Source organism: Ammospiza caudacuta, chromosome 3 (assembly GCF_027887145.1).
Source record: "Ammospiza caudacuta isolate bAmmCau1 chromosome 3, bAmmCau1.pri, whole genome shotgun sequence".
Classification (NCBI taxonomy): Eukaryota; Metazoa; Chordata; class Aves; order Passeriformes; family Passerellidae; genus Ammospiza; species Ammospiza caudacuta.
This window is the reverse complement of record NC_080595.1, coordinates 106,473,745-106,545,833: the sequence shown is the minus strand read 5'-3', so window position 1 is coordinate 106,545,833 and position 72,089 is coordinate 106,473,745. Positions and strand designations below refer to the sequence as shown.

General features: G+C 36.5%; 1 protein-coding gene across 1 annotated transcript; it reads right to left on the bottom strand.

The window, feature by feature from the left end:
* Positions 1-24,273: 24,273 nt before the first annotated feature.
* Positions 24,274-42,350, bottom strand: MANEA (mannosidase endo-alpha). The gene is made up of 5 exons (XM_058802224.1): positions 42,293-42,350; positions 36,474-37,066; positions 33,048-33,157; positions 30,683-30,759; positions 24,274-29,445 (listed from the first exon to the last, which is right to left on the bottom strand). Exons 2-5 carry the CDS (start codon positions 37,021-37,023, stop codon positions 28,809-28,811), a joined length of 1,374 nt encoding a protein of 457 aa, XP_058658207.1. The 5' UTR covers positions 37,024-37,066; positions 42,293-42,350; the 3' UTR covers positions 24,274-28,808.
* Positions 42,351-72,089: the final 29,739 nt, after the last annotated feature.

Below are 72,089 nucleotides of genomic sequence, written 5' to 3'. Positions count from 1 at the left end.
ATGTAAAAATACAGCTACCACTGGGAAAAAAATGTCCACAGGCCAGCTACTTCATCTTTGACAATTCACCTTGATATTCAGAGGAAACCTGTAAAATACTTTCAAAAGACAAACTTGGGAACTAAGACTCATAATTCTGACTCTAATTCTACCATATACCTAAAGTTAGAGACTCAACACAGACCCAAAGAAATATTGTTTCATCAGTAAAATAAATAAAATTTCTTCCTTCTCTTCTGATCCTGAAGTAATTTCTCAATGTTTCTCATGATTTAGGTGATATTTCTTGCTCTTTTTCTAGACTGGGACCTAACGATCCTATAACCTGCTTTCTGGCAAGCTGCATGCTCTGCTCCACTTGTGCTTATCAGACAATGAAGCTCTTGCTTCCCATCTGGAGGAAAGGCTCAGGTTTTTTACAAGCTCTGTCAGCTGGTCTAAGAAAAGATATTATTTCTTTTTCTCATCCTCAGAATATTCTAATATTTTCATATTTTTATTCTCTCCTGGCTTGGTCCTTGCTCTGGAAACACCTTTCAGATAATGAAATATCTGTAACAAGAATTCAAGCCCATGAGCCTGATCATGGCAGTGTCCTCCAGAAGCTCTGAGCTTTGCTGATACCTGATTTAGTGCTGTGCCTTTTACATTTCTTTAGAAACCAAATCTTTGAATGGAGTACCAAAAAATACAGCACCAGCATGCCTGCCAGCTTATCATTGACATGAACATAGCTCAGAGTAGCTAGAGCTCTCTTTTTTCACTCTAAACATGAAAAAAATATGTTAGCATCTTTCCTTCCTTGTGACTCTGAATCCCAGATGACTTAATTCATCATTAGTTCCTATTTTCCTGATACCTCTCTATGGGGAGAGGCCAAAATAATAAATTCTTTACTGGTTCAGGAATCCTTAGACAGAGAGATCATTACAGAATTAGAGCTTTGGGCCATGAGATTTACAAGGACCTTTTAGTACAAGAACCTCTGCAAAGACCCACAGAGAAGGACAGATTGCCTAGGACAGAACTGCTCAGAGATTTAATAGTTTTTCCAGTGGCTGCCAGCTTAATGAAAACATGCTGGTTGATAAACATCTGCCAAGAAAAGCGTGTAAGATAGAAACACAACTCTGTGAACCTCCAAAACCATTAAGGCAGCAAATGCAAAGCATGTCTGTATTTCATAGTCAGAGGGCATTTTTCAAAGGGAATATTGGATGGAATATTACTGCTTTCCATCACTGGTGCTGCCAGCCAGGATGATTAGCACTTTGATCTGTATGCAATTATGACTACACATTTAATCAAGGGGATTTTTGTGCACTAAGTGTGCTGAAAGTTGATTCTTCCTGTATGCACATAGCATGGAAGGTCCTTCTAGTAAATCTCTCATCTATTAGGGCTTTACCTAATGATGGTAACTGTTACATAACTCACTCTGAAGTGTGAAATACAAACAATGTTATGTCGAGACATAGGGTGAGGATATAACACAACCTTCCTTGTTATAACTCAGGAGAGATGCTGGAGCTGGGAAGGCAGCCTGATCTGCTCCCTGTGGAACAATGAGCACAGCAAAGGAAAGGCAATGGGTTAAGCAGTAGGCAACTATTCCCAGAGGTGCAGAGGAGCCCATTTACTGACCTGGTGTGCCCCCTAGAGAGGAGTGCTGCTCATCAGTAGGGGCTTGTGTCACTGAGACTGAGGTGACATAATCATCTCCACTGATTATTTTTGGTGCTGCTGTTTCATGTGGGCACCAGGAATACTGCCAGGAGCACCCTGACAAGTGTCAAGGATCACAGGGCCCTGAGGGCAGCAGTGAGGGACTCTGGAACACAGGCAGGTTTTCCATCAATCCTCCCAATCAAAGGGAAATGGGTTTGAGAGGACCTGTTGAATCTGGCCAACAAATGGTTACAGGACTGGTGCCACAGCCAGGGGTTCAACTGCTTAGATCATTTTGAGAAACCTGTTCTCTGTGGGGCTGATGGGGTCCACCTGTCAGAGAAGATCAAATGTTATCTTCGGTCATGGGCTTGCCAAGCTGGTCAAGATGGCTTAAAATTAAAGTTACCAAGGAAGCAGAACCTCAATTCATAGTGGGCATCTGCTACAGGCTGCCTGACCAGAAAAACTGAGTGTGTGAGGCCCTGTATGGGCAGACAGGAGCCCTGTGTTCATGTTCTCAAGCCCTGATCCTAAGGCAGGACTTCAACCACTGCAAAATGTGTTGGAGGGACCGCACGGCAAGGCATAAAGCAGGACTTTTGAGTTTGAGGACTTTTGACTGTACCTTTTTGTCCAGAAATAGATTAGCCATGAACAGCCTTACTCTCCAAGTCAGAAGCCACTTAAAGTTCCTTTCTTGCTGCTTGACAAAGGAATTTGATTATTGCCTGCCAGAAGAGATTATTGTCTAGTGAGACTGCATTTAGTGTCACCACACCCCCAAACAGCCCTGGGATGGAAAAAACTCCATTCCTGAGAACTCTGTAATTCTACTTCAGTAAGACCTGATGACAGTTGTCAGCTCATCCCAGGCCAAGGCTGATGGCTGCCCTCCATTTGTGAGTTCACTCAGTGACAATGATTGTTAGGAAAAGAGTAAGTTAATTCTATCTACCAAGATAATTAAAATATATTATTGTCATTATTATTATTAATCATAATAAAGCAATTAAATTTTGTTTGCTAAATATTTAACCACAATTAACTAGGCCAATAAATTGCAATGGAGATATGTTTTATTAAATGCTTTTTCTATCCCAATATTAGCTCTATTCGTTTGTTAGCTCAATATCTTTCTACAGTGCTATTTTTGAACTTTTTAAAGCAGCTTGATGGTGAATGCCAGCCAGATTCCTCTGCTCTCTAAGCACTTTCCCACAGACAATGCATCTTACAGAACTGGTCAGAGGGTCTCTCAGCTTCTCAGAGTAAGGGAAGTTTTTTCAGCAGATTCTCTCCAATGCTACTCTGGATCTGAGCCTTCTGTAAAGAGTAAGTCCTGTTGTAGGCACATAAAAAATTTAGGTGCCTGAAAGGCTCTGGAAACATAACCAGTGCAACACTGGGAGTGGGCTATGAGGAAGCATTCTCTGAGAGCAGAATTTTTCTATTATACAAAATGGTTATTGGACATAGTTTCAATGGAAGTTTCAACACCCCAAGATTCTTTTCTCTTCCAATTGCTGAAACTTGAATGAAACAATATTTTCAGCACTGGACTTTACTTTCTCTATCTGGGATGAAGACATAATGCAGAACAAGCAGAGAGTGATGAAACCTGACACATAACATTCTACAAGAGAACAAGGTGTTTAGGGGTGCAATATACACCTAATTTTTATTACTCAAGGGATCCACAACAATTACTCTTAGTATTTGTAAGGCTGGTCCTCTTCTGGAGATCTCCAAGGAGAATGAGCCAGAATATTGTTACTTGGTTTTAGCAGGGAGAATAGTTATTCTTGGAAAGGTGAAGTGTATCATATCACAGATAATGGAAGAGCCTGGTCTGCTGATTCCCATGTGCTTTTATGGAAAGCTGTCAGCAGAAAGCTTGAGAAAAACTTCCATGGCACATATAAGGTCCAAGAAAATTAATAGTAAGCTCAAGAATAAAGTATTAACACTCTGGTCAAATGAAGCTGTCCTGCTTTAAGCTCAGATCTATGCTTTCTGTAGTCTCCTTCCATGCTAAAACTTTACTCTGAAGTCTGTGCTGGAAGTATATTAAGAGACAATGCTTTCTCTTGTTTGAAATTTATATCCTAACTTAGCCTGTACTAGCTAATCCATGCAGGCACAAGGTGTATAAAACTAGCAAGGTAAGGAAGGTACTGGGTTCCTAATGTATAAGCTGGTGATTTTAAGTATTATCTGTTTAATGAATATTGCGGATATAAAAAACTGCTTGAATGTGAAGTCTGCATCTGTGCCTAAGCCAGAATACTCTTATCAGTGTTTTGGCCACTTTCTGTACTGTTGGAAGGCAAGGATTGTAGCTAGGTAGGGTACACTTACAGCCCTGGTGAGAGTGACTGTGGATGCTCCCACCTGTGGGGGTGGAAGAAACAATGAAAACCCTGCAACTGGTTTGATTTGCCCTCTCAAATTTATTAAGAATAATACATTTTAGTTTTAGATTCTTTTAGTTTTGTGCTGGAGAGGGACTATTTACAAGGGCATGTTAAGGCTATCACTAGGTTTCCTTCAAACTGAACTGGCTTGAAACTGAAAGAGAACAGGTGTGGATTAAATATTAGGAATTCTTTTCTGTGAGGATGGTGAGGCACTGAAACAGGTTTTCCAGAGAAGCTGTGGATGCCCCATGCCCAAAAGTGCTCAAGGCTAGGTTGGATGGGGCCTTGAGTAATCTGGTCTAGTGCAAGGTATCCCTGCCACAGCAGAGGGATTGGAACTAGATGATCTTTAAAGTCCTTTACAACTCATGCCATGCTATGATTCTGTGATTCTCTGATTTCATGATTCTATGACTCCATGACTCTATGAAATGTGGTCTTGGAAGCAATTATAGATATTCTTAGCTCTACATACAGGTAGAGTTTAATATTGTCATTGGCTTTACAGCCTTATTCAGTAGAAGCTGAAGAGTACGATACTTCTTTAGCACCCACTCTACTTTCCTATGGAAACACTGCGGGAATTATTCTGAGATGCTACAAAATACAGGACCACTACAGCAGTTTATGGGAGTCTCAGCAGTATTTTTTTCTACTCTTTGCTGGGGCCCTGAGGGCATCCACAGACTCTGCAGTGTCTCTGCCCTTCCTGGAGCTCTGGCTGTGGGTGCTCAGACCAGCTCTGAGATGATGTGGCTGGGCTGTGTGAGCAAGAGCAGTGGGAAGCCAAGGTCGCTCCACCTGGGAGCCGTGCTGGAGTTGGAGCCTGTGACTCCAGCTGCACTGAGGACAAACCAAGGATTGTGCCCAGCCATGGGCCTTGCTGATGCTTCATTCCTTGGCTGTGCCTTGGCGGTGCCTCAGCGCACAGCAGCAGCTGAACAGGAGCAGGGCTGTGCAGAGCCAGTTCTCCAGGGCTGCTCCAACCCACTGGGCACTCCCAGAATTTGGCCCCTCAGGCAGGAAGGATGGTACCACCTCTTTTGTTCAGGTAAAAGCAAATACATTTACATGGTCTTTACCTCCTGGAACATACATATATCTTCTATTTAAAATACAGTCAATAAACACATCTTTCATATGGGACTGTGGAGATCAAGCTTATAAGGTGAAGCAATTTTCCCATTATACCAGGAGAATGAAAATAAGCAATATGTAAACTCCTCAAGGACAACATTTAATTATATTGCATACTAAAGAAGTCACTCAATGCAGCTGCATGATAGATGGCAAAGCTGAATGAGCTCATATTAATTCTTATCTCTTAAGCAAATTTGGTGCAATAATAGGCAAAGTCCATTGTGTTGCTGGAAAAGACAGCAGATGAAATAATCTTGGATTTGTAAATTAAGCAGCAAAAATTTTCAAAAAAATAGCTCAGTGTTACAGTAAATGAAAGGATGTATTTGCTTAATTATGACTTAACCAAACAGTGAACAATAGGCTCTAAAATAAATGTACATATACAGTAACCTGACAAATGGAAAATGGCCCGGGAACAGAAAGGGTAAGAACAATGCTCCATTTAGTCAGAGTCTCATGATTTCAGTGTTAGATAAGAACATGTCACACCTGCTTTCAAGTAACCTATTGGGCATTAGGTTATGGCAAGCAAGGAGGTAAGCAAAGAGGGAGAATTCAGTCCAGAAACCATTTTGAGTTTAGCTTTTCCAGCAGCACTCCTAAGCCATGCTTAGATATTGTATGAGCCTCTGTTTACTCAATTACTGAGTTTCATTTGCATCAACAGTCTTGGAATTGCCTTCTTCTGAACACATTTTTGAAGAGAAAATGAAATCCTTCATGTTCAGATCACTCAAATGTAGAGACAAAAAAAGGGATTGATGCTTGTCTCACTAGACTCAACTGAAAACTCACTTCTGCATATTTTACTTCTTATTTTGAATAGTTGGTATGTACAGTGGAGCTTCAGAGGTTTTCAAAGATATGCACTGACTTAAAGGCTCTGTTCTGACAACACATGTTTTCATTAAGATATATTTAATGAACTTTTCACTATATTTGACTCTTCAAACTACTGGATGAAATACATTGCTGCAAATAATTTCTGCCAGCTGTTTACAAAATAAGACCCTAACTTCCTTAGAAAATATTGTAGAATGTGAATCCTACCGTTAGTTGGTGCAATTACATTTCCTTTCACAGGTTTCGTAAGTTAATACAGAAATCAGACAAAAAAGAGAGCCACAGAGAGGCTTAAAAGAAGCCCTTCAGCTATTTGGATGATGGCTTCTGCAGAAAAACTGATAGAGGGTAGAAGAGAGCAGTTGTTGAAAGTGTGCTTTGTTCCCTTCCTTGTTTTTATTATGGAATTATTTTTCTTTTAGTCTAAAAAAATAAAGCATTAATATTTTTAATGAAGTATCTATGGATTTTTTTTTTCTCCCTGGAAATGGAAAGAAGGGGCATCTTTCCATTTTGCTAATGAGAAGACAGTAGATTCTGCATTTAATTTTATATAACTTTATATGATATAAGAATCTCTGTGAGGTTGTAGCAACTTAGGGGGCTATGACAGAGACACAAAAACCTATTCATTGTATGCCACATGTAAAAAAGTGATTGCATACATATTCGTTACTTTGTATTTTTACATCAGAGGAAAAAATTCCATCTGTCCCCCTTGCTGCGGTTTACTTTCCCTGTTTTATATTCTCTATTTTAAGTGAATAGTGAAAGCAACATGCCAACAGTATAACACTGCATAGATTGAAATGAAACTATGCTGCATAAACTAAACAAATGTAAAAGAGAGTGTTTAGAAATAGAAAAGCATTGCTGTTCTCTCCTCCCTCAACAACTCATGCTAACATAGTAACATCAGCTGAATCCAAGTGCAAGATTTTATGCAGGCTCCTTGGAGCACACTGTTTTTCACTTTTTGAAATGTTCAAAGGTCTGACATGGTTGTCCCCTGAGTTCCCTGGTAGCTGTGTTCCTACAGAGACAATGAGGATTTGACACAAAGTTTAGTACAGAGTGCAGAGAACTGCTGTGTGGCTGTGCTATAATTAGAGGAAGGTTTCACTAAAAATTAATACATGCAACAGCAGCCCTGAAGCACCAGGCAGTTTGAAGGCCTCCTAAGAATGAACTCTGACTCAGCATAAAGGTAGCACTTGTAATCCCCACAGCAGCAAAACAATCACAGATAAAATGCACTTTATGTTATTGACTAAAAAAGCCAGCTGTTCCATGTATCTTCCTCAACTCCCTCAGGACAAGAATCAGGGTAAAAAAAAACCAAAACCAACAAACAACACATCAGTCCATTTAATTGTATTTGGGTGAGGATTGGTACCTAAGGCCAAAATTACTCTCTTTAAAACGCTGTTTTGCACCTGGAATAATTTAATAGGCCTCTGACCTTTTATTAATTTAACTTTAAAGTTCAATTCCCTGATCAAAGGCATCACCCTTCTTTGCTTGATCAGATTGCCTGTAACATTTACCCTCCACGGTGTCTTTGACAAAATAACCAGTTACAGAAGCAAAGACCAGTAAATGGTATGGCTAAGATGCTCCCTTGCCAATGTTCTTCCTTTCCTTCTCTTAAGTCATTGAATCTTGATGCCTTTTTTTCACCATGATAAACCATTAGGAGGGAAAGTAGAAAGTGTCCTTCCTCAGTTTAAATAACTTGTAGCACAATACTACAAAAGCTTTTCTAGAAAGATGTATGTTAAAGAATAGCAGATCTCATTCTCCCAATTCCTTGTCAAATGTTTAGTGGGCTCTTTTCTGAAAGGGAGAGCAAGTCTCACTCTAGATTTGCCCTCAAAAGAAAGCAGTTGCCATAACCATGTTTTTGAAGCAGGATAATCCCTTTGCTGTGTCTTAGGAATGCTCTGAGGAGACTGACCTCTCCTTCTGATAGATCCTTGTTGGACACCAAGTCAGTTTAGGCACTGAATTACTTAACTACGCCAAGGTTGTCTTAACCTGGTCACATAAAAAAGAGAAAATTCTATGCACCAGAGAGACTAGGAGTTAATACAATTAAATAAAATATGTTTCTTGACTGAAGACTAAGCAGCTGCCCTTTGAGTGGAGGAAGAAGAAAGGAGTTCAAATTGCAGTTTTGAATCTGGTGCTTAGCTTTGATGTAAAAGCATGTGTTCTGTTTCTATATTTTATTCAAAACTTTCCACATGGCAAATTTCAGGGGTGAAGGCTCTGCAACCACAAGGACATATGAAGAAACCAGGCTCCATCTCCAGCTCTGATCCAAATCCAGCAAAAGCTCTTCTGCCTTTTTATGCCTCTGACATAAACTAAGAATATAAACAAGCAGAAGTTCACAGGAGCTGTGGGAACAGCATGATGTCAGTTTGGTGGGATGAGCTTTTCACACCTTCAGTCAGTACAGCTGTCTGGACTGGCAGCAGCTCTGTGTACAGCCTCCCTTTCTGCTCTCAATAGGCAAGATGATCTGAACAGTGGCTCAGGACACAAAGCAGCAAGAACTGAATGAGCACAAGAAACAGTAGTGAAGTTTTTATAAAAATATGAAAGAAAAATAAGATGAAGGGAAGAACCAGCCATAATGGGGAGTGCTTCTGGTCATGCTTAAGTGACTACATGCAGCATTGTCCTGAGCACTGCCTCTGAGAGCCAAGTGGAAAAGGAGGAAATCACATTGTCATTCTGCCTCCAGGCAAACAGGATTTAGGAAATCAGTGAAATTCAAATGTAAGAAAAATCCATTTAATGGTGTGAGCTACATGCATCAGAGATTAGGAAGGGCAGAGAGGAAGATAGAAATCAAGACTGACACTTTGAAAATGTATTCAGGCCATACAGGCAGTGTGAGGAGAGCTAAATGTTATCTTCAGCTAGGATGGCTATGCAAGCTTAGGCTGAGCAGTAATCTCCAAACAGTCCACTGGCTGTCCCATCATAACAGACAGACACCTGCACTCATACATGCCTGACAGTGAGCAGGAAAATAATTCATAACAGGGAGCTGGAAACTGCCAGATCATCCTAAATCCTACAGCTGTTTAAGAAGAGGTGCAAATGGTGAATTTCTGTGATTGGAACAATGATCATGGCCAGCAGCCCTGACATCTGCATTCTCTCATGCTGCAGTGGGAAAAGAAGACACCGCATTTGAGCAGTAAGAATGGGACAAATGAGAAGTGACATGCTCTAGAGAATGTATGCATGTATGGACAAGGTCATCAGAGCCCTCTGCTTTCCTCAGAGCTTTGCCCCAGCAAAATTGGCTGACCCCATATTCAAAAATGGTGAAAGGAATGTGCTTATATACAGTAGCACTAACTTGACTTTGAAGCAGAGCACAATGGCACAATGTATCGGGAGCCAGCTTAAAATGTCTGGTGAATTCAAACCTTTATGGTCCTTTATGCTTTATATATCACTCATTCCTAGGTTAAAAAAGATGCTCCCCTACATGTAGTTTGCACTATTGTCATATTAGACTATTATACTCTTGTGATTATACATTATATTGTGATTACAAATTATTATATTACAAGGAAGCTGTACATGTACCCTTAGCATCTAGGACAGGCTAGATATGATACTCACATGAATTCATTTGCCTTTCCCTGCATTTGTTCTACATTTGACTGTCTACAAGACAAGGTTTTTACAAAGTAAAAACCAACAGTAGAAAATGAGTAAACAAACAAAAAGACTAGCTTCTCAACTTTAGGTACAAAAATATACCATTTTCATTGGTTCCTGCATAGCAAAATTTTCTTTCTCTTTTCTCTTCCTTTTCCTTCCTTTTTCCTCTCCCCTCCCCTCCCCTCCCCTCCCCTCCCCTCCCATCCCCTCTTTCTCAAACATTTGGCAGATACTAGTAAACTTCAAGGAAAAGCCCAAGTGTCATACTGTTATATTTAAATATATTTCAGGATTCAACTCCTATAACACACAAATATTACTTTCATACCATGATATTTGCATTTGCAATACCCTTAAATGCCAAAGCTTCATTAAACATGATTCTGCAAATGTTGCTCAGCTTTTCCAAAGCCAAGAACAAGGCTGGGCATATACTTAAAACTAACAAAACTAATGAGGTTATACATAGAAGAGTTAACCTTCTTTGATGTAAAAGAGCATAAAAGGATTCAAAATGCTATCTGAATATTAACAAATTTATTAGTAATCTCTGGATATAACAGATTTCTTGCAAAGATAAGGGTTACTCTCAGAAACAAAGGTTTAAGTAAAATATTCTGCAACACTGCAGACGTGCTTGGGAAATGCTGAACATGAGGTGTCTGAAATGGTTGTGCCATTTGCTGTCTCCATCGAATCACATTTCAGAAGGTCAGGGTCCCTTGTACAGCACCTGGAACTGGAAGTGTTTGTGGCCACACTTGCCCATGAATTCAGTGGTCAATACACTTTCTAAGGGATTGTGGCTCTCCTTAGTTTGAGTTCAACCTCTTACTCCTCAGTGAAAAGTGATTATCTGGTTTCAGAAATGAAGACTTCCTTGGTTAGAGAAGTTCTTCAGACAATCCAAATGGAACCTCTGCAGTCAGGATCTGAACACAGGACACCACTAGCCACTATCATTGCTTGAATTCACAAGACTTAAAATTAAGTTAAACAACAAATAGCTTTGCTCTCAACCCAATCCATGCCAATAATTTGACAATTAGAAGAGCTTCCAAGGAAACACAAGACTGTGTTTGGAAACCAAATGTTTAGAAGACACTAGAGGCTAGGGATCTTTCTTCGTGTATGAATGCTGAAATTACAACACATTTAAATAACAGCTGGTATCACTTCTTCCACCTGTGCTTTGTATTAGAATGGAAAGCTCTCTGCACCAGTGAATAAAATATACTCTCAGTCTTCATCTGTTGCTGCTGCTGGCTGACAGAGAACACCCTGCAGCCACATTGCTGAACACTCTCACCATCGACAGCAGGGGCACATCCAAACTTCCATTTAGAAATTATCTGTGGATAGTGTTAAAGCTCAATCTGTACCCAGAAGCTGTTGAAGACATGGAATGGCCACTTGTCGACGGAAGGAGACCCAGACATCAATTTGATCATCACAGGCCCCATTTTATTGATCAGTACGGCAGGTTAAATACAGTTAATAATGAGCTTCATACATATTGCAAAAGTTGAGCTCAGGATTGGTCAGTTACATATCAGCACCAACGCCTACTTCTGCATTCCTATGGTTCTACTTTTGATACTTTTCACATATTCTCAGGATATATTCAGGGATAATCTCTACTCCCTCTCCTCATGTTGCAGCAAGATCACTGCTGACTTTTCCTTTCAGCTTGCTGACTGCTGACTTTTCTCCTTCATCTTAACCAGCGGCATTATGTCAGTATGGCCTTTCTCAGCTAACCAATTATTAATAATACTCTCCACATTTCCCCTGTTTTCTTCTTGCGCAAGGAGATTAGTTTGCCATGTTTTTGCTATTGTACGGCTGACCATGTTTTGAATACAGTTAAAGATACAAGGCAAAATAAGCAAGAACAGTAAGATTACACCCAGCAGGCCTATAGCATAGATCACAAGGTTCCTCAGCCACGGTCCAAGTCCTAAGCCTTTAAGCCATTCGTCAATTCCTAAACCGTCTTCTTCCTTAAGTTTGTGAAGTCCCTGTTGCAATTCTTTTATCTTAGTGTGAATGGACACCGAACGATCAGACAGATTCATGCAACACATTCCCTCAAACTCTTCACATCCACGCCCTTGTGCTAAGAGCAAAAAATCTACAGCAGCTCTATTCTGCAAAACAGCATGGTTAACACTTTGCACATCTGCAGTTAACATGTCTAGAATTTGTGATGTCTTGTTCAGCTCATCCCTTGCCCAGCATCCTAATTGTTTTGCTAAATTCATGGCTTTATTGGCAGATCCTCTTGGCAAGATAGTTGAAACCACCACCTGTTTGAATGTGCCCCAAAACTGTGGAACTCCTATCTTGCTGCAGTCTAAGTCATGTATGCTACGTTTTTTCCTGTTTGAATTTTGACTCAGCTGCATTAGCAAGGACACATTAGGGTGAAACAGTGACAATTTTCCCAAAAAACAGGGTCTACCCTGCTAACCAATTATTAATAATACTCTCCACAGCCACTAGAATTGGCTAAAACTGAGCCAGGTCCATCCTAAGACATCAATGGCATAGGTTAGCAGCAGCAGCAGCACCTAGAAATGCTCCCTAATATAATTTCTTTTACTTACACAGCAAAGCCATCAAGGACAAATTGGAAATGAGAGATTTTAGTATTTCTTCATTGTCTGTAGAGAGGGTGCAGGAAAACAAGGCTTAGTGAGGTACCTATTATAAAGGATTATGGATCCAGACTTGGCTGACTACTTTGGGACAGGGGGCAGCAGAACAGGACATTACAGCGCACATGGGGCTTCTTAAGATGAAACACCAAAGAAATTTTGCTGGTCCAGACTGAGGATTTTTTACTTCTGCTTATACTTAGAGTGGCCCAGGTCCCAGCTGGCCCAAGCATACCACACACTTAGATTCAGCTCATGACTGTGCTTTGTCAGATTCAGAAACTACCTTCTACCAGTGATTGGATTTGGCAGATGTTTTCTGAAGCTCTGTCACATGTCCAACATGTCAACCCTGCTGGCAGGTGCTGTTTTCCCTCCAGGACAGGTTTTGCAGCCTCTGCAGAGCTTTGTGCCAAAGCAGCCAGCCTGCAGTCCTGTGACTGCAGCACAAATACACCTCAGGGGAGTCACAGGTAAGACACTTTCCTTCCCAGTCTTATCCATTTATTTTACCAGACAAATGGATTAACTAACTCTGAAGCACTGAAGGTCTCCTGGAGTAGCAAACTGCCCCTAACTTCACTGTTTTCTATGAGAACTGACATTGCTCAGAAACTCCCCAGCTTTGCTCAGCACCTTGCAGTACTATGTCCTAAAAGATTATCATGGATGTGAACTGAGTACAAACAGAGCAAGACCCATGACATTATGGAAATTCTATCGCAGATATATCTTCTAAAGGTCTTGCAGAGAAAATGCAATCCATTACAAAATATGAGAGAAATTTAGATACCTTGTACTGACACTCACTTCTGTCAGAAAGATCACACATGGGAAGAATAAATCTGTAGCTCATATTGGCTAAGTTATGAACATTTTGTTAATTATAGAGAGATGACCTTGCTCAGAGCCACACTGTCTGGTCTTGAACACCTCCAGAGATGGGGACTCCAAAACTCTTTGGATAAATTATTCCAGTGCCTCACCACCGCCATATTACAGATTTTCTTTCTAATGTCTAATCAAAATCTACCCCCCTTCAGCTTAGGGCCATTCCCCCTTGTCCTACCACTACAAGCCCTTTCCAGCTTGTAAAAGGTTCCTCTCCAGCCTTCCTACAAGCTCTCTACAGGTACCACAAGGCTGCATTGCAAGATTCTCCCAGAAATTTCCCTCTGCCTTTGACTGACAGAGAGTAATATACATAGCACGATCTCATACAATTATGTCTTTATTCCCTTCACAAGGTAAAACAGGACAGTTATTAGTGTAATCTGAAGATTTATAAATAATATAATGATAGCTTGAGGAAGTTTCCCATTCATTAGATAAAAATAATAATAATTTTCAGGCTAATTTTGAGGCCAAAAGCCTCATAGTGTATTAGAGAAGGATAGGATTAGTAGTGGCAAATTATCAAGAAGCAACCTCAACCTATTACTAGGATTAAATTTTAATTAAATAATCAATTTCAAAGACATTAAAAAGACTTGCAAAAATGAGCCAACAGATTAGAAAGGAAAAGCTTAACACTTAGTTGAAAATCTAAGCCTATTTTTGGGCTTTTTTTTCTGTTGTTCTTTTCCTATTTTCTTCATATTTTCTGTGTGTATTTTCCCTTGCCTTCATTCTCCTAATTCCATTCTTATTTCTCTACTCCTCAGCTTCAGCCAGGCCCTTTCTGGCTGAGGAAAATGCAATATATCAGGAATGACTTATTCACAGAATGTGCTTTCTTCTAAACCTTCTCCTAAAGCTGTCTGCTTTCACCAGTAACCACACAAAGCATCAGGGCAACCAGGTTTTCTAGTTGCTTCATAAGTTTCTTCATCCATTTTTAGATATGTCAAATGAAAATGACACGAGTATTCCTTCACGATTTATCAGCTGAGCTGGGACATAAGGGCTAGAATATTTCCAAATCAGACAAAATATGGCCAACAAAGGATTCACTGTAGATCTCACAGTGCTGTAAAAACAACAATCAATATTATTAGTCTCAAACACCAGGCCAAAGCTGGAAGAACAAAGTGGGAACATCAAAAGCCATGCTGAGGACTGGTGACAGGGTCAGGAACAGGGTACTTGCCTAAATCATCAGGCTAATTCCTCATGCTCTATATCAAATAGCCTCTCCTGGCTAAAGTGCTACTTGCTTGGTAGAAAGGCTTAATAAAGGTCAATATGAGTTTTAACTTCTCAAAGCATGCAAAAAAAATTGAAGAATGTGGCAGCAAACATATACACATACAAGTATGTGTTGAGTATTATTTATTATTATGTATTTCTCTCTTTCCCAAACATTTTGGGTATTCAAGATGAAAGGAGATGAAATATCAGGAAATAGATTAGGAACACAGGTTACAGCCAAGTAATGAGAAATTTCAGCATATCATAGGTATGAGATACTGAGTACATGCACTACACAAAGGTGGCTTTACAGTGAAACATCACCCTTTCTCTAATGCTACTTTGTGCTGAGTATATGCATTTCACACTGAGACATCACCCTTTCTCTAACCCTCTCTCAGCTCTCCCTCCAAATCCAAACATTGCTTCAGGAAAAGCTGGTAGAGGAGTGGAACAGTATTTGTACAACCTTCTTGTTTTGACTGTCCTGGACAATTCAATTAAATATTACTGATGATGCACTTAAACAGAAATACAGTTTATTTCTGGAATAGGTTATACTTGTGTTTTGAATATTTATTTGCCTTTTTGCTGATTTTCAATTTTTAATCATGTGCAATGTCACATTATTTTGAGAGGTTCTGCTAAACTAAATTTATTCCCTTCTCTGCATTCTATTAAATAAAAAATACTAAGAGAGCTCTTGAAACACTTTGTTAGAAAAAAATCAGTATGTTTTGCCTGTGAATTTATGTTAACTAAGGTGCCCAAATATTTCTAATGGTCCAAGTGTTGTCTGAACTCCTATATAGCTCCTGCAATTTATACTATGGGTACTCTTGCTTATTTGGATAAAAAGTTATAAACTAGCTATGCTTTTTAAAATTATTGTTATATAAATTAATAGGAAAAAGACAATATAAATAATTTAGCCAAAATATTCTAAATTACAAGGCAAAAATATAATAAACAAATGGAGTATTAACAAAACGTTATGTAAAATAATGCTGTAGGTATGGCATAATTTTGTAATTAATACTGCTGGCATGCCACTTAACAAGGGCAATTTAATGCAATATATCTATGTTAAGTCCTAAATAAATTGCTGAGATTTGTACAGACTATAGTTTGAGACATTAATTGAAGAAATGAATTAACATATAATTGCCAGAAGGAATGAATTAACAAATAAAATGTTAGGAATGGTGTTGGAGCATTTGTTCCTAATGACAGCTGCCTTTCAGTTTGCACTGGTTTCTAGTCCCATTCTGTACCTTCCTGGCCGAAGTCGCCATTGGTGGTGCTGGTCCCATTCTGCCTGAGGGCACCTGCAGGAACTGTTTTGGAAGTGGATATAAGAGCATCTAGCTGCCTTTTAGGAAGGGTCTCAGGCCTTTCTCCTCTTGCACCCTTGGACCAGCAAAGAACTGGCAAGTCCTGGGAGCTGTGGAGTTGCTGAATTTGGCTGGGTTGTTGGTGCTGCTGAAGTCTGGCCGTTCCCCTGCACACCACTCACCCAGGGCACGTGCAGCAGCTCAGCCCTGAACACATGCATTGTGTTTGGTGCTTCTGGGGTTCACAACTGTTTTCTTGCTCCTCTGCTGAACAGCCTTCAGCCCAATGCTTTCAACAGGTGACCAAGTTATTGCTTGTACACAAGTCCATTGCCTCATTAATGCGCCATTTACACCGTGATTTATTGTTATAAAGCCACAGCTGTGCTGTGCAGGTGCCGTGGACTTATACGAAACCAGACAACCTGCAGTATGCAGCTCTCTCTTCTATAGGAGTGGGAGATTAAAATTGAGCCACAGCTCCGGACTAAGTTCCATCTGGACTCAGGAATAAAACCTGCAGAGCTTGTAAACCCTTCAAAATCATTGAAACCCATTTAAAACAAAAGAGAACTGAAGCACTTGGCTATCATTAGAAGGTGAATAAAGGGCTCAAAAGGATGCAAAGAATTAAATGCATCTCTACACCGACGTAAAAAGCCTATGGGAATAAGCATCTATGTGTGCATAAAGCTATTCTATAGTTACACATTAGTAACTCATTAATTTAAGAGCTCTATGAGGAAATCAACTCTGGTAACCCCATGTACAACCAATGAATGTCTGCTTACAGTATGGAAAAGAGCAATGTGCTAGGGATGTCCAAAAACACAGTACCCAACAGCCAAGCCACTCATAACCTAAGCTAGGAAAGAAGAAACACACTTGAAACTGCAAGAAAGGTTCATACAAACTACTCTTATACTTGTGCAATAGTTCTGACAGTAAAGAGCAATCCACAGTGACTCATCCATTTAGCAATTTGAGCAAAAAAGCATAAAAGGAAATGGAAGTCACAGAAAATCATGTTCTTTCCAAAGTCTGTCAACCGCAAACTTCTAAGGAGGTTTTCTCAGTTTTTATCACGCTTTTTCTTTACTTTCCATGGCACAAGTCTAGCCTGAACCCAGCTAACTCTGGATTCCTGAGTGTGTGCAATCCATAAGTTGCCCAAATATTGTTATTTTCATGAAGAGAAAACCTCGACAGGTAGTAGCTGTACTTCTTACTATATTTGCTGTTCTTTCACTTTTCTGACAGTTTATGTCTTAACATTATCCTGCTCTCTTTAATCTGCTTCCTTAGATCCTTGCTACCCATACTCTGACAGACTTTCTGATTTTCACTGTGCAATTTCTTGTCTGTAATACATTTATCTGATTTTCTATCTTGTGAGCAAGTCTTGCTCATGCAACAAATGCCATTTGAGGACGTGGGAAGGATTCATCCTCAGAACTTTGCTCTTACTGGCAGGTTAATATCTGTTCAGAAATTTAAAAGTGGCAAGCAATATTTTGGTTTTAAGATACAGTTTAAGGTCATTTTTTTATCTTGCACTTGAAACTGGATTTGTCAGTCAGCAAAGTGTTAAGAGTACAACCTCATTCTTTACACATTGGACACACAGGATTTAGATTTGTGGATAAACACCTGGATGCCATGTTGCAGTCCAGTACTGAGGTTACACTCCATGCCAGCTCATTGCTGAATGCCCTATTCCACCCAAGAAAATGAAAGATATTATTTTGAGTTATTCTCAAAAATCTTCACTTTCACTCCACCAGTCCCTCCCTTTTGCTTCTCACTGAATCAATCTTAGCTATTACAAAAATTAGAAAATCTTAAATGAGGAGTAACTGTGAAGTAAGCAGGAGTCAGCAAGCATGGGACCTGGCACAGGGCAGTGAGATAGGAAGGCTGACTGCAGGAAGAATAGATGTCATAAACCCTGTGAATTATAGGAGAAGTGCATGAACAAGAAAAGTAAGAAAAAGGCAAATTCTTCAGTCACCCCAAATAGTTGCTGCAGTTCTAGAGGAAGAGATTCTGGGAACCTTTTCCTCACATAATCCACATGCAATTTGCAGTGTTTCCTGGGGACCTCAGGGTCCCTCCTTTCTTGTCTAAGGGAACTGCAATATTTACATGTCATCCCCTCAACAGCCCAGATGGCATAATTATAGTATCTGATGATAAAAAATTATTCTCATAATATATTTTTTGTCCTGCTTTAGAGAAAAAATGGTATTGGTTAAACACCAATTCTCGTGCAGCTGAATCTAAAGCTAAGCTTTAACTGCTCTACTTAGAAAACAGAAACCTCCAGGAGAAAGCACTATGAGATTTTAGCTTCTGAAGAGAGCTTGTTTTAGCAGCATCTAGATAAGCATGTGACAGTGACAGGATACCCTCTGTGCTTTGCACACAAATTGTTGTAAGCAACTGTCTTTGCCTGAAAAACCTACTTTTGACAACTGAATAAATCAGACAGCCAGATCATAACAGATATGGAATATTACTTCTGTTTTACACACTGGGGACTTAAACAATTGCCTGAGGCCAGCAAGTTACTGTAACATATCTGGGAACTGAATCTTACATCTCAAGTTTCGTGTAAATAATTAAAAAAAAAAAAAATTACCCTTCTTCTAAGAATCTTACCCAAAGATATTACATAGATATTTTTCTGCATCTGTGGTGCAATAAAATATGTGCCTGTGAAGATGGAGAGAGAGGGAGAAGGGCTTATGGGAAACATTTATGAATAGCATAACATTTCTACAATGTCATGATTTGAGGTTAATAATAAAAAACACCAGCATTTCAGAACTACACTCAAAATTTTCCACATATCTTTCACTGACATGTCTCTGGTAGAATTGGATTCACATTACATATTGACATTATTGACACTGTCTGTTCAGTTTATGTTTGTTCACATTTAAAATGCTTTTTAGCTGTTGCTGTCGTGTTTTAAGTACACAGTATGTTAAATATTCTTATCACCCATATTCTGGTTTGTCTATTATTTTAATAGATTTTGGTCAAAATTTTTAGGGCCTAAACCAAAGCTCAAAAAATCAAAAATAAGCCCTAATATTTTGTATAGTCTACAGGTTAAAATTTTATGAAATCTCAGCTAAATAAAATACTGAGTGTGTAGGATTGAGCACATGAATCCCGTATCATATGACATTCGTACCTTGTAGGTTTCAAGCACTGTCAGGAAAAAAAAGGAACAATACCCCCATATTTTGCATTCTCTGTTTGTTCACTTTCTTGTCATAAGTTTCCATTGAAGGCTGAATACTGGCAAAGGAAAAAACTTTTATAATCATGGTAAGTATTAAAAATTTGCAAGCTAGGTTGAAAAGGTTTTTTATATATTTCAAATAATCTTAGAATTTTAAATTTTTATGTAATTTTTCATCAATATAGACTTGGCACAGCAATATACTTGAGATTCCATATTACAGAAAGAGATCTAAGTACCTGTGAACATATAATCATATTATTTGGAAAAAATGTAGAGGACAACATGAATATAATTGAAAAGAAAATTTTTTCAGTATCATTAATTGTTTATGTATTTACTGAACAGATTTGGTTGTACAATATTTAGTAGTATATTACTGTGGAGAAAATTTGTTTAAGCATTCCATTTTCAGAGAGATAAATGTATGAGCTGATCTACATAAAATTATCAACAAGCCCTTTGTATCTCCTCTATACTCCTACATATTACACATATCCAAAATGCATCTATGGGATGTGTAATCCCTCTGTCCTTCCTGATACAAATAAAAGAATCAATACAGATCCCCTTAATGAACACAGAAGTATTTTAACTCAGGAGAACACACTCATTAAATAAGTGGCTAAAATTGATAGCCTAATCATTAGGTTTTGTAGATTAATTCAAAAAGCCTTTGGATGAATAAGAAATACAGTTGAAAACATTCCACTTTAAGAATCAACTGCTTCACAACACACGAATAGTCTCACATTGCTCATGTAATGTGTTCCAGTGAAGACCTAATACATTTCTACTCCCACTGAACTAATTTAATCCAGTTTCTCACCTCAGATGTAGCTGAAGATTGTTTAAGCCATGTTTTATTTCACACTAAAATCTTCTAGAATTCATTCCATAATCCCTTACCTATCTTTATCATAAGTGGTAACTAGCAGTGAGCAGTCAAAAAAGTTTTGACATAATGATTAAAGAATTTATTTACTCTTTTCATGAATTAGGGTAAACCACAGGCCAATTTGCAGAATTGTGCGAATTCTGGAAAAAAGAATGAAACTTAATTTTATCACGAAATAAAGTTGCAGATGGAATTCAATATATAAAAACTAATGGGTATATGGCAAAAAGGAGTCATTAACTTGTACAAAGCTCCCCACTGCTAGACTGAAACTTGTGGGGTTATAAACAAATTACATATTTATCTAATTACAGTCTTCTGTGCTGGATCCTGTGGAAGCCCTATCATTATCATTCTGGTTCTCTCCTTCTTTACATCTATAATCTATATTCAAAGACCTCTGATGCCACAGAGTCTCTCTGCTAAACTCCAAAACTTGCTGCAATCAAACTGATTATCTGTAGCACCAGGCTGAGGAAGCTACACAGAGGTAGCCTGGACTTTCTGCCATATGCGGGGTCTACCTCCAGACCCTCTGGGGTTTGGTTTTCATGACACATAAGCAGCAACACCACAATCTTTTAATATCTTCAAGAATAAATGGCATTAGTTCAGCATAGCTTGAGTGGTTACTCCTGTAGTGGTCCAGAGTTTAAAGCCAGCAATGTTCAACCCTACAGAAAGAAGAAAACTAAATTATAATTAGTTGCCACTAAACCAATTTCTTGCTTTCCAATATGAATATCCCTCTTTAATTTCAGAAACAGATGAAGACATTTTTGATTTTCATACATAAGTGAAAATGTCTCACAAAATACCTAAAGCATTACATGAAATAAAGCTCCTTTACTTCCAAAATCACTTTCTCTTGCATTCTGATATCAGTTGTTAGGAGATTTATTGAGGAAAAAGTTGCACCTGGACCATCCTGCTTATGAAGTGTGATCAATGCTATCGTGACTTTGTACCTATTATACTTACAATTTCTACAACATCGTGTAGCAGTACATTTGATAATTTTACTATATTGAGTGAATAAACCCCAATGTATTATTCTAATACATTAGCTGAAAATTTAATTAGATGACCTTTCTTTGGCATAAAGAACAGAAAATGTTACTGTTCCCTATTAATTTTCTTTATGCCCTTTGTTGTATTCTTGTTGTATTCATATTTCTCAAGTCCCATACTGTACCAAGCTGTTCTCTGCAGCACAGTCCTTCATGTATCTTTTCAGGGGCTCCTCCTGAGCTCTCGACCCACCCCTATTTATTCCAGTTACCTTCACGAGCTACAGCTGCTGCCTAACTAAGGACTTTGCAGCTGTAGCTCGTTTGGAGCAACTCGGGCCCACACAGATCTTACAGGGACTCTCTCCATAAGGACCCACTTATTTAATACATAGATCTTACAATCCATAGATCTTAACAGGGACTCTCTCCATAACAATACATATATTCAGGCCCCCACAGCCCTTCAATGATCCACCGGCACTTTCTGAGCAACAATTTTTCTTGAAGCTGAGTATTTTTAATGTACATTTTCCTCGGTTCAAATCTCCCTTACTCTGATTTCTGCAATCTTTCCATGTATCTTTTCAGTTCTTTTTTTAAAAAAGGAGATAGATAACCAGTATTCCAGACACAAGCGTGACACAATAGTATAGTGATATTTTTAATTGTCCTTCCTAATAATACATTTGTTGTTTACTATATTTGAGCTTAATTTTTTTATACTACTAACCAAATGGACAGCCAAATCAATTTTAAGCAGTAGACCACTATAACACAGTATAGCTTTGTGCAGGTATAGTATGTCCTGACAATATATACACATATGATATTATGTTTCTCCAGTTCTTGTATCACCCAATTTGTTACTATTACACAATTAGGTTTTAAAATTTGATTATCTTTAGAAATAATTTAGCACTAGTGCATATATTTTTAAATTACTTTCTGAACAGCACAACTGATGTCTTTGGGAGCTAACAAGTACCTGCCTGCTGCTATGAAAATTTAATATTTCTATTATCGGTTTCTTAACTTTTAATGGAAAGTAATGTATTGAAAGCTTCTTCCCTCTACTTACATAAAAAATATAGTATTTTTTGAAGGCCAAGTATTTTGCTGGAAGCTTTATTGTCTTTGGCCACATTTCTAATTGCAATTTCAAAAATGTAATGGATTTTTGGTGCATGACTGCTTTGGAAAACTACATTGATATTGCCCAATACATATCTCTTATATGTGTATTTTTACTATTTTTTTAAAATCAAGAATGGATTTCAGACTTGTTTAGAGTTCCAAGCATCCCTCCTAGAAGTGTTTTTAATACTGGTACCACCTTTGTCCCCTTTCATTCATGTGCCTGCCATTAACTCAAACAACAAAGTATACACATTTTTAAGAATTTCATACTTGAGTTCCTAGAAAACCCCTGAATGAGTACTATTGAGACAGGGTGATTTATTGCTGTTTATTTTATTGATCCAGTCACAAGGCTACTTGTATGACATTTTAATGTAGGGTATTTTTGGATTAATTACCAACAGATACTGGATCCAGCATGAAAATCTCTAAGCTCTTCCGTAATAAACATAGATACAAAACACTTTTAACTTCTCTATCACAGCATTATCAAAGATCCAAAGGATCTTTGAAAGATGCTTTTGCTGCTCTGCTGTCTACCAGCACTACTAGCACACCACCAGCTTCCTGCCTGCTTGTGACATATTTTAGAAACATGCATTAAAGAAGAGTCTGGTATGTAGCTCTTAGAAATTATTGCTTGGGTATTTTTCCCTTAATATTGTGGAAAACCATGGTCTTGTGTACCATGGTTTTCTGTATTTACTTCTGGTGGATGGATAGGGGAAGTTTAATTATTGTTTATGGCTTTTTTTTTTTTCCTTGTTGCTGTTTGCTTTTTGGGGTTTTTTTAGGTCTAGGAAGTTGCCCTCAAGTTTGATAGAGGATTTTTTTTTTAGCTTTAGAATGAATGCCAGAACTTACCTATTTTCTGGTTTGATCCTTTGGACAGAATCTTTATTTTAAAGTATCTTTTATTTCTAACACCTTTTTTTTATTCTGTTGTTTAACTGCATGAACTTCTTCCAGGCCTCTTAAAAATCTTTTGACTGATATAGTTATCTGAATATGGTTATACTTCCTGCATAAAGCCTCCTGACATTTTATAATTTTGACATCTCTAAACTACATTCCTCCCTTCTATACAGCTTATCTTTTTCAATGTCATGTTATTGCAATGGAGTTTTAAAATTTTGATTTGTACCTTGTACAAATATATGCAAAAAATTCTTAGTGAATTAGTAGATTGGGAAGTTGGTCAGCCAAAGGCCGGACCTAAATAGCAAAGCATATGTACAACTAATACAATTTACCATTTATGTTTTCAGAAGGTATTTTATTTTTTGAAAGTAGGTTCTTTTCTGACCTGGAGTAAAACTTGAGTACTCACTAAGAATCATATATATGAGACAAAATAAGGACTGCAGAGCTTTTCATAAAGCCAATGGCTGGCTACTTCTGTCTCCCTTGAAAAATCTTAGTATTGATAAACATTGTTTCCTGAGGCTAATGCCTTCTTTAGAAGCTCCCTTTAGTTCTTTAGAACTAAAGAACTAAACTTCTGCTTGTAGAACCAAAGAATACCCTTTAAAAAGAAGTATTCACTGTTATTAAAGTATTTTGAATAGTGGCAATGTTATTATGAAATACTGCATTATTGAAAAACAGATACTATATTTAAAATCATACTTCTCAAATTTTAACAGGCTAGCTGATCTTAATAAACAAGCAATCTCAGCTATATGATAAAAGTAATTTCTACCATAGTATATTAGAATTTTCCAAGAACTTCCATTAAAATCACAACAAACCAACATTCTAATTTTCACCAGTATTCTAAAAATCAATTGAAATTATGGCTGGTTCTTTGTTTGTTGAATCACATTGCAGTTTGAGAAATTAGTCTTGAGAGATCCTGCTGTGTTTCTATAGCAATGACTTCAAGTTACAAAACCAACTCTGAAGACAGGAACCAGTTGTCAGACACACAGTGCTCATTGAAACCACCTACCACTGTGTTGGTTCTTTGGAGAGCTAGCACACATACATAGCAATAGAAAAATAAAAATTAACTTTCAAAACACGCACTATGAAAAAACCCCACTATCACACATTCCTTTAAAAATCACAACTTTGGGCATATATTTATTTTTCATGAAAACATTCATAAGCAAAAAGGTCTTCTGTAAATATCACTGGGAATTAAAACCATTGCTTACTTAGAAGTAGCAGAATCCAGTCTGTAATTTTATTACAGTGACATTATATTTTAAAAATCATGACTTCAGGTATATGCACATATTGAAACAGACACATAAACCTTTTTTATTTTTATGTAAGCAAATTCATATCTGTCACAGCCATGTAGGGTATTAAAAGAAAGGTATTTTTTATTTGTGTTCAATTCATATAAAGACACACTATCCATTCACAACAAGTTCACCTATACAATATGAAATTCTTATCAGGCTTTTCTGCCATGCTACTAATCTTGTAGACCCTCTTTACGGAATATTCTAACTATGAAATCTTAGAAATACAGTCACTTTAGAAATTTACAGAACATTTAGCATGCTGGTCAAAAGTAAAAGATAAAAAGAAACAAAACATTGACACAATCTTAATGACACAGAAAGATGAAGACAAGTACTTGAACGACTGGGAGGGAGATTTTAATCTTATATTCAGTGGCAAATAATTTGTTTATAAATTCTTTATTTCTTTTTATGTTCATGAGATTCAGGAAAAAAAAGAGCCCTAAATCACAGTAAGTCCTCATTCACGTGCCCAGAGAGCTGAAAACACTCCTGAGAGATATTTTCAACTGAATCTAAGAACCATGTGTGAAATGTCTTAATTCAAACTATGCAGAGAATATACATATCAAATTTCATAACAAAAATGTTTTCACTGAAGAACCTTCTGCTTCAACAACTTAAGAGATAAATCATTGGCACCTCAAAAGAAATGCACTAGACAGATATGATGAACATCAGTGCAAAACTATATTCACAATAATCTACTGCTTGCCACTAAAACCATAACAGCATCAGCACGTTTGCCCACAAAGTTCAGTACAAGATTATAGATCTGACAGACATGCACTACTATACAAGATTTAATACACATTCTTATTTCAGAGTTGATGCACTAAGCTTCAGTTCTGAGACAGCCCACAGAACTAAAACAATTTACTTGATCATAATTCACAGAAGCAGAAATGAACCTATAGATTTTCTTTTAAAAATATGTTCTCTTTTTACCACAAGGACTTGCTCCTTGACTAGAAACCATTTACCCCCCGGCGACACTCAGTCAGTAGTATGTGATTGTTTACTTCAGGTATTTCTGTATTTGCAGAGGCATAACATGGCACAATCTCCTTTAAAACTTCCCATATCAGTACTATGAAATAATGAATCAAATGCATTTAACCACTGTAAAAATTTTAAAACAATCATTACAATATTTTTTTCCAGTTGGCCAAGACATAAAACTCGTGGGACACCAGAGTAAAATGGGATCTAGATATTCCTTAAATCTATTTCAAATCTCCAAATCATTACAAATGTTCGTCCCTGCCTTTCAATTTTGGTTGCACACTGGAGTCCCTTTTTTCCCCTACTGTAATCTTAAAGCTTGGAGTAACCACCTTCTTAAATACAGTCATTTTTCTGCTCCTGTGCCCCTTTTAACTGTGCCCTTGTAACCATCTTATTCCTTTGCATTTCTACAAATCCTTTCCCACATATCTATTTTTACTTAAATTTCAAGTATCGTGACTGCAGCAACAGTCCGCGAGCAAAACTCTCCACTCCCTATGACAAGAAGCAGCACATAGATTTGCTTCAAGTACAGAGGGAGTATTAGTCAGGCAGGTGGGGTAGCTCTAGTAGCTGCAATTCCATCAGCTTTTCTTAGGATCATCAAATTAAATTCTCAACTCTGAAATATTATGTGAGGTTGCATATTTATGTTTTAAATCACATCAAGCACATAAAAATACAGTAAGTGTTCAGGGGTGATGAATTTCTAGGCACTTAATTTTCATTCTTTTCTAGAGAAATTCTGTAAATTCTTCTGAAGGTCCCATTAGACATCAGTGTGCCATGGCCCAAACCACTTCATGGCAATGGTTAAATGATACCTTTACAACAATCCCAGAAGTCTTTCAGAGTAATGGAGATCCATTACACTGTTACCATAAACTGCATTTTAAACAAGATAGTTCACCTCAGTGGTACAATACCATAAAACAGATTTCAAATATTTCTATACACAGCAACAAAGGAGTGACTTTCAGAGTCACAGAGAAAATAAACTGCCACTAGGAGAAAGTAAGGGCTGAAAGGTGAGTGCAAAGTTGTCAAGACCAGTAAAGTGCTCAGAAAACTACAGTGAGAAAAGACCAGTGGATGACAGAAGTTTAACCTAAGGGAAAACACAAAGATACTTGTCCTTTCAAAGGTTTGATTTCAGAAGGTTTTTTAATAACATATGCAAACATTTAATTGTTCCCTCACATTCAAAATAAATATAAGGACAATGGGCTGCAAAAGCATAAACATACCACAAATTATAAAAATGAGCTATGTATAGCTATTTAAGGGGTTTATAGTAAAGTAAGTAATATCAAAAAAGCTATTTAAGGGGTTTATAGTAAAATAAGTAATATCAAAAATAAGTAAAATAAAAAAGGAAGTAGTTACCTTGGAAGTGGTAAAAGTCTAACAAGTGCTTCTTACGTCTCAGACACTATTTTTTGACTGTGGTCATACCTATGTCCATTTACCCACCTGAGTATAGCAAAACAAGCATTAGCAAACACTTCTTTCAGAGGCATTTCAGACTGCGCAGAAATGCAATAGGAAATTGCAAAAAAAATATGAAGACAGGTTAATAAGACTCCAGTAACTCTAGAGGCACATTTCAACATGCCAGGTTATATATCTGCCATCCAATTTCTATATTTTTTCAAGCAGCTGAGGGCATTAGATGACACCTCATCACTTGAACAAGCACAAAAAAATGACAAAAAAAAATATAAGCAAACCTTTTTCATACCAGAAGACTCTAGAAATTTATAGTGGTAACAGGCTTACATTTATTTGGAATGAAAAAGTTTTCTGGAAAAAAAATACTAGTTTGGTTTCTGTTTTAACAGAAGTCCTCACATTCACCTTACCACTTAAGAGACAGATTACAGTGAGGTCTGAGTGAAGAGTGTAATTTTCACGAGTTCTGCTGACATCAATGGAATTCTAGCTGTTACTAGTGGTCACAACAGTCTGAGCATATGAACTAAAACACAGGAGCAGAACCTCACGTGCCGATTAAAAAAATTAAAATAACTAAGAAAGAATTCACTTTGCTAGGATTAAACATTTGCTGCAAATGAATAAAACACTGCAATTTCTACTATTCAGAAGTTTACAGCTTTGTTACGAAATTCTATGAAAATCCCAAAAAATGCACTGCTGAGGAGGTATGTCTGTGTGATTGAACCTTTCAAACCTCATAAAAAATGCCAATTAATAATCACAACATTTAAAGATGAGATTCCCAGGAATGGAAATACTCATTTCCAGCCACACCACAGTCTTACAGGTAGCATTGGTAGAGTGCTTATGTGAATAACAGCAAGATTTTAGTATTTACAATTCTGAATCCTGGAACAACTAAGTTGACTAGATGAAAAAGAGAAATCTCAGATTTCAAATAAATTAAACTAATAGGTAGTTGCTCTCATTGCTACCAAACTGGGTTGCTCATAAATCAGAAACAAAAAAAGTATTTCCAAAAATTAAGTTATTCTAGGATGAGTAAGATACTGGGTTTAGAAATTAGACATTTAAAAAAGCACATTGGGTCTGTGTATGCAGTCAATTAGCAGAAAATAAGCAACAATGGAAATTTTAATAATTTTTTTGTATCTTTAGGGTTTTTTTTTCCCCTCAAAAATATTTTCCACTCTAATTGAAGCTTTTTTTTTTAAATTCAAAGTAAGAGAAAAAAAAAATGTTCCCGGTCAGTATCCATTAATCTGCAAAAGTCTATACCATGTACCAAACAGAAAAAATATAAGTAAACTAGAAATCTTTCACAGTTCTTTGGAACTTTCTTTCAAATACTTTTTTTTTCCAAACAAAACCCAGTAGTGTTGCATTACACATAACTCTTCAGCTTTTTTACCACAAGCTAGTCATATGTCAAGAACTCCATATGCAAAGCATCAAAAAGTGTAAATGCAGATTATTCCACACACTACAGACATGCATCCTGCAAGGAGCTATAAGGATTTAGATTACAGCATCAGTTTGATTAGAAACACAACTACAGGAATAAAGAAGGAAGAAACTGTGCCAGTTTTCTGTTATACTTTGGTCATGTAGCGTTATCCCATGCAGATGTTCTGAAAACTCAGCATGCAAGTTACAAAGTTAAAAAAAACCACAAATGAACAACAAACAGCTTTCCCTGAATATTTCTGAACTAAAATATCCAGTAAGACAGAATTGCCAATATTCTCATAATCTTTTAACTTTTCAAAATTAAAATTCAGTAGTAGTGCATATACATTCAAAAAATACAATAAAGACATTTAATAACAGATTCTTCAACTCTCAATTTGTTTCTCAATACAGCCAATGCATCAGGAAACAACTGCAGCTGTGACAACTCACATAAGCCACTGTTCTTGTTCTTTTCTGTACTTCTCAGACCACTTCTGAGTAAGCTCAAGGTAAACATTTGGTTTATGGGGTTTATAATCAAGGTAAACCACCTGTCCAGTCCGTTTAGGGATGGCTTTTTCAATCTGAGTTCCCTCGTGCCATTCATTAAAAGATGTAATGGAAATGATTTCTGGCCGCACCAGAAGGGCTGCGCTGAAGGCAGTCTCGTAGTACTTCCCATTGACGCGGTTCCGCGTGTTGTGGTTGTTCCAAGGCCGGATGCTGGTATCGATATAGCCTGGCCCCACACTTGGAATAAACATTAAGTTGTTACTATCACAAAAGGCTTTTAAACTTGCCCAATTATGATGAGATGAACCGTAGGAGAAGCCATTGGTGGCAAAGTACGTGTACATTCCATCGAAACCACTTCTGTGAATGTCATGCTTATGTCTTTCTTCTACAAGAAGTGCAATGAATAATGCATCATAGGGAGTATTTCGAATACTCTGGGATCCAGACACAGTTAAGAGATTTGCCCATATTTCAGGAATTGTTACATAAGAGTCATAAACATAAAACATAGGAAGAAGTCTGCCTGTGCTGGTTTTATGTCTGTAAAAGGCTGGATGGCTTCCGTATCTATAAAGCAAACAAGTATCGTTAAGACAAGACTTGCCATTGGGAAAATACTGTTGCACAATCTGAGGTGAAGACTTCCAAAAAATTAAGTTAAAAAGACAGGACACGGACTTTGAAACACAGCACATCATATCCACCTTCAGTCCTGTGTTTGCTGAAGTATCAAACAATGACTCTTCAAAAAACCTTTTAACTACTACCAATTAGTAACTGTCCTGGGTTTGGCAGGGACAGTTAATCTTCTTAGCAGCTGGTCAAGTGTTGTTTTTTTTTATTTAGCACGAGAATGAAATTGATAACACACTGGTGTTTTCTCTGCTGCTAAGCAGTGCTTACCCTAAGTCAAAGACTTCTCAGTGTCTCCTGCTCTGCCAGTGAGGAGCTGCACAAAAAGCTGGGAGGAAGGAAGGCCAGGACAGCTGACCTGAGCGGGCCACACTGCAGAATGTCATGCCCATATATAAACTGAGGGAGCTACCTGGAAGGGGACTGAATGTTGCCCAGGGCTGGGCCAGGTACTGCTCTGTAGGTGGTGAGCAATTCGTCTTGGGTTCTGTTACTTCTCTCCTTCTTCTTTCCCTTATCATTCTTAATAATACTATTGGCATACTAGTTTGTTTCAATCATAAAATTGCTCTTATCTCAACCCACAAAGTTTTATCTTTTCCTTGTGATTCACTTCCCCACTGCTGCGGCATGAGAGAGAAAGTAAGGAGCAGCTGGTGGTACCTAGCTGCTGGCTGGAGTTAAACTGTGACAGTAACCTAGTGCTACAGTTACCAGTTTCCTCTGAAGGGCAATTCTCTTATTCCCTATGAAATAAAGACAGTCTAATAAGCAGCACTGATAAGCAAAACAACAAGTAGCTGTATAGAATTTGTCAAGATGAATTAAAATCATTAGAGGTCAACACAATAAAAAAGCTCTATCTGCTAGTTTGTCATTATCAAAATGTACATTTTATTTAATTTAAAGACCATGTTGCTAATCTGAAGTGTCTAAAGTATAACTTATGATATTAAAGAATGTTGAAAGCAATTTAAATTTGAGAATCTATACAAAATTCACACTTCAGTATTTAAAAAAAACCCTAATTTTGCAGCACTGAAACATAAACAAAATTCTTTTCAGTCTCAGCAGACATTCTTATATATTTTTACAAGCTTTAGTTCATATACCAAAGTCCCCTAAGGCAGCAGGTAAGAAACCCCAAGGACACCATTCTGAAAAAACTCACTTGTCAATGATGTACTTGACATTGTGGTACATGCTGCGGTCATCTCTGTCTTTGTAAGGTTCGATATGAAAAGTGACCTGGAAGATGAAAATGTAATAGCAACACAAACATAAAGCACTACTGAATGTGTGGGCACTGGGTATTAGATGAAGCAAGTACCAGTCAAAAATATAATTCCTTACAGACCAAACATTTCATCAGTCTATACTGAGAATAATCCAACCCTAGTACAACTCCTGCACTATTGACATTAGAAGCTTCCAATTCCAGGAAGTTTGGTATGAAATACTTAGGTTTTTTACATTAAAACAGAACACAGCTTTTGTTTACCCTAGATTACAGCAAGTGGTAATCATGCTTCAGAAAAATTAAAAAGCTACAAAATCTAAAACTTAAAATAAAATATTATCTATTTGAATGTCAAAGAACTGATAAACTAATGAAACATTTTAATATTCAATTTCTAACAAATGTATCAAAAATCTCCTAAAGATAATGCTCCAAGGAGAGTTTTCAGTCAAAATACATTTTAAGAGATGCAAAATGAAAACTTTAATTTAAAATTTTATAGATTTATCAACAGCAACAAGCTCTTGGAACTAAATATAATATAATGTACTGCTATTGCTTTGAATGTCAGGCGTGGAGCTTATGGAAATCATTAACCAGTATGTGTGAATTCCAATGTAAAAATGAATTTGTTTTCAAACAGACAATCATGGAAGAATACGTAACATTAATCAAAGCAACAACTTTTTCAGAAGCAATTTTAGAGCAGAATGTATTTAATAAAGTCTTTGACAACTCTGCAACAGTAAAAAATTTCCATTGCAGAGCCAATCTCCCTCTCTATTAAGTAGAAACTATAGAAAAATAGAGTCAGACTAAATCACTGAGTGACAGTAGAGGCTGAAAAGCACTTTCATTTCATCTTTCATTCCCAACTATGAAAACCAGGCAAATCAAAAGGGCATATCTTGTCCCAGACTTCTATTTAGCAGACATAACAGAGACGTATTTTGTATATTGGCTTTGGTCTACTGAGACTCCCAACACTTATTGTAATAACTTGCTTGTGCAAGAATGCTTAAAAACATCACAGTGAAGGTAGCACTTCCTGCAATTTCTATACTGAATATCCCTATTTCAGTAATTCTTCCAAGAGGTAACAGCATCTTCACTCATACTGCAATCATTATCACACTATTACACACTACTGTACTGTCCTTGGTAGCTTGTTTCATTTGGCCTTGACTCCTTTGAGACTTGAATGCAAACAAGTTTTTTAGGTGAGAGCAAACTCTATTAGATGGTCAGAAGATTATGGGAAAGGATAATACCTTTTTCTGTCTTTTAAAACATTTATTATTAGATAGAGTGTAACCTATACCATATAATGCAAATCACACAGTATTTTTAACAGTTTTAAAATTACTTCTGTATGTGTTTTAATCATCCTATTTTCCTCCTGCTTGCTAAGGAATCTCCAGCTACCCCCAGTGACAGGAAATTTCACTGAGAATCCACAACTCGTGTTACCAACTAAAACCAGAGCAGATGAACAGGCTGTGTGTTCAGTACACAGCAGAGATGAAACATATGCAGCTACTTAAAAACTCAAATTTATTACTTGGGAGAGATTAAAATGAAATACATATTTTCATTATCACAAAAGGGAAACACAGATTTTATTTTAAAAGTAAACAAAACCAAACCACAATTTAAGATTCTGCTGATCAATTCATGTAATCTTTAACTAACTTGATATTTCACCTATTTTAAGAAGTCAGTAATTTAGCCCTTCTATTCTGTCATGCCCTGAAGTAACCCTTAAGTCTGAGCAGCATCTCTCTGACCTTACAGTTCAAGGCAAGTGTTTCTGGTACCTTCTGGAATAAAGATATTTATTCAAACTAGATATTCCAAGCCTGCCTTTATTCCTCATAGACGCTCACTCCTGACCTCTATGATCAGGTGCTAGAAAATTATTAAATAATGCAAAATGAAGATAAATCTTTCTCCTTTCTCAAAGGTTCTTAGTTTAAAGCTCACTGTATTTCACAGTATTCTGGAATATGTAATACTTCCCTCAACTTCCGAGACTCACTGGAAAACAACATAATGTCTTATTTTAAAAACTGTTTTCTGAAAAGAAATTAGAAAAGAATAAAAATCCACAGCACTATGCCTTAGATTCTGCAAGCTAAAGCAGATTACAATATTTATTCTGCTTATAAGGGAATATTACTCAGGTCCTACCAAAGTTCAGTGCAATTCAAAGGCTTCCATAACCAAAAGAAGCACCTTATAATAGCAAAGTTTACCTTCTCAATTGTCCTATTATGTGCATCTAGAAATACTTTACCTTTAGGTTATATTTGTGTGCATAGTCCAAAACAACTGGCACCAAATCATCAGTTGGCTCTCCATTTTCATCAGCCATACCAGGTGGGTACCATGAAAGCACTATTACACCTGAAAATACAAAACTTGAGTTTTAAATCATGTTCTTTAACGTGTTACTGTAATTCATATACAGTAACGTCATGAGTTACAATTATTGATGTGCAACCTACATAAAATAAATCAGCATCTCCAATTACTTTTTAATCAGTTACAAAATCTCAGTATTGTCAGAGTGGATTTTAACTCCTCTCTTTATAGGACTGCAATACAAGCAGTGGTTAGATCACTTGTCAAGGGAACAAATCTGTACTCAGTGTCCTAACACTTGAGAGCTGTTCCCTCCCACTTTTCAGCACAGCATTCCAACCTTCAGGTTGGACAAGAGGAAAAAAGTGCTCCCATCTAAGGCATTATAGCTATGCCATGATACAGGCAGAGAATATCAGGATAATGGGTTATAGAACTGTCAGGAGATGAGAGCTGTGCATGTGATGAAGGAGATTCTTATCTTATGGAACTTCATTTCCCATCTTATTTCTTCATTGTACCTCTGGCTCAAATACAGAGCAACCATTTATTACTAGAAGCAGTGACTTCAATCCCATAACCTTCTTTCTTGCTGGTACAGTTACTATGGTGTAATCCATCCTTCCAAGCATGTGAAATTAGTTTTTAAATTTATTATCTTCAAAATGCTTAACTCTCAATAATTTAAGGATGTTACCAGTGCTGTGGAGAAAAAAGACAACAAATACCATGTCTTCATACTGTAAATTCTTCTGATGCTCTCCAAGAAAGCAAAAGAATACACTCTTCAAAAAGCAAAATCCTTTCCTTCTGAAATAAAATGCTGTCAAATAAACAGATTGGATCTTTTAGATGCACAGCTGGAAACTATATCAAAAAGAAGCAAAGTCTGAAAGAAATACATGAAATACTGATGTAGGAATATTTTCCTAGCAATACTATTTAGAACATACAGAAGAATATGTCAATGTGGTTCTTTTTAATGATTTAAGTAAATGAATAAATCCACTGAGCTAGGAAAGTATATATTCTAAATTACACCTATTTTACTAACATGATAATATTTCTGACCATCAATTTCCAACAAACAATTTCAAAATTACGAAAAAGGAACCATAAATTACAGTGAATACATAATCACACAATATCCAAACCAGAAATTTATACTCACCACACACAGAAGGGAGTAGGGAGTTTAACTACCCTTAGGCACATTATCTCTGCATTTCATCAAAAAAGAAAATCACAAATAACAGGTAATCACAAAAGACAATCTGCTCAAGGAAAGCAAAATGCAATATTTTATTGCATTTTATCATATTATCTTTTATTTCACACAAAAGGGTTAAATGCAAATGAGTAAGGTGTAAAGGACAAGCAGAACAGCAACAAATCTGGACAAGACCCTCTTTTACACCTTTAGGAAATCTGTAAAAGTTCAGGAGACAGAACTGTTAATCAAGGAACCAAAATTCACATTTGCATTGCCTTTTCCTGAGAACGACTACTACACATTTTCTTTCCTGTGCTTAAAGGATATAGTTATGTACCACTTAAAGAGTCAAAAAAAGAAAAGTATGGACTTGACACTAAAAAAAATGTCATAAATGCTTAAAACCAGAAGAGTCACTAAAACCAAAAGCGGATTATCACAAAAAAAAGGCTGGTGCAAAAAAAAAAATTCCCTAAGCAATCTCATTAATAAAATTTACTGAAGTTATCTGTAAAATATTAGGAAATTATTACATAAGAATTGTAAAATATAAGAAGAATACAGGGAAGCAATGCATGAGATGTCTGTAGGCCCAGTCTCTTATATGCCTTCATTAGAAAATATATGCTGAAAGAAGCTCTTACATTTCTCTTTTTTAACAAGATCTTTGATAAAGCCTCAATGGTTAGAAAAAAATGATTATGTGACCATAAAATACAGTCATGGATGAGACAATGGGTAACAGAGAAAAAGGAGAAACTGTAAACAGTCAGCCTCACAGTACGCAAAAAATGAACAAAGTATAATTCTTAAAAAAAAAGTTGATGATTTATGTTAGTCAAATCTAGATGGAAGAGGCCAAATTCAATTGCACTTAAATCCTTAACTCAGAATAACAGCAGGAAAAAAGTGACTCTTTATAAATATCAGTTATGTTACAAAGAGTGTCACAGAAGTCTGTACTACTCATTGACATTGCTGAGTTTTAAACTGAAAACTAACTGAAGATACTAAAAAAACTGATTATGCAAAGCATTTGTCCTAGTAATTGGCACCTATTTCACCAGCAGTTCAACTTTTTTAGACATCTGTATTAAGAGGATGAGAAACATCACATGTTCTTCTAAAGGGCAAGTGCCCCCCTTGCCTTCATCACACTATCATAAATTATAGATAAGAGTAAAACAGTGCTTGTATCTGAGGCAGCTTGTATCTGAGATTTCTCTGCAACAGTCATGTTACTCTTGCTGATGGAGCTATATTACTGAAGAGGGTGAAAAATTTCCTGTGTTTGTATTAACCCTTGGATAAAATAAAGGTTAGGTTAAAACCCATAAGATGACAACAACCAAGAAGTAAACACTACACAAGTAAACATCACTAATCAAAATATAACAATTACATTAAACCTTAATGATTAGGTGAATGAAGGAGATTCGATACAAAGTCATTAGCAATATCAATAATGCTGGGAGTTTTGGTCATGTTGTCCCAATTACATTTCCAGAAGCTGCTCAGTTTAGTATTAGCCTACATGACTGCTTATTTTAAAGAAGATTAACATAAAAATGACCGTAAAGCCCAACAACAAGGAACGACATTAAAAACAATTGAACAATCTTATTTATAAAGTTCGCCTTATTGAGAAAAAGGGAACATCAATTTGTATTGAAAGAAGGTACTTTTGGACAGTAATGAATTAATAAATAATTGTTACTGCACACACACAGCATTCAGAGAAAAAAAACCTACTCATATTTGAACAAGCTGCCCCTTAACCATGTGATTTACTGAAACCTGTTCTTTAAACTGAAGTATTCATCTCCAAAAATAAAATAAACCAACAATATATTCCAGTCAAGGTTTCTGTTTTTTCATTAATGCTATCAGTGTTTAGCAGTAAGTCATGAAAAACATGTACTCAAAGTATTACAAACACCATTATTTCTGTGCTGTTACACCCATCATACACAGCCCTGAAGATGTAGGTTACAGTCAGGGGCTAAAACTCAGAAATATAAAGACATTTACTAGTTTCAGACATTTCCTGAATTACAGAAAAACAGAAGGATAGCTCAGCTGCCCTCATGCACAGATGTAAGGCTGGATAAATGAACAACATGCTGAAACGTTAACATTCATTACCAGTTGAAGCTGCACGCATTTGCTTCATGTGGGCTTCTATGACAGTAGGGTCTTTGGAACTGTAAGATCCAAGTTCTGGATAAAAGTTGGCCCCAATGTCCTCAGGAGGATTATGCCTTCCCTTTGGATAATTGTTTGCAATTTTGGGATCCCAGTGTGGCAATAATGGATGATTCCAGTGAATGTATTTACCATCAAACTGTGGATTCCCATACCAAGTATAGTAGAATATGTGAAAGTTGTAATTAGGAGAAGAAAGCTCCTCTTCCAGCTTTCTTACTGAAGACATAGATGCTTTCATAGTATTGACAGCAATACTATGCAAATTACTGACACGTGTTACAGTATCTCCTTGAGCTCTATTTAGCAAGTTCTGTTTACTGTCCAAGAGCACTGTCCGTTGTTGAAGCTCTGGCAACAAACCAAGTCCAAATGGATCCCCAAAGCCAGCTCTGTCAGGTCTCAGAGTCTTCAAAGCCATCATTATGGAGCAAATAAACAAAATAAAAAGCAACAAAATGATGCATGTTCTTCTGCGAAATCTTGCCATGATGTCATAGTTCAGACTCTCAACAGAGGGATTGTGGCTGGAACTGATCAAAAGACAAATATTTTCAAGTCAGATTTCTTATTACCTAATATTCAGCAGTATGAAATGCTTCATAAAATCTCTACATAATAAAAATAACAAGAGACAAATGTGATGCATACACTGGCCGCAGAACTAACAGACTTTGTGGAGAGTGGGGTACACAAACAAAATCCCATTTCCTTCCTTGAGAACATGTGTCACATTCTGAGGTTCTAACACTAAGGACTCATGTATTCTATAAAGTATTTTACTTTTGAACTTATGTTTTATTCTAACCCAGATAAATCCCATGAACTGGAAGTTCTGGTTAAATTATTATGTTTTGAACTATAATGTTTTGCAAGTGTTATTCAGGTAGAATTAATAAAGAAAATAGAAGAAAAAAGCAGAACCCATGAAAGGAGAATAACATAGCAGAACAAGAGTAAAAACAAAATGGGGTATGACAGAACTACAGCTTGTATTCAGAATGCAGGTTTCATTTTCTAACCTATTTCCTGGCTTGAAACCAAGCACTTTGTGTTCTGTTAACCAATATATTAACAAAATACTCAAAATTAAAAATAACCCTAAAACCACTAAATAACAAAAACTAAATTTGAAGCCATGATGCTTTAAAACTTTACAGATGTAAAATTTTAATTTTTTTCCGAATCCCGTAAGCAGAAAACAGCATAGCATTAAGGATGTAGCTCAAGCAGAAAGCCTCAAGTTAGTTCAATGTCACAGCTGCCTGACACCTCAGGTAGTGTTGCAGGGCTAAATTCAAAACAAGACCAATGGTACACAGCAAAATTTGAACCATGAAACTAGGGGGAAGAAAATCAGTATAATGGAAGGCCTGATTAATTTATTTATAACTTAAATTCCTGTACAACGTTATCACAAGGGAACCAGAGAAAAGGATTAACAAAATTTAGGTTACCACAGAATTATAGGGAAAAAGATTATGCATAAAACTGGCAACACTAAACTGGAAAATCTAAGAATAAATTTCTGATGCAAGGGTCATTATACATAATATAGTTGTGATATGCATTTTTGTCACTGACCTCCAAATTTTAAAATCTTATTTTAATTTACTGAGATACATGCAGGTAGTTTTAAAATACTTGTAAATTATTTCACCTTAGTTTCCTGCCAATGTTAGAGTGCATTAACATAGAGCTCAGTTGTCACAATATGCTGCTTACTACTGCTATGATAATTTTAGATAAGCAATTTTAGAATATGTTTTCTAACAATACAGCCTGAATAGGATTAGCACTATAACACTTCCATTTCCAATATTAATCCATTCATCCTACTGTCTGTTATAACTTCTGGGATTCATGTGGTTTTCACAGTAAGGTCACTCATTTACTGTAAGAGCAAAACCCAGTTAACATTTAAAAACAAACAACAAAATCCCAATGCACTTTTACCTTTTTAGAGAGTGAACTCAGTTGAATGAGAATCTCAGCACTAAAGCCAACAAAGAACAGATGGAACAAGGCAAGACTATGAAAATGATGTTGTTCATTTTGCCCAACTGGATTCTGAAACCATACGTTTGGCTACTGTCAGGGAAAATGATTTTCCAGCATAAACACTTACAGGATTTCACATCGCCTTATGTCAAATTACAGGGTTCTTTGTCCATGGCTAACAATCCATCTCCATGATTTTAGAATTCTGTCAGAGATTGTTTAGAGTACAGAATATCTTACTTTAATAAGAAATTAATTTTAAATACACTCAAACCGCTCCTGCTATTTTTCATTACCTTTTCAGTCTTTTTTCCTAGTTTATTATGCTACCTCTGCTTGGTAATTTAACTCAATTTTCAGATTAGATAAACTGAAGTTTTCTGAAGGGTTAGGATTTTTTTTAAAGGAAACAATATTATTCATCTGACTACTAATATATGCCATTTAATTTAAATTAAATGCCACTGATCTTCATTAAACAACATACAAGACTGACAGGGACAAACTACACCTGCAATTATTATTTTATCTCTTCTGTGAAAAAGAATTCATGATTGTAATGTCACAAGGATTTGCAATGTTCACAAGGTTTGTCATCTGGGTTTTCCTATTCCATATCAAAGAAGCTGTTCCTTTTGATTCTTGGCTGACGTATCAGCTACCCCATTCCTCCTGTTTAGATCATGACTTCACTACCATTAAGTCATTCATCTGAAGCATCAGGAACTGATCTTGGTGCTCCACATTACTATTTCAACAAGCATTTTTTAATATGGAATATTCACCATTGAAGCATACTAAAAAATGAGCAGCATGGCCACTAGCATTTGACTAGCATGGGGACAGACCTTGGTCTACCATATATCATACTGTGAACTTCTGCTATGCCAATACAGAGGCGCAGCACCAAAGTGCAAAATTTCTAGAACAAGTAAGTAATATCTCCTATCTGTATCTATTAGATATATTATTATATCTATGGTAAAGGTTTGTGTTCTGGGGAGACATCAGCCTCAATGATGACAACATAATTCAGACCTGGCATAGACTCCTATACTGTACAAGCTGCATCAAAGAGCTACGGGCTGGCAGTGCTTCATGTGTCATTTAATCTTGTTCAGATCTACTTTTCAGAGACAGTGACAGATAAACCCTCATCAGTGCTAGTGCCACAGCAGAATGGCAATACTGGGGAAACAGACTGAGCAAACATGCCTGTGAAACAGCCACATGAAGTTATGTCCACCCTTGGAAGTGGAAAAACCTTAAAAATGCATTTCTGATTCAACAGTCACTAGGCAAAGCATAGCTGTGATTTTGCATTTGTCGTGGACATTCAAATTTTAGAGTCTGACTGCAATTTACTGAGGTACACCTCAGTCCTACAGACTTAGCAAGTACCTTGCCTTGGGCTTTTGAGTGCACCTGGATCTAACAGCAATTGACTTCAGCAGCAAAAAGGCTGAATAACTTCAGCTTTATGAAGGTTAAGATCCTGCATGCAGTTACCCTGACTCAGAAGCTTTTGGATTCAAACTTCATGTTTGTTCACACATATAGGTGTACCAGAAAAAAATGTAACCACTTTGGGCTCTTTCTCTTGCCTACTCAGTAAATTCTAAAAGAAGAAAAAAACCATCTGTAACAGGTCAGAATTTCTCCTTTAATGAATACAGATAGTAATTTCCTTTATAACATGAGAAAAATATGAAGCTTTACTGGGAAAAGTTAAAACCTGTATTTCCTCAACACCTAGTTCTCTTCTGAAAAAAACCCCAAAACATCGGACACAGATGTTTTACTTTTTACTTAGCAACTATACAGAATTAAAGGCACAAAATACATGTAAGTCTATCCCATTATGATCATCTCTGTTCCAAATTAATTTGGGTTTCTTGGAAATAAATACCATGAAATTCATCACAGTACACAAAATTTCCAGGTGTTCTTCTTAAAACAACTCCTTCATGAAGAAAGAAAAAAAAAGGGTCTATGAAAATATCTGAAGTATTTTCCTAATTGTTCCACACAATCAATTGAATGTCTCAAGCTCTTACCTGAGAGTGATTTTTTTTTTCTCCCTCACTACTGCTTTTTATACCCTTAAGTTACTGCACAGGGAAACCTTCTGTTTGACCTTTCCACTATATGAAGAAAAAAGCATACAGATGTACAGATGATGAGCTTTTCTTCCCCTGGCATGCTTCCCCAAAAAAGAATGTTTCTTTAGTCAAAGAAGAAAAAGCGATTTAAAAAAAAAAGTGTTTGAAAGGGATGACGGTGCTTAATTACTCAAGATAATTTTGGTTAGGCAACTCAAGTTTCAGTGCCCTGCCCAGTGGGTTGCTTTTTTCTGTTTTACAAATTCCAAAAGAGAAATACACTATGCAAAGAAATTAGGGTAAGATAAAATAGATTTATCTAGTTTAGCAAGAATCAGCAAATACAATAATTTATTTACTCTGATGTTTCTCAACCATAACAAATGGAAATGCAATATAGGGGAGAGCTCTGAAAATCTGATTTTATTGATCGAGGGTAAGGTCATCCAGAAGCCACTGAGGCTGGTAGCTCATGGATGGGATCAAAGCTTCTCAGCTATCTAAAGCTGAGAAAAAGCTTCTCAGTTATCTAAACTTAGTTTCTACTCAGTTTTCCCAGCTCAAAGAAACTGAAAACTCTGAAGTTACAGATCAGCTCTAGATCTAGGCCTTAAAGCCCTGATTCTGGAGCTACACTGCAGATGTGCACCTAAAAACATTAATTCAGTTTCCAAGTGATTGACCAGGTGACGACTGGTAAAAGTGTTAAAAGCTCCACATTTATAAAGCACATTCTGATCTGGAGACCACGAAGAGTAAAAAGCAACAGAAGCTGACTATATGCGTGGGAACCTTGTATTTCCAGTATTAAAATGAATCAGGGAACTTCTCAAAAACTCTGTGTACATGAAAAGTCTTTTTCTAAAGTTATCTTAAAAAAAAATTTTGAAAATCATTAAAGATGTAAGAAAAAATGAGGTATAACATGCAAACACTTCACAGCTGTGTTACATGATAAAAGGTATCTTTTTAAACACTTCCAATAATATAAGATTTCTTTTTGGTCTACCCAATTCAAAAAAAGGTATTTTAAATCTGACAAACAGAGAACAGAAATTGTGATTTGAACTTAAGAAAGCAGTAGCAACAAAACACAATCCTTCTGGATTCTTTGCTGTAAAACTGGTAAGAGAGCCTCCAGCATTTCCAGTATTTGCCTTCAACATGCCAGCGTTCTCCTGCTTGGGAAGGCCATGGGAACACACAGCTGACTCTGGGCGGCTGCAGGCCACGATAAGAAAGGGACCTTTGGCCGGGGCTCACCGGGAGCTCCCGGGGCACTTCAGAGCCAGCCTGCCGGACAAGGGCTGAAGGCAAAGGCTGGGAGCAGACCCAGCTCGCTGCGCTGCTCCCATGCCCTGAGCACGGCACCGAGTTCCGAGCGCTCACACTTCTCTCCCACTCCGCGGAACCGAGCGCCAGCCCCCGCCACCGGAGGAGCATCAGCCGCGGGCGGGGGACGCGGCGAGCCTTCCACACGAGGGAGGAGGGAAGGGGCCGCCCGGGAGCCGCCGCGGCCCCTCTGACGGGCGGGGGCGAGGACCGTGCCCTCCTGTCCCGGCCTCTCCCGGCCCGAGGAGCCCTTGCCCAGTTGCCCGGTGCCCGGGGCCGGCCGGGGCTCGGGGCTCGGGGCTCGGGGCCGGCGCCGTTACTCACCCGCGGGAGGCAGGGCCGCCGCTGCCGCCGGGCGCGCGCGCGCGGGGGGTGCCCCTGCCGGGCCGGGGCGGCGGCGCGTGCGCCAGGCGGGGCGCATGCGCGGGGCGGGCGGCGGCGGCGGCCGGGCCCCGTTATCCTGAGGGGAGAGCCGCGCTCCCGCCTTTTCCGCTGCGAGCCGGGCACCGGCCGGTGGTGGAGGAACAGGGCCTCCGCTGGGCTTTCACATTGTGTATGCTGGTTTTTCTTTTTCCTTGAAAGGCCTGAAAAAAAAAAAATCTTTCAGTTGTTTAAAAGTCTTTGCTGAATTGTTGATTGCTTCTCAGCTGCGAAATGGTAGTCACAGAATCAGTTTAACATGAGATCATCGACTCGAAGCTATGACCAGATGCCTCCCTGTCAACTAGACCGTGGCACTGAATGCCTCATCCCGTCTCCTTAATCAAGTCCAGGGATCCACCACCACCTTCTGGGCAGTCTGTTCTAATGTCTAATCACCCTTTCTGTGATGAAATTCCTCCCAATTCCTACCCTGAATCACTCTTCATCTCATCCTGTCACTGCCTGGGAAAAGAAGCTGACCTCCCTACCTGGCTACAACCTCTTTTCACCCCTTGAGCCTTCTCTGGGCTAAGCAATCCCAGCTCCCTCAGCTCCTCCTCATGGAACATGTGCTCCAGGCCCTTCACCTGCTTTGGTGCCTCTCTATCCTGATGCCCAAAACTGGGCAAGAAAATAAAATTCTATAATAGTCAGATGGCTACAGAGCAACTATTTGTTCATTCAGTGCTGGGAGTGAGGGAGATCTTTCTGCCAAAAACTCAGTCCCCTAGCTTTCAGCTACATTTTAAGTCTTTCCACACAACCTCATAATTACAACGTATCATTAGCATATTCATATTTGCATAATGCTCTGTCACGGTTTTATAAGTTTTTCACTTCTGCGCATGCATTGGTTCCTTCTGTGGTGGTCATCAGACTCCTGATGGCCTTTGATGAAGGCTTCTGTAGTCTTCCTCATGTTTGAACTTTTCACCTCTATCTTCAGTGCATGCTTGGTGCTTCTTGTTTTTCAGTCTAACTTGTTTTTAGTTAATTTTGCAGGTTGCAGGTTCCATTAAAACTTACTCTCTTGCTCCTGATGGCACACGTTATCTCGCTGGCTTTGTTACTGGCTTGTTTTGCTACCTTGCTTTACTTGCCCATCTTGTTGCAATGTTATGTGCGGTCAGCCTTTTGTTACCTACAACTTAGGATTCAAGACAGAGATGTGCAAATAATAGCTGGATAAAGCCTGGGGCTTGAATCTGTGTGCAGTGTTGGGTATGGCACCTCTGCGCCCTAAAAGTTGTTATTCAATTTTACATTAGAGTAGGGTGTTCAGTACAGTGATACATTGAGGAAGTCAGTGCACTTCTGGGGAATTGCCCATCCTTATACCCTGTCAGCTATATGGGCATAAATCAGGAAAAAAATGTGGATAGAAGTTAAATAAATAATAATAAGTAATAAATAATAATAACTAATGTTATGTAGTAATTTTGTGGTAACATATAACTGCAGTGTTGTAAAAATAATTTTACTGATGTTTCATATGCTAACATTTCATGTGTGCTTTATTCTTTTTTCTTAAGCAGTAAAAATGGGCTATGAATAGTTATCATAATGAGATTAATAACCAAATCAATGAAAGAAATATATTCTCATTGTCTACTGTAACAGCAGAAGTCTGAAGAACCCTTGTGTATGAACACTGCAGATTGACTCAATGCAAATTGTTGCACTAGGTAAATATCACAATCTTCCCATTGAATCAAAACATTTCTTCCCTCTGCCATATGAAAAATATCTGTAATGAATTGTATCCCTGTGGTATAGTTTGTCTGATTTTTTGTTAAGAATTTCTCTAAGCCATGAGAGACAGTACAAACACTGATCAGAATTGTGGTTTCATTGAAATCAATAGCAAAAGTCTCACTGATTTAAAAGAGACAGGATTTCACCTCAAATGTGAATGAAAAAACTCGGAATGAGTGTCTCATACTGTGGATATAAAGAAGTAAATTCAACAGCTCCCATGGTTCTCCTTGAGTTTCTCTTTGAGTTTCTCCTTGAGAAAATTGAAGGAATTGTGGCATGATGTTTTCTTTATGCTGTCTGAGTGATCTTAAGGGGAAAAACTTTGCAGTAATTCTAATTTCTAATGTTTCTTCCATGTATCTGAATAATTTCATTAACAGAGTGTGTTGTAAGTGATTCAGGAACGTCATGCTTTAATAATAGATTAGTTGGCATATGAATAGTCTGGAGATCAAACCTTGATATCTGTTCCATTTCCTCACAGTATCCCCAATTTTTTCTTTACTGTTTTCTTTCCTTTGTTGTCTTTTCCTTTCCCTTTTTTTTTTTTTCTTTCCTTCTTTGCTTCTGTCTTTCAAAAGAAAAGATCTTGTAGGGGTGGTCTTCCCTTCTATTTTATGGAGGACATAATTTTAATTTTCACTTTCTCTTTACCATGTGGAAGAATTTCTACTGGAACTAAGAAAATTTGTTGGAAAATAAGATGTTTAGAAAGTTAAAGAATGTTAAAAGTAAATCTAAAGCATTTGATAATGTTCCATTAAGAGTACATGTTTACTAGGCCAAAAGTATACTAATGTTAGAGAACAAGCAAGAAAAAATCACTTAATGAGAAGGAAAAAATCCTAAAAGTTTTTGTTCTGGCATAGTTCTATTATGTCAGAGGATTTTTGCTGATTAGACTGAATCTACTGGCTAAGATTTCAGAAAGCAACAAAAGGAAACCCATATCACACAACTTCCTCCAAACCTTTCTGCACAGTAAGGAAACGAAGTAGTTATGTTCAGTTTAAGTTTAGATGGAACAAGGGATGTTAATATAATTGTGGTAATATTACTGATTAACATTCTTTTTTAATGTATAGCATTATATTTATTTTTCCTCCTTGGTCTTGTGATTGCTAATTTTTTCCTGTGTAAGGTCAAGATGTACTTTTCCCTAGCCTGCCTTCTGATAGCCTTATCTTTCCTGTAGCTCCCATTATTTTCTCCTCCATTATATCCTGTGTCTTCTCACTTGTTCTGTGTTTATGGTTATAATAGCTGTGATACACTGTTCTGGCTTCAGAACAAACACAGAAGAGGAATAATCTGTGCATGTAGCCTTTTCTTCTGTTCTCAATTCTCAATTCTATTCTATTTGTCTCCAAATCATGAAGCTCTCTATTTTCCTTCCAGTAGTCAGTGTTAAGCCAGAGCTCCTCTTTTGCAGTTTTGTGAATCTCTGCCTCTTTAGCTGATACACAGCCATCTCTTTGAATTTTTCTTCCCTGAGACTTTTACTGCTGCATCCCATATTTTTCCTGAGCAGAGGCTGAAGACAACCTTTCTTTTATGCTACAAAAAAACAGTGGCAAAGTGATGGTCCATTTTTTACTGGAAGTTTTCAGTAGCAGTAGAAACACAGTAACAGTTTGGGTCAATTTGGATAACTAAACTCTTGCTTCTTTAAAAATCTCAAAAGATAACTTTGAAGCAGTAAAGTCTGGCTGCACAGATGATTTAGAGCAATGAAAGCTTTGATTATTTGACTTCAGTAATGCACAGAGGAATTACCTGACTGCCATCCTAGGACAGCTATAGATCTTCAAACTGCAAATACAGAAAAGCTTTATTAAAGCTCATGCTCATTTTCTGTCATACAGCTGATCTCTGGGTTTATGGTTTCTTGGAGTGTGTGTATGTCATGGTTTAACCCCAGCCAGCAACTCAGCCCCACACAGCCACTCACCGACTCACCCTAGGTGGGAGGGGGGAAATAATTTGAAGAGTAAAAGTGAAAAAACTTGTGGCTTGAGGTAAAGCCAGTTTGATAAGTTAAGCACAAGCCATTAACACAAGTGGAGTAAAACAAGGAATTAATAAATTGCTTTCTTTGGCTGGCAGGTGTTCAGCCATTGCCAGGAAAACAGGGCTCCATCACACAATAGTGACTGAGGAACACAAACACCATCACCCCAGAGGTCCCTGCTTCCTTCTACTTTCCCCAGCTTTATATGCTGAGTGTGACATCCCATGGTACTGGATGTCCCTTTGGTCAGCTGGGGTCAGCTGTCCCAGCTGTGTCCCCTCCAACTCCCTGTGCACCCCCAGCCTCCTCGCTGGTAGGGTGGGGTGAGAAGCAGGAAAGTCCTTGACTGTGTAAACACTGTTCAGCAGTACTGGACTGCCGTTACCAACACTGTTACCAGCACAAATCCAAAACATAGCCCATACTATGTGCTATTAAGAAAATTAACTATATCCTTATCCAAACCAGCAGAATGTATTAGAGATTTGTCCCGGCCTTTCAGAAAAGAAACTATATGTGTAGAAGTTATGTCATAGTCTATTGTAATTTTGGTATTTAGAAAACATGAGTTTCACCTTCAAATACAGTAAGACTTGCATATTTTTAAATTTTTGTTGTAAGATTAAAAAAATCCAGCAAGATAAGCTAGAAAAGAGAGTTGTAATTATAGCCCCTGATAATGTACTGTACTCACATTAGAAGCTTCCATTTACTTTTGTATGTGAAGGTAAGGTGTGCAAGTAGAAATTTCCTTTATTTACAAAGTAATCTAATGTAGCTAATGGTACAAGGTCAAAATGTTGTATACTTTGTAAATACAGGAGTGTCTGCCAGGCTTATTGAACTGTGTGCTGTTGTATTATTGGACTTGTATGAAGGTTTTTGATTGGGCAATGAGTACAGAAAATACATGTGACATCATTTACGTCAGCACGTGTTGAGATGTGCTTTTTCTTTTTTTCATCCTGTTTTAAGGCCTTTTTTTCATCCTGTCTAAAGGAAGGGTATGGCCAGATAAAACATAGCTCTTTCTAATACACTTTTGTTAGAAATAAAGTTATTTAGCAGAGAGTTAGGGGAAAATAAATTGTTCTCTCTGCTCATAAAGAAAATTGTACAGGAAGGATTTATGTATTGTTTTTAAGGTTTCCCCTAAAGTACATATCTATCTGCAGATGTATTTTATTGGGATTCTCATCTCCTTCAGAAATTAGAAGTTTTCTCTCAGATTAAATGAAATATGATGGGACAATGATGTTTTCTTATTCTTGCAAAAAACTTTATTCAGCTCAGTAGTCTTGAGCACTCATTTTTCCTTTTTATTTTGCTTTTCTTTCTTCTTTTTCTTTTCCTTTTTTTTTTTTTTGTTTTATTTTGTTAATTTTTTTCAGCAATTGTGGAAGAAAAAATAGTTCTTCAAAGGAGGAGAGGAGTTTTGAGATTAGGGGGTGACGTATGCTTAAAAAATATCTGAATTAAGTGATAGTGATTAAAAAAAGGGGCCAAATCAAGGGAGGGTTTAAAAAAAATGACACACATAGCCTGTGGGTAAACATCTACAATTGGATTCAGAGTGTTTAAGTACCATTTAGCCATCCTTAGTTGGAGTAGTATTAAGAAAGGAAATAAATTCTGTTTCATCTCACTTCTAAGACTAACCAAGCATTTGAAGCATTTCAGTCTCTGGTCATGCATTAATGCACACAGACTTTCAGAAGAAGTGAGTACTCTTCTTGTTGAGGTGCAAAGCAGTTTACAGGTAAAATGGAAGCACACAGGCAGAGATTTCCCTTGCTGTGTGCTCTCAGTGCTTCTTGTAGTTTTAAGAAGCCCCCTTTTAGAGTGCCAATGAAGTTTCTCACAATACAGCAGCCTAGTGGTTTTGTAATGTTGTAAGGATAGCTCTGCAGGGTGAAAAAGAGTTCTAGTTTTGTAAGGGACCCATAACCCTCTCCAGGGTTAAAATAACTACCACCACTGTTCAAAACTCTGAGGTTTAAAATGACCACATACATAATTGCTGCCTTTTCAAATCAGTGCTATCATTAATAGTGTGACTTTTTTTGTTTGGTGGAACATCAGGATGCAAATGTAAAAGTATCAAATAATGTACCATACTTTCACTTCCAACTTTGTACTATCTTTTATTTTAGGAGTAAATGAATCATTAATACATTTCCAATTGTAGCAGTTATACAAAGTGAGTGCATTTTCATTTTGACCACTAGGTGCAAGATTAATCTATACATGAGTGAATATTAACAATTATACATTTTTTTTTTAAATTTAAGGATTGCTAGTAAGCAAAGATATTTATCTTATTTCCCAGTAAACAAGTTTAAATATCTTCATTTATTAAGTATAAATATTGGCCCAGGATAAGCCAAAGATATGCAGTTTCTTAAACCACCAAAATGTATTGCATGATCTGATAATGGTAATGCAGCTGTGATGACAGAAGATTGCAACGCTGTGTATATCCTGCCTAATTAGGCTACACTGTTAAAGATGCTGGCATTGAAGCAGTCACAAGGAATGGGAAGAAATAGGTGGAATTAGACAATGGAATGAGATGTAATGGAAGCACTGTGAAACACAGATTTTCCTCATAAAGAAAATAAAAGAAAGGTGTATTTTTGTTCAAGTATTTCTGTCTTCCATTCCAGTTAGTTTGAGCTCATAAACTAGAATGGGAAGTGTTTTACCATTTTTATTACAGTGTTGTTCTATAAAACAACATTTTTTCTATCTGTATGTCTGTGTGGGTATAATTGAGATGCATAAAACATTAGGAGCATTTAACAGGCATAGATTCTGTATAGTTCTTTCAGTCATTTTTTATTGCACTTGGAGATGTATTCTACCTACAAAAATGCTTCCCTGTATTTGGGATCTTATTTTGAAACATTGATAGAATTTGGAGTAGCAAAGAAAGATCGTGGACACCAGGAATTATTAATTAATGCATCAGTTCATGAAAAAAAAAAAAGCCAACCTGTTTTTACAGTAAAGCTAAACATTAGTGCCTGAAAAGTTGCCAAGTAAGTGCAGTAATTTCCATAATTCTGCAGTTAAAACTGTCTTCATCATGAAGGCATCTGATTAATTTGAATATCATATTATCTTATAGGGTGAGAGAGGATGAACTTCATGCAGCTTGTTAGTGTTGCCTCAAGACTGTAGAAAACTTGTCATGTGATTTATCACTGAGAGAAGAGGAACCCTGGCAAAGCTAGCAAATTATAAACACTGCAGCCTTCAGTATTACCAGCACTAACAACTTTTGGCATTAGATTATTAACAGTGTTCTTGTAATAATAAAAATAAGAATTTATTACTGTAGCACCTAATTGGATGAAAGTGCTTCTCAAAATAGGTGAAAAGAGATAGTGCCTATCCTGAGGGCTTCTCAAGTGTGATTTAATGTGGTGTTAGGAGTGAGGTGTAGCCATGAGCATCAATGGCTTTATCCTGTATAACTGTCACTTGTATATTGATACTTCCAAAAATGGAGTAAGACACCAGTTTTAGTTGGCTAACTTCTTGTAGGATCTGCAAAATAAATTGTTTGAATGAGGGTCTTAGTAGCACTGCAGGTCAGCTCAGAAGAAAATATATGTAGGATATTGGAAAATACAGACAATTACATAGATGAGTGTGGAGCACAATGACATAGAAGCTGTGGAAGCAAAATACCAAATGGAAGCACAGATTTTGCCTTTTTGTTGTGGTTGTTCTAGCCAGGTGTATAGCTGTTTATGGTTTTCTCTCAGGAAAAATACTGTCAAGAGATGACATGCCAGTTGGTGCTCACTTGGAGATATTTAAGACTTCTTGATTTTTCTGTGGAGTGTCTTTCTTTGGGGAAGAACAACTTTTCTCTGCTCTTTGTAATGAAACATATGGACTGTTCACTTGTAAGACTTATTGTAGGATTCATTTTCTGCCCACTTCTTTAAAATCATCTTGTGTGAGCCAAGAGGTTAATTAAAATACAGTTCACAACATAGATGATGAATTGAAAATCATTTTGTAGTTACTGATTTTCTATTTTAAAGATAATTAGCCTTGCTTAATGATACAGTATTATGCTGCAGGCAATATAGATGTTGATTGACAACTCTGCTGTGGGACTGAATTCCTTCTAGGATGTCACTGGACATAAAACAAGCATGTTTTATGGAATGAACATATCCCTTGATTAAAGACAATCCGGTCCATTTCATAATTTTGCAGTTTTCCTACAAATAAGTAGCAGATCATGAGAAATTGCACTTTCTGTTTTGCTAAGTTAGAAACCATTATAAAAGGCTTTTTATCCACAGGAGTCAGCAGAGGGTCAGGTATGCTCTGAAAAGCTAACAGCTGCAGAAGTGTTCAAATAAGTTCTGAGCTGTAGGTACATTTCAGCCTCTACTCTTGGTTCAATGACATTGCTTTACATGAACTTGTAATATGAAATCTGCACAGGTGATTAATTCTACTACCTTGAAGGTGTTCAAGGGAGTAGAAAGCTTTTTAAAGGGCAAGAATGTCATCATAATATTTATATGTATATTTTCTTTTATGTTTCAGGGATGTTTTAGTACATGCATCCAAAGAAACCTGCAAAGCAAAGACTCATTTAACTAGCATAAAAAACACTGAATTAAAGATAATAATTTATAACCTATCTTGCACTATGGTATCATGTGAAGCAAAACCAATGCAGCACAAAGAGGGAGATAAAAGGAACAGTTTAATGTTAGCACTGATGCATTTCAGTCACTGCTTTCTGAAAGTTAACCTTGAGATTTTGATGGCCTTCTAGAATTCTGTTGTGTTAATTTGTCAGTAAAAGCAGCAGATGCTTGGAAACAACTGTTTGCCTCAGCCTCCTGCGAAAAATGGATGAGGAGAAGAAAGGCAAATAGTTCACTGTATTTGCTTTTCTTAGTGAGTTGAAAGTGACCTGTTTTCCAGTTGGTACTGAAAAAAAGAAAATAGCAACATATGTAAAAAATTATATATGAAACATGATATAGTGTAAAGGGATTGATTCTTTGTATGTCTATTGGAATCAGGGGTCAAGTACACATTCTAACTATCTTTTATGAGTGGTTAGCAATGTGCTGGGAACTAAGTTACATAATAGTGCATTAGAAATAGCACAAAGAAGAAGCCCTTCTCTTTATTTATAATTCATTATTTATTAGAAAAGCCTGGTGGACTGTGGTCATTAAAATTTTAGAAACCAGGAATGATCTTTGTGTTTTGTACATGCAAACTATGCAGAAAGAGTAACTTGTGTTTAATCCTTGATTATAGCCTTTGCAGGCAACTGAAATTGAAATAATTGTGTCATACAAACATGTATTTTCTGTCAGTATTTTCTTTCATTGCTTCTGTTTTTACTCTGAAGCAGAACATATTTAGTTGAAGTCCTTAGCCATTCAGTTTTTGGAAAGTGCTTTAGATAGTTTCTGTACTAGCTTAATTTACCTCCACCACAGCTATGACAAAAATATCACCAAAAGATTTAAAAAATTCATTGTTAGCACTCAACTTTGTGATGTTACCTCAACAAAGACGCTCAGTGCCATCTAAGATCCACTAAATCATCATAAAACTCCCATACATTTGGAGCTGGAAGTTTCAGTACAACTACAGACTTCTTTAGGAGTTGACTAAGTTGAAACTTCAAGTCTTTGGTGACCTCCCTGGACAGTGAACTCATAATTACTTCTTTACTTGTTACTTACTTTTTATCCTTCCTTAAGGAAAGATTGTCAAGATTTTGGTCCATCACAACAGATTCTCACTGCCTCTTTCTGGTAAAACATCCCTGTCTTAGAATTAAACATACTGAGCAAGAAGCCATCACAAGACTGAGTATGTTTAGACAGCTGAATTCCACCTGCATTGCCTCCCTAGTGTTTTGTACCTTCTGCATGGACTTCTGCTTCAGTCCCCCCTTCCAAGGGTGATGTAGATACTTCTGCATTCTTGAAATCCAGGTGCACTTTCTGGATAAGGTTAACTATAAGGTGGGTCATGTTTTTTCCATATATTCACAGCTCACCAGGTACTCTGAACGCTTCAGCATCTCAGCTCCTGCCTGCTGATGTTGCATCTGTGACATTGAATGAATGTTAATCAATGGGTCAATATAAAATTCTTATTCTGGGGTCTAAATTTATAGTTCAACATGAACATAAGTTTTGTATCTGTTTCTATAAATGTATATGATCTGTTAAAGTCCTTGGTAAATTAATTTGTTCTTTAATTGTTAAAAATTTGTGCTCTTGTTCATTAACTGTTAGAGTGCCTTATATCCTTGTCTGCTGCTTTGCAGATCCTATAACTTTTGAAATTTACATTCTTCTGGTAAGAGAGAGACTAAGTCTCCCTTTGTTCTTTTGTTTGATAAGTTAAATTTTTTTCATACCTCTAGAAGAGATGCCTCATATGGCTTTGATCATTCTTGTGAATCATTCCCAAGTCTTCTCTGTTTATTTCTAGTGTGAACTCCAGGCATAAGAACTAGATATATTCTGTTAACTGAAAACAATTTTTTCAAAAGGCATTTTTTCCCAGGGAAAATCCATCTTAGAGGGATATATTTACAGGTACATGTGATCACTGGAGTTATAAATAGCAGTAAAAGTGGTTATCTTAGCCTGGGATACATTTTGTGCATGAGGACAGAATATACTGTAATTGCACCACTCTTAAAGGCTGATTGTAAAAGATTTCCTTTAACAGATTGCACAGCCTTCCTAAGCAATCTCTTCTTGTACTTCACTGTCCTCACTCTTCAAGATATTTTCATGATTTCTAATTTAAATCTCCTTTTCTGGAATTTTACCTTATTGCTTTTTATTTTGTCTTCAGACTATACAAAGATGAATGAATTTTCTTCCTTAAGACCTCCTCTTACATTCTTAAAAGTTTATTGTGTATGTTGTAGGTCAAGATAGGTATACCAATTATCATTTCTGTCTGGTTCTTTTGGACTGTCTCAAATTATTCCATATCCTTCCTAAGCTGTATTCCTTCAAAATAACAACAACAAAAACAAAAAAAAGGGCAAGCAGATGCTTGAAGAGTACTGACATGACAAAAAAACATATTCTGAATGTTTTTAATGCACCACTCTTGCATATAAGTCCCAGAATAACATTTTATCAGAAGAAAATTTTATTTTTAAATTTTGTTCAGAAGCTGTGATCCAGTGTAATATTAAATAATTTTCTGCAGTATTGATGACTATTCAGTCTAGTCTTGCATTCTTCCTTAACAAAATAAAAGTTGCTTTTATTTTTTTTACCTGACTTGAAACCATATAAATGCCACTTTTATGATGATCAGACTGAAAAATGTTTTGTTTCCCAGCAGCTAATAGTAGTGACAGCTTCTTTCAGGTCCTTATGTGTTTACTTTTAAGGTGAAAATTATAGATTCAAATGTATATTGTTTCTAGAGGACTCAACTTTCATCCTTCCATGTGAAAGGTAAAAATGAGCATCACTCTTTTTCTGCATCAGGAGTAGAATTTACATATTTTCTGTGTATAATGCTGAGGACTATGGTATCCCTAGAAATTTATTTCATACTTTAATAAGGAAGGAGGAATAGTTCCCTTCCCTCATTTGCCATAAGCAGGGTTGTATTTTTCTGTTCTACTTATTGCTCTGAATTTGATAATCTTCATTTGGCCAGTAGTCCCACAGAGGACTTGTTCTTCTTCTTGGAACACTACTATGTGGTGCATACAGTCAAATAGAGGAATATTAAAAAATACCAAGAAAGAGCTGAAAGAGAAGTACAGCAAATTAAATTTTCAGTCCCTAAGAAGTTAGGAGAAAATATATAAAATTAGACTGTTTAAGTAATCTGTTTTCTATGCTGAGAAATGCCATCTTCCAAAGTAGGGAAGTTCAATTCTTCTGGTCTTTTTGTATGTGTTTATTATGGTTTGTTTTATCCAGCAGGACAATAAACAACTTTTACTGTGTAGCAAATCTACTTCACATAACTTTTAAATACCAGAGGAGATGTTGCTCTTTTCTGTCATGACAATAAATGAATGCACAATAAAATAATGTTTTGTTGTTCTTATTTTTAAAGTACTATGACAATTAGGAGAAATTTCGTACAATATCCTTAGCACAGCAGAATCCCCAAATCTTTTGCACAAATAACTAAGAGGAGTAATTTTTATGTGTTTGTGTTGCTTTTAAGTGCCTTTTCCCATCCCTAATAGTCAACAAATAGTTTTTTCTTATAAATTACAATTATTTTAGATGTACAGACCTCAAAGTAATTTAGGCTAAAGCTTTAAGGTGGATCTTCCCATTTTCCCTGAGATTTCTTACATTAAGAAAGGGAGGGAGTGTTCCATGACTAAATGTTGTTTTGTTAAAGTCAGAACAGATAACCAGAAAAAAAATCCACTCATGTCTACACTTAAAATGTGAGTTTGCAAATTAATCCTTGCATGCTGCTTTGCAGAAAAGTACTTTCCTTCCAGGTTGCTTCTGATAAAGGGGCTTTTGTTCTTTTTGTGTGCTTCACCATGCTCTTGACAGTCCACTTTCAAACTATTGGATAAACTTCTAATGTGGCTTGACAATGACTGCGTCATGCCAGCATTAATAGTGTCAGTTTTTCCCCTTATGTTCCAGGTTGTTTATGTTTTGAATATCTGCATTCTTGAATATTCTTGGATATATCTATTGCTTTTCTTTGAATTCCAGATGGTGCTTGCAAATGGTTATAATAGCTCTATGTTTTAACAGCAACTTCTGAAGTTAAGTAAAATATATAGAGTACAATACAAGTTGCAAATAAATAAATAAACTAGGTATCATTATTTGTGAAGCTGTCACATCTTTTTTTTGGTTGCTACCTGGGCAGGATTTCAGAAAGTATTTTTTGTACCTAGGTTTCTTTAGTCTTCAGAACACGAGATGAGGTTGGAACCTGACAGGTGAGAGAAAGACTTGGGCAACTGCAAAAATGGGTGGATGTGGATGCAATTTGCAAAGCCTCTGCACAAGCAGACTAGAGCAGAGAATTTGGAGGAGGGTAAAGAAATGGGTTATGTGAATTCCCAGCTGAGATACTGCTGTTCTGAGGCAGAAGGATGCTGTTTATTGGGTAAATCAGCTTCAAGTCTGGCAAAGACTGCAGTGGTGCTTAGATGTTGCCACACATCTAAAAGGGCTTCTTGAAAGCATGTGACTCACAAGGGCAGCTAAAAAATTCAAACAAAACATGGAAATAATTAATTTAGGAGGATCAGTGGTTGAGAAGCAGCATGAAAATAATGAACACTAAAATTAATGGGAAACTTAATGTATTCAGGGATGAGAGTCTATTAGTTAGGATTTCTGATGCAAGATAATACAGAAAGAGAAAAAGAATATTGTGGCAGGAAAAGAGGAAAATAGGAACTGAACTTTTCTCTCTTAATTATCTTCAGAGAAACACATCTTTAATTAAGCAATTATAACAGTCTTCCAATATTTTTGCATTGCTTTTGTTACAAATAGCTCTCCTAATGAATAGCAACCTAACCCACTACAAATTTCTCCAAGTATATGTAAACCCATGATAGGGCAGAAAATGAGATAATAAAGGGACTAATGGAATAATTATAGTAGTATAATAATAAAGGGAATAAATAGATCACATAAGCGAGGAATGAGCATTTTTTCTCTGTAGATTTCTCTAACATGGCATTTTCTCTGACAGCTTGAAAGGTGGAAAGTACAGTATCATATTGTGTCTAATTTCCTGCAAGATAAATCTGAATACCTCTGTTGAAATTCTAACTGTAGTTTGCTAAGAAAAGTATCATCCAAATCCACAATTACTGTTATTTCATACAGTATTTCATGAGACTTCAGCAAAATCAAATACTTTAAGAAAGCTATTGAGGCTTCCTGAGAAGCTTCAATACCCAACAGCAAAAAAATCTATTTTATAGCAGGGTATCATAATGATTTTCTAAGCCATTGTCTTAAGAAAGACCTTAGAGTATACTTTAGTCTCACATGGATTGTTATACAAAGTAGCCTCAAAAAAGGTATTCTATAACTTGATTTTTTTGTTGTTTTTGAATCAAGCAATTATTATGGTATGAAATAACAAGTTGATTCTACCTGTTTTGCACAGGATGCTATGCTGTTTGTTACTATCAGAAAAATCCTCCAGTGTTTCATTAACTTGGAGACAGCATTTGTGCCACTTGATTCCCTTTTGTTTCTCACAGTGACAAATTGTATCCCAGGTTTTGCCCTGTTATTAGTATTGCAGCTGTGCTACTGTTTAATGCACATGCTGTTTTGTACTAATTTAGTAGAAAATAAGTTCAGAAGAAAGTAGTTGTATTGCTGCCAAGTTTTGCAATTATTTTAACTGCTGGGGAAAATTATATTTTGCATATCTGAGTCGTGAATTTTGTAAACAACAGGAGGAGCAGCAAACTGGTGACATCTATTTTCTCTCCAGAACTTCAGAAGAGTTTGAGGAGATGTCATCTCCTCAAGGATCAGGCATGTGGTAGTTCGATATGCTTCACTCTTTTTGGTACTAGAATGGACAAAAAGTATTTTTCAGCCCATGTTGTCTTTTTTCCAGTGATCTGTTAATTATGTGAATTGGTCAAACCTATCCTGAGTCCCCTAGAACATTCAGCTTGCTTCCAGCATTCAGCTCTGTAGCAGAGACTGTCCTCACAGGCTTTTCACAATAGATTTGTCAATTTAACTTTTACATTGTTTTATATCTTTTCTTTTATGAAATTGACTTATGTAAATTCATATAATAATGTGGTTCTACACTTCAACTGCATGTTTCACATGTTAGATGGAAATTATTTAATTTTTATTTAAAGAACCTCCAACTTGTTGTCTGATAATTTACAGATTTTTTTTTGATCTTGCACTGTAAGAAAATGGAAAGTAGGTATTTCATTTTCATATGATTCATTATTTTATAATAATTTATCATATTTCCTGCCAGGAGTCACCCCTCCAGCAGGAGAGTTGTTATCTGATTCTTCTTGTAAAGAAGCTCTTTTGTTTCTATGTTCCTCCCTGCCACCTCTGTTATTTTAATGTTTTTATTAGAACTCTACTGAGATGTGGAGATCAGGACCACACACAGTATTTGTTATAGGTGCTAATTCTGAGTTGACATCATGGGATGATGCTGGTTTTGTGTTTTGTTCTTTATTTCTTTCTAATATGCTATTTGACTTGCTGATCTCTCTTAAGCACCAAGTTAGATTTTTAGTAAGATTATCTCTGTGGCCCATTTCCTTAGCAATAAATAGCTAGTTGGTTTTGGTATTTTGCTTTTTTTTCATTACTTTTGCAGTTTGTTGTGTTTTGTTATGAATTTCTTGATATAGACTTTTGTCTGATACATTAATTCCCAGTCAGCTATTATCACAAGCAATTCTTTTCATCAGCTTTTCTTTTAAGAATCAATCCTCTTTTAATAATCTACCCACTTACTCTTTAAAGACGATGTTCATATCTCGATATTCTTTTGCTATCTGCTTCTAAATGAGTGCATTTGAATGGTCTCTATACCAACCACATTTTCCTCTTTTAACCAGTTATTTAAAACAAATTTAATTGTTGCAATTGTTACAATCTTTTTCAAAGGCTAAAATATTATTATAGTGCATTTATTTAACTTTTAAATTTGTTAGATGATATAAAATTTGAGTATATTACGATCTTCAGGTGTCACATTCTGTACCAAATCTTATGCCAAACTGATGACAAATCTCTCTTCTGGTGTGTTCCTTCATTAATCACTTCAAGGAGTCATAAATGGAAGACATAAATGTTACCTCCAGTGGACATAAATGTTATGGAGTCTACATATGCCAGCCAAATTTTTCATTAATATTGTCTCTGACTCCTTAGCAAATTGTTCTCATTGTTGCTATCATGGGTGTTTAGGCAAGATATTTTCCTTTATCTATATTTCCATGGGTTTCAGTGTTCTTGTTTCCTGTGTTCCTTATTGATGTGGATGGTATATACTTACCATGATTTAATGTATAGCTCCTTTCCTCTCCTGGTTTAACCTGTATTCAGTTTCTCTATAAATACCCTGTCACCCCATTCATTATCACCTTCTAGTAAACGTTTGAGATGCTTGACAAATATTGATTTAAACAACTGTTATATAACATCTTTAAATGTCTATGTGATAAAATGAATTCATAACATATGTTGGCTTCTATCTGAATGAATTGACTTGTAAAGTCTTTGAAAACTGGAGATGATCACTGCTGCCTAGACGTTTTCATTCTCTGCACATTTTAACTGAGGAATGGCTCAAACTATATAAAGCTGAGAGACAAAAATCATTTCAGTGGCTGGTTAAAATGGCTAAATTTAACACATCTACTGCCACTATCTTATAGAACTGAAGTTAGTCCCTCAAAATGGAAATCACTCAGGCAACCATAGAAGATAATGCTTGTTTTGAAATATTCATTCAGAGGGTTATCTTTAGGCAGTATTTGTCCCCTGTGTCTTGCAAGTCCCTGTGCTACAGCTATCACCTATAACTGTAATAGTTGTTTTTTACAGAGCCTCTCACATCCTCAGAACACTACACAAATACTAATAATATTCAATAAGTCCATCTGAGGTAGAGATATGTATTATTACACAGCTTTTCATTACATGATTAGAAGATGTTCTGACAATGCTAAGCGCTATCTGAAAATTGTATAAACTTTTTTCTTGTGCATTTGGAGATTGTTTCACATATTGTTTAACATTTTAACTATTAAATAACTAAGTGACTTTTTTGTTTCTTTCAATAGCAAAAGGAAAAATATTAAACAGGCTTTCCCAAAAATTTAGGAATATGCTTGATAAAGAAAAAAATATGTTTCACTGAATCTGTCCAACAGAAAAGGACATCTTGCCAGGTCAAACAGATTTTAATTTCTTAAAAAAGCTCACTGAAATCTCTGTTATCAGTGGCATTTGTTGATAAATATATGTGTTTAGGAAGGGCTGAATCTTTCTGTCCTTCATGAAAAACTAGAATTTTTCTGAAGACTGAGATAAGCCAAGAAATTCATACTATCTACAGCTGAGGAAAGTATTGCATATTAAAAAACAGTGAAAGTCAAAATGGAATGATACAGAAGAGATTAGCATTAGACTCAAAGTCTGCCTGCAAGTTCATGGACAGAAATGAGACTATGATGCTACTCACCTGAAAAAACCTTCTGAAAGGCAGGTTGGCCAAAAATAAATGAGAGAAATGGGGATGTTGGAGAGAAGGGATGTTGAACAGGAAATGAGCACAAACAGGTCTCAGAGGCTTGGAAGGGAAATATGAAGGCGTGGAAAGTAAATGTATAGACAGTATTTAATACAGTATTAAAAGTCACTGAAAGTTCCTAGGATAAGGACTGACTCTGTAAAATTTCAAACAGGCCTGGAAAAATTTGTTTTGAAATCCCTTGTTGATCTGTCTCAACTAGGAGAGTCACACTTAGTCCCTTTAAAAGATAAGTTACTCTAATTTGTATTCTAATGTGTGGGCATTAAAGATTCATACGGCCTTTGCTGTGCTTGCTTTCAGAACTTGCTGGCAACTCAGCCTATACATTTGATCTATACATAAAACAAAATTCTTCAGGGTGGAAGCTACAGCTTCTCTGTGTGATGATGCTTATTAATCTTCCCTTGCAGTGAGAGTACTTTGAAACATTAGGCATTTCACTGTGTGAGACATCATTTCTGTCCCTGGGCCAGGTAATGGAGTTTCTTGATAGCCTTAATGTTCTTAGGTGCTGTACACTGTCACTAAGCAGATAAGTATCTAAAGTAACAGCCTTTTTCAGCACTTTTTCATCCAGATGAATTTATTTAAATAATGAGACTCTGACTGTGAGGTAGAAGATTGAGTTGAGAAAACAGTAAGATGGATACTTTTGTTTCTTGTCCATTAAGTGAAAGTTTTTGTGCACAAGGCCATTAATCTATTTCTACATTTCACTCTGTTCTTACAGATTTAACATAAATTATACTCTTTCAACACTTAATGACTAGACTTGCATTATCAGCAAACTTTTTTATCATATGCTTCTTGTGCAGTTTTTTATAAATAAGATAAATTACTAGAAATGTTGATTTGAAATCTCTATGCACAATCAGTTTGGAACCACTCACGATTTTTGTTTCTCACCCACCCCCCTTTGGATATCTTAGTATTTTTCTGTATATGCATAAAATATTTTATTGCTGGGATTAGTATTTAGAAATTGGTGCCTACAAGATGACAGACATCAGAAGAACTAAAGCCTCTTACTATACGTACATTTTGTAGCAAAATGCAGGTCTTTTGTGCTCCTTGTGTCTGCTTTTCAAGCACTAGAAATCAGCACATGGGTTTTAGAACAAATTATAAATTAAGTGATGCACACATCCTTAGAAAAATTATTGCTGTCATACTTTCCAGTAGACATCATGCACTTACTTCAAATTATGCTTCATTAACAAATATGGAAGAGTACACGTTAAAAGCAATGGTATTCCTTAAAGCTTTTAAAGGGTAATATGTCACGTGCTAATACACTTGATATAATTTAAATGTTTAGAGAGGACAAAACTGAAGCCTTAATACATATTACTATTGCAAATTAGAACAATGAAGTGTTCACAGATGCATTGCAAGGGATTTGATTAAAAAAAATAATCTTGCGATTTCATTTGGGGAATTAAACTCTGGTGTTCATACAATTTTTGTGTTTAATTGAACTCATGGTTCCAGTAAACATTAAGCTGAATCATTCTATTCAACAATATATAAAAACTGACATTTCATTACACTTGTAGCAAAATCCAGAGAGATGTTGGAAGTTTATTGAAAAATTTCTAGAGATGATGATATGCTATTGAACATCATTGATATAATTTTAAGGATTAATTGGTTTCTCTTGATCCAAATTTGAATTACTATGATTTAACATTTTGAGGAAAAATGAGGGAAAAACCCTATAGTTTTTCTGTTTAAGATCATAGGGGCTGAAATGAAATCTTCATGTTTGGGTAGGTAAACCTTGCCTCCTAGTTTTGCATTTTGCTGGTTGAGTGACCCACAATATTTGGTGGAGACTGACATTCTGTTCCTGCAAACCACAGTAAAAGCTGCAAGTGCTTTCTTTCCTACTAGATTCTTCTCACTGTAAATCTTAGAAGAAAACCTAGCTTTAAACAAATGGATGTAAAAATTTTGGATTTCAGTCTGGTGCAACAGAAGCTATCTGTAAAAGGCTATTGCAGTTATTGCCCATATGGGAATTTTGAGTCAGGAGGCATTAAGGTCATGAGTGACTCATGAGTATGAGTGCCCGCTGGATTAGCAGTGAAGCTAGAAAGGGAATCAAAAGTCTTCTATTCCTTGATCAGCGTCCTGTTCAGTGGACCACAGCCTTTTATCCTTGCTCTTTCCACATGGGAATATATTTAGGTGCATTAGGGGTTTCCTTTACTTTGTTCTTCATGTTACTCCTTGAGCCTTTGTGACAGGGGGAATTTGATGGCACTTTCCACTATCCATCCATTTTGTATGGTGTCATTACAGTGAAAGCAGAGAAACACTGATTTATTTTTTCTCTTGACCAATGAAAGAGAAAGAAGTATGCTCTGAAATTTTAATGGAGCCCTGACAGGAGTCATTGCCAACATCACAACCCCTTCACCTTCTTTACCTGCCAGCAAGGTCAGAATTTAGGAAACCTCACTTGCATTAATGGGTTGTGTGCTTAAACTGTAACTATGAATGCTTGAGTATTGATACTTATTCAGACTCTTTGAAGTTATTGTCCTGGAAAGGGCTCTCCTCCCAGGAGCAGGGCTGAGTGGTAGGTGCCACTGCATTTTTGCTTTGATTTCAGTGGAAAGGTGGGAAATAACAGCATTTTTCCCCCAAAATCTTGTGCTTGCCTGCTTTTGGGAGAAGCAGAAATGAGAGCCAGAAATGAAAGCTAGATCTGCAGCAGGGGTGGCAATATCAGCTGGTAAGAACTGTTGTTTTACCTCACCTTACTCTGACCCAGCTAACAGGAGTTATTCTCCCCTCCTCTGGTTTTAGGAAACAGCAGTTAATAGCTTCAAAAGAACTTTCTAAACTTGCTTTTCAAAAATATTCAGCTCCTGTATCCATTTGGCATGGTGGCCTGAGATGCAGGATTCCATGGAGTACTCAGACCTACCTAACAGTGTGCAAGTGCAAACCCAGAGTCAAACCAAGTTTGAGTGTGTGATATAGGTGTGATTTAATATGCTAGCCATTTGTTTATCATTTAGATGTGATTGGCTGTCAATAAGACAGCACAGATGCAGAAAAGGGAGAGGGCAGGGTAGTCTGGTGATTGAAACTTGATGGGGAGAGCAGGAGGATGGCAGAGGAAATAATTCATATTTCCTCAGATGCATAAAATGACCCTACATTTCTTATTCGGAGTGGAGTATTCCTGCTTCTCCCAGCCCTCAATGCTTTACAGTATAGAAATGTGAATCCTGGGGATGAAATAGACTGAGAAATCCTTGGTGATAGGATAGGGAGGGAAACGAAGTTCAGTGCTATGTATGTGATAAATGCATAACATATTTTTTCCTGAAGTAATTTCTGATGTGAAGGTTTTATTTTTGAATTCTATATTCTCTATGAATAAAGATTCATTCTAATGTCAGCCGAAAATGCTGCTTTTAGGCAACAGGGAATTTTTTTCCACATTCTCTGAAATTTTAAGAAATAATTGTCACTACTGTTGAAATCATGTCTGCAATGTTTTAACACAGCACGAACATCTGACAGCATGTATTTTCCAAAGAACTGAGGAAGGAATATACACATCCAAACTGTCAGTGGAATTGTTTTGGACTCTCTCTGCTTATTTTCCCTGTCTCCATATCTCCTGCCTTAGCAGTCTCCAGTCTGTGCACACACTCCAAAAACCCCAAACCAAACAAAAAAACCTGGACTTTCTCCCCTCCCTCACCACCACGTCTTCTCCCCCGCAAAAAATTTAGGGAAAATCTCTGGACAGAACTGTGCTAAGGAAAAAAAAAGAGCCAAAAAAGTCTTAAAAAACAAGAGTAATTTCTGAAATAATTTTTTAAAAAAATACATGCCTATTATTTCAAAATAAAAGGAGGTGATTATAGGACAAGAAAAAGATTCTCATCTGCTCTTCATGAAGGGGGTAGAATTTAGCACCACATTTTTTCTCAACAAAATATTGCTTCAATGCTTTAAATTTTCTCAAAAAGATTCACAAATATTATAAAAATATATATATATCATACCTTTCTCCATGGGAGCTTCTCAAAACCTCTAAGGGTCGTAAGAAATTTCTTTCTTTCCCTTCATTCTATAGTCACAGTGAATTCTCCAAAGAAATAAAAGTGAAAACTTTTTTATAGAGCTGGGCAGTAGATGAGGTTTATTTAGAGACCTGTCTTCTTTTTTGCTTTAACCTAATGGAGACATTGACATTTTAAATTTTAAATTTTTTAATATCCCCATAATAAGTACTCTGATTCTGTCCACATAATTTCAGATTTTCTGAACTTCTAATTTTTTTTTGTTAAATATATGCACACCCTCATTCTGTGTACACCTTCATTTGCCTACAGAGATGCTTGAAATGTAATGGAATTCTATATATTAGAGGGTAGAAATAATTGGGTAGAATTAGCAAAGAGTATTTTAATTTCCATCAAGATAGAAAATGAAAGGGCTTCAGTTACAAGAAGCAGGTTGTGACTGTGGAAGAACAGCTGCTTGCTGTTTACTTTAATTAAAAAAGTTGGAACAGCTAATGGATAATTTAGAAATAATTAGTTTTGAAAGTGATTTAATCACTATTTTGATTATCAATAATTGAACACAGAAATCCCAAAAGGGAAACTGGAAATTAAGTTTCCCTTCAATACTTTTTATTTTAGCTCCTAAACTAGGAAAACTATTGAATTATGCACAAAATAGTGCTTGTGATTATGTTGTATGATAACATTACTTTCTAAATACCAAAGTTTCAACCACTGCACTTAAGAGCTTCTTTCGAATTATTCTAATTATTTTCTTTAAAAATACAATTAATTCAAACAAATTCATAAAAATAGTAGCTGCATAATAATCAATCATTATAAATTTTAAAACATAATATGATTTTTACAGTAATATATAGTTTGGTTATAGCCAAACTATCCTGCATAGCACAGGTGCAACATACACCAAAGGGTGAAAGTCAAGGCAAGATTCAAGACTAGGAAGCTTCATATTTCTTATATATTATCCATTTCACTGTAAGATACATTTTTCTAAATAAGATAATTACGATGTAATAATTTTTTCTTTGATCCATTTTGTGCTGTGGACCAGTTTGTCTTGTTATTTTCTTGTTATGGGGAGACCCATGGGGGATTTGTGGGAGGACAAAGTCTTTCAGGTCCCTCAAAACATCTCAGAGATGTCTTCAACATCTGGGAGCCTTGTGATGTCCATATGTTTTGGAGGCAAATTACTTTTTAGATGAGATAGGGCAAATCTAAAATCTCAGACAGAATGGTTCCTGGGGGGCTGCACATTGGAATTTCTCAGCCAGGTGTATGATTTGCCTCAGAGGCCTGGCTAGGTCCCAAATTACACCAAAAGTAGCTTGAGCTCACCATGCTGTCTTGTTCATGCAGTTAGCATCAAGGGTCTTAAAGAGATGCAAAACAATATTTTCATGAAAAGTGTTTCAGATACTTTTTTTCCTTAAATATAATTGGTGAAGGAACCTTTTTAGCAGGGAAAGTCAAGCCTGACTCGTTAGCCTCAGGTTTACTGACTTTAACCAATTCCATTAGAATCACTAAAGTTATTGGGTAATATACAGCTTATCATGGAGAACAATTAGCCTGACTTGCCTTTTAGTTTGGTTTTTGATGGTGGAAAACATCATTAGCCTGAAGCTATGTTTCTTGTTAAAATAAAGACTTTCTGACCATAACCTGATTTTTTTTCTAATTATATATGTGTAGAATCATATTGCCTTTATAAATTGTTCAGTTTAGAGATATAATAACTTTGAAGCTGCTATTCCTGATATTCTATAAATATGATACCAGAACATACATATGGACCATATTTCTTGTCACTGGAACTACCTGAAGGGCTTGGAAAATGAGAGGAAGAGAGATAGGAGATTATTCTTCCAGATTTAAAAAAAGTGGTTTTTTTATTTGGTACATGTTAAATGTGATTTAATTAGTGTCACTACTATATGCTTTCTTTCCTCCTTGAATATTATTTTTTCTTTCTGCATTCTGCCTTTTGAAAATTATATGTGGCATACCAAGAGGGTGAGTTTTTTGTCATAATTCTCAAATGTTCATTACCAGTTTTTATTCCTTGTTATTTAAATCATGGAGTATATAGTATAATTTCTTTATTTCAAATTAGAAGCTTTGTCCCAGGTTAAAATGTCTAGAGTGTTATTGTTGAAGACTAGTAACTAGAAATGGGGAAAATAGCACTTTATGAACTATGGTACATGTGTGGCAGCTGCCATAAATGTGAGTTACTTCTGTATCACATATGTTTACTTTGCTTTGGAAATAACCTGTTTGCTTTCTGTGCTGTGCAACTTGACATATTGAATTTAGTTTTAAACTTAACTTCTCCTCTGGGAATAAGGAGTATTGGTGAGTAGTAGTGTTGAAAATATGATATTGTCTGACTTTAGTTGTGACATCTAAGATTGGTGGTAGTACTCATGGAATCATTGAGGTTGGAAAAGACTTCCAAGATCATCAAATCCAACCTTCAACCAAACACCACCATGTCAACTAAACCACAGCACTAAGTCCCACATACAGTTGTTTCTTGAGCTCTTCCAGGGAACACTCCACTACTTCTCTGCACATCCCATTCCAATGGCTGTCGACCATTTCAGTAAAGAAATTCTTCCAAATGTCCAACCTGAACCTCTCCTGGCAAAGCTTGAGGCCATTTCCTCTTGTTACCTGGGAAAAGAGGCCAATTCCCACCTGGTTACAACCTCCCTTCTGGCAGTTGTAGAAAACAATAAGGTCACCCCTCAACCTCCTCTTTCTAGAATGAACAACCCCAGCTTACTCAGCTGCTCCTCACAGGACTTGTGCTCCAGACCCTTCACCAGCTCTGTTGCCCTTCTCTGGAGACTCTACAGCCCCTCAACGTCTTTCTTGTCATGAGGGGTCCAGAACTGGAAACAGCACTTGAGCTGTGGCCTCATTGCTGAAAAAATAAAGTGATTTTTTACAGATTCAGTTTGTTTTTTGCAGAGTTGGAGATCATATCAAACCTGACTGATTTGCCCAAAAACCAGCCTGTCAGAGAGTACAATTAGCCCATTTTCAGGGAGTTGCCTAAGTAGGAAAAGGATATAATAATTTTGTAGTAAGGTAAATGTTTGGCCCAATCCATAAAACAATTTCTAGGATAAGATACATTCTTCACATTCTTACATGTCACTGCCATATAGCTATCATTTGTCTCTTTTTTTTAAGGAAGTATGTACACTTTTGTTTCCAATTCCATAATGATTCTGCCAGAGAAACAGTTGAGGTTTCAGTAGGAAGCTATGATCCGGTATGGATGTTTATTACACATGTTCTTTTTTTTTCACTTGGGAATGAAGAGAACACTTAAGCATTGGATATGTTTAAATTAAAGTTCCCTAAACTGGAGAATAATACTTTGGGTTTTATGTTCTTGTGGAATTTGGGCTATATGAGTTTGATCAAAGTTATCTACCTGGGTGTTGTGTGTTCCTGCCACAGCAGCAGTCTTATTTAAAAAAAAAATAAAAAATGTTGCTGCAAGACTGTTCATCAGTCCCCATCTTCCCCTGTGCACCAATGTCTTTTTTAACCTTCTGTGTCTTTCAAGATAATAAAGACACCCTACAGAGCTTAACCATCAAAGACTACCACAAACTAGGTATACTGTTGAGTCTTAAAAGGTTAAAAAAGTCAAAAAAGCTTCCATAAATTCCTGTTACACTATATAGACCTTTCTACTATGAGGTGAAAAGCCAAGTTTTCAGGCTCTTAGCCCCATGCTCAGTTGAATAGCTTTGTTGAAATACCTTGATGTATCCCATAGAATTCAAGTACCTAGCTGCAAGATTTAACATTTATATGTAATTTTCAATTGAAAATTACTTAGAATGCTAGAATTCTCTCCTTAGAAATTGCATCAATAATGTAATGATCTCTGTCCAAAAATTCTTCAAAAACATAAACTTCATTATACTGAATTTTTTTATTAACAAGTGTTAGATGATAATTTTAACTTCCTGAACTACAAAATTGATACTTCAGTTGCCTTTTTTTGTTAGGGCACTATGACATACAAAGTTTGGATGTTCTCAACTTTGTGCAGGAGATGTGCCTGTTTATAAATAATAGACAGTTTCTCATTTGAATAACTTGTCTCAACATAGAACAGAGGTAACAACCTGGGCACATATCAAAATGGCATGGGGTAAGAAACAGCATATTTTTCCTTTTAATTGGATGAAGTTAAAAAGAAGGAAAATTTTATTCTATTTTACTCTAGCTTTACATTCCCTAATGTGGCATTCACATTCTCTGAACAGAGAGAGACATAATTTTCTCTCTTAGGATTCTACCTGGAGAAGCACAGAGAGAAGCAAAGAAAACAATTCTTATCTCTACTTGCTGCTCCTCTTGTTTTTGTACATGTGGAACGTGTTAGGAAGATTGTTTACCTGAAGTGATTTGTCAATTGGATTCTGGTGAGGATTGTTTTGTTTCCTTGGCCAGTTGGAAAAAGCTGCGTTCTGGCTGTCTCAGACAGTCACCTTGTTCTTTAGTGTATCTTTTGTATAGTATATATAGTATCTCTTTAATGTAGTATAGTACAATGTAATATAGTATAGCTTTAATAAAGCAGTTGTTCAGCGTTCTGAATCATGGCGTCAGATGCCAGTCATTCCCAGATGTTGGGGTCACCTGGCATTCAATACCCTGACTTTATCCTTAAGTAATTTTAGAGATTCTAAGTATCCCACGTGTTCCAGGAGAAGATCCATTCAATCAAATGGATAATCTAAACACAGAAATTTTATTTCACCACAGGTCTTCAGCCTAGTGCTAAACTGGGCTCAACTTGGGAACTCTGTTATGAGGTTTGTAAAGACCTTTTGATATTCATTATCAGAGAAAGTAAATTAATGATTGAACTTTCCTTTTTTTTGACTGGTATTGATACATGCTGCCTGTTCCTTATAGGAACCATAATACAGACACATTAAAAAAAGTAGCCTAAAAGGGTAATTAAGGGGCTGAAGCACATGTGTTAATAATTTGACAGTCTTGTCAGTGGAGAAGAAAAGTGTCTGCATTTACACTGCATCTAAAGCAGGCATCCTAAATTTCCTACCAATGTAAACTTATGGTACTATAAAAATGATTATGACAGTTTAGAAATAGCTGTTGTATTTTTTATATATTTTGCTGTATGCACCTGCAACTTTCTTAGCTGTGAGATACTACATTGTAAAGATTCAAACCTCATTTTGGCTAATGCAGGTGACCTAAACTAGATTGCAAATTCCAAGATATCTTAATGTGTTCTGCATTGCTTTGTCACTCTTCTATCTAGAGGAATATCACTCTACTTTCTCTAATTATTTGGTTCATAGGACTTCAGAAAAAAAGGACTAAATATTGAAATGAGACTGTGATCAATTAAAGAGCATCAAAATGAAAATTGCAGGGGAAGAAAGAAAGAAAGTAGGGCAGAGGTGAAAATAATATACTATGTTACTTATAGCAAGAACAAAAAGACCTTATCTGTCTGCCCTTGTACTTCCTTTCCTGAATAATTTAAAGCAATAAAGTATAACAGCCAAGATGTTATATTGACTATCTGAGTTAAAGTGGCTACAAAGAAAATCTTAGTGTAATCAATATAAGTGAACTATTAAGTGGAGAAGGGTCTTTCAAAGTCATTGTTTATTAAGCTAAAGTACTGCTGTATGCAAGCCCTCTGTTTTTTATTAATAAAGTTTATTTCATATGGCATCATTTTCCAATGATCAGATATCAGATATAGATTAAATTAATAAATCTATTATTTATTACAGTTTAAAAAGTTAGATTTTAAAATTCTGACATTATTTGAGGACCTGCTGATTTTAACTGATATGATTTTGCTTTGCTCCAGCGATCCTTCTGAGACTTATCTTCTACTTTTCCTAGATGAGTGTAAAATAGTCCTAAAATCTTGGATAGATATACTGCAGGAATGCTTCTTATTTCCTAGTAGTAACATAGCACTAAAACTTTTATAATTGTCTTCCTCTGGAATAGGTTACGTCATGTGTTAAATTAAGTGTGATAAAAATGTTGCAGGTATATAATTAGAATATAATTGCTTCACTGCACACCTGTCTAAAAATGTATTTGCCATAGTGATGTACATAGATGTACCTAGTCTAATAATTTGATTTTTTCCTCATAATTAGATCTCCTGCAGCTTAAACGACAGCACATTTTATATTAACCTTTCCTAAGCTAGAAGGTAATATGGACATGCATGATGGAAACCTATTTCCACTGCTTTAGATGAGGTCTGTTGCTTTTGCTGAATACTGAAAATAACTACTACTTTGCTTTGATATTAAGACTGAAAAGTGCATGTGTAACACAGATAACGACCTTCTCAGGTAGAAGGGTGCAAAAGTGTTCTAAAAGACATGAGAAGAACACTTTTGTGTTGGAGAGTAATGAACAAAACATTTTGAATTGATGCAGTTCAGAGCAAATATCAAACAAAGTGGTAAAGGGCTGAGTGTTGCTGTAGAGCACAACAGCAAAACAGGTGAGGTAGCATTTAATACTTACAACTAAAACTGGAAGTGTATATCTCTCCAATTAAATCAGTAGTAAGGGTCTGGGACCATACACCATTTGTCACCCTTGATTCCAATTAAACTCAGGGGTTCTCATTGTAAAGAATGGTGAGTAATCAATGAGCAATTAAGAGAAGAAGACCTTGAAAGTAGCTCATTGTACTATATCTGGTATGGAAATGTGCAGGCACATGGCTATTAAACCACTTACAGCAGTGATAACGTGCTGCAGGTGACATCATTTGTGGCTCTTTCATCCTAGACTGTAGTGCAAATAGCTTTAGGTTAAACTTCTTAAATTCCTGGGACAACAAACAACATCTCTCTGTAAATCCTGGTCTGGAGCTTACTGGTTTGTTCCCTGTAACCAGCCACCATGACTCCTATCTTTATTATTAATGGCTTAGGAAAGATAAATCAAGCCCTCCAGGATCACGTAAGGTTAAAGTTATTAAAGGCACAAAAGATGTCGGTACAGAGAGTGCGAAAGGTGAATTTCAAGAAAACTGTAGCAGAAGGTTGAAATATATTAATTTGCCCTTATGTGCTGTAATTACTTTTTATTCCAGGACTGAAGAAAGGAAATAAGGTTAAATGAACTTCTGGCAAGCATCATGCATGCAAACATGATTTGCATAATAATTTAAATTTTATTTGTCAAACACAATATTTCTTTAAAAGGTGTCTTGTCACTTAAAAACATCTTTGTCATGCTGCCTCTCTGTAATCTTGTTCAATTAATACATTCCTTTTTTTTTTCCCTTTTAATTGCTTCAGTAACACCTAATTAATCTTGTTCATGATTGTTCATTTTGCTTGCTGGAATTTGTACCTATGAGGTCAGGGGCTGTTTCCTCTTGAATGTGTAAATGTTTTCCCAGGCAAAATACACACATGCATGGAAAATATAACTGTTAGCATTTATCAACATAGTTTGGATTTGTGATTTTGTCACTTTAACTATCCAAATTAATTTAGAAAGTTGTTCTGCAGAGTATCATTGCATGACTAGAGGCTAATTAATGACTGGAAAACTCTATGCTGTCTGTAAGGCTGGACACTTGTATCTTCTCTATTTTCTGATTTGTATATTGTTTTTCATGTCACAACATTATGTAGCCTTTAAATGACATGCCTGTGTATAACCTACCCACCATAGTTGCTAAACTCAAAATCTTGTTGTGGACAAAAAGGAGGGACTGCATTAAATGTTAACAAAGGAAATGTGTTGTTTATTGGCTTAAAATGCTAACAGATTTTACTAAGATGAAACAAAGATATTATGATTACTCCAGCTGAAATTATAATAACACTTACTGTCCAAATTAATATCAAATAGATGCTGAATATGTTTAAAATGTTTATATCAAGGTTTGTGGTCAACCTTTTGTTGCGTCTCTCATCCTAAATGAGTCAGGCTGGGGTTTCAATGAGTTGTCAGGATCCAGAATTGAAGAAAGGGACGAGTTTGAAGCTGGTGATGATTTTTTTCCTCCTCTTTGAAGAACTATGTTTTTTTCTTGTCATTCCAATGTCTGCTTGAAGTAGTTTAGCGTTTTCTAAAATTATCATCTTGCTTTTTTTCATTGGTCTGCAACTCTATCTTAATTTACAGTTCATAGTGTTTTTTATGTATGAGAGATATTTGTTCTTTGTTTTGAACACACACCTCTGAAGTTTACATTTCACTGGTGACCCATGAGCTGCTTAGAGTCTTGGGGAATCCAGTGTTACTCTTTCACCTTATTTTTAAGATAATGTTTTACACATGAGAGAAGATATCTCCTTTTCTTGATATTCCCAGGCCATCAAGCTACAATTGCAATAAATTATTTTCTTATGAAAAGTTCTGATAATATATATCAGTCTAGTTTACCACTCTCAGTTTATATGTCTACCAAGCTGAAAGGAAAAAAAATTAAATATAAATACTGGGGTTTTTTTTGTTTGTTTTGGGGTTTTTGTTTGTTTTCTAGTTT

Excerpts from the sequence above, each read along its gene's own strand:
- MANEA (XM_058802224.1), bottom strand. The coding sequence starts at position 37,023 with ATGGCAAGATTTCGCAGAAGAACATGCATCATTTTGTTGCTTTTTATT. Across the intron at positions 30,760-33,047 it reads CACACAAATATAACCTAAAG|GTCACTTTTCATATCGAACC; the intron begins GTAAAGTATTTC and ends TTCATCTTCCAG. Across the intron at positions 29,446-30,682 it reads GTCAAGTACATCATTGACAA|ATACGGAAGCCATCCAGCCT; the intron begins GTGAGTTTTTTC and ends TTTGCTTTATAG.